General features: G+C 44.1%; 20 non-coding genes across 20 annotated transcripts; all 20 read left to right on the top strand.

The window, feature by feature from the left end:
* Positions 1–9,991: 9,991 nt before the first annotated feature.
* On the top strand, positions 9,992–10,065 carry TRNAT-AGU (transfer RNA threonine (anticodon AGU)). Its single transcript has one exon. It is a non-coding gene; the product is annotated as a tRNA-Thr (tRNA).
* A 940-nt stretch (positions 10,066–11,005) lies between these two features.
* On the top strand, positions 11,006–11,079 carry TRNAT-AGU (transfer RNA threonine (anticodon AGU)). Its single transcript has one exon. It is a non-coding gene; the product is annotated as a tRNA-Thr (tRNA).
* Positions 11,080–11,514: 435 nt separating this feature from the next.
* On the top strand, positions 11,515–11,587 carry TRNAT-CGU (transfer RNA threonine (anticodon CGU)). The gene has a single exon. It is a non-coding gene; the product is annotated as a tRNA-Thr (tRNA).
* A 1,439-nt stretch (positions 11,588–13,026) lies between these two features.
* TRNAT-AGU (transfer RNA threonine (anticodon AGU)) lies at positions 13,027–13,100 on the top strand. Its single transcript has one exon. It is a non-coding gene; the product is annotated as a tRNA-Thr (tRNA).
* A 21,362-nt stretch (positions 13,101–34,462) lies between these two features.
* Positions 34,463–34,536, top strand: TRNAA-AGC (transfer RNA alanine (anticodon AGC)). Its single transcript has one exon. It is a non-coding gene; the product is annotated as a tRNA-Ala (tRNA).
* Positions 34,537–34,971: 435 nt separating this feature from the next.
* On the top strand, positions 34,972–35,044 carry TRNAT-CGU (transfer RNA threonine (anticodon CGU)). The gene has a single exon. It is a non-coding gene; the product is annotated as a tRNA-Thr (tRNA).
* A 942-nt stretch (positions 35,045–35,986) lies between these two features.
* On the top strand, positions 35,987–36,059 carry TRNAT-CGU (transfer RNA threonine (anticodon CGU)). The gene has a single exon. It is a non-coding gene; the product is annotated as a tRNA-Thr (tRNA).
* Positions 36,060–37,503: 1,444 nt separating this feature from the next.
* On the top strand, positions 37,504–37,577 carry TRNAT-AGU (transfer RNA threonine (anticodon AGU)). Its single transcript has one exon. It is a non-coding gene; the product is annotated as a tRNA-Thr (tRNA).
* A 436-nt stretch (positions 37,578–38,013) lies between these two features.
* On the top strand, positions 38,014–38,086 carry TRNAT-AGU (transfer RNA threonine (anticodon AGU)). Its single transcript has one exon. It is a non-coding gene; the product is annotated as a tRNA-Thr (tRNA).
* A 1,446-nt stretch (positions 38,087–39,532) lies between these two features.
* On the top strand, positions 39,533–39,606 carry TRNAT-AGU (transfer RNA threonine (anticodon AGU)). The gene has a single exon. It is a non-coding gene; the product is annotated as a tRNA-Thr (tRNA).
* A 438-nt stretch (positions 39,607–40,044) lies between these two features.
* On the top strand, positions 40,045–40,117 carry TRNAT-CGU (transfer RNA threonine (anticodon CGU)). Its single transcript has one exon. It is a non-coding gene; the product is annotated as a tRNA-Thr (tRNA).
* A 424-nt stretch (positions 40,118–40,541) lies between these two features.
* Positions 40,542–40,615, top strand: TRNAT-AGU (transfer RNA threonine (anticodon AGU)). Its single transcript has one exon. It is a non-coding gene; the product is annotated as a tRNA-Thr (tRNA).
* Positions 40,616–45,785: 5,170 nt separating this feature from the next.
* On the top strand, positions 45,786–45,858 carry TRNAT-CGU (transfer RNA threonine (anticodon CGU)). The gene has a single exon. It is a non-coding gene; the product is annotated as a tRNA-Thr (tRNA).
* A 430-nt stretch (positions 45,859–46,288) lies between these two features.
* TRNAT-AGU (transfer RNA threonine (anticodon AGU)) lies at positions 46,289–46,362 on the top strand. The gene has a single exon. It is a non-coding gene; the product is annotated as a tRNA-Thr (tRNA).
* Positions 46,363–46,796: 434 nt separating this feature from the next.
* On the top strand, positions 46,797–46,869 carry TRNAT-CGU (transfer RNA threonine (anticodon CGU)). Its single transcript has one exon. It is a non-coding gene; the product is annotated as a tRNA-Thr (tRNA).
* A 352-nt stretch (positions 46,870–47,221) lies between these two features.
* TRNAT-AGU (transfer RNA threonine (anticodon AGU)) lies at positions 47,222–47,295 on the top strand. The gene has a single exon. It is a non-coding gene; the product is annotated as a tRNA-Thr (tRNA).
* Positions 47,296–48,746: 1,451 nt separating this feature from the next.
* Positions 48,747–48,819, top strand: TRNAT-CGU (transfer RNA threonine (anticodon CGU)). The gene has a single exon. It is a non-coding gene; the product is annotated as a tRNA-Thr (tRNA).
* A 430-nt stretch (positions 48,820–49,249) lies between these two features.
* On the top strand, positions 49,250–49,323 carry TRNAT-AGU (transfer RNA threonine (anticodon AGU)). The gene has a single exon. It is a non-coding gene; the product is annotated as a tRNA-Thr (tRNA).
* A 1,448-nt stretch (positions 49,324–50,771) lies between these two features.
* Positions 50,772–50,844, top strand: TRNAT-CGU (transfer RNA threonine (anticodon CGU)). The gene has a single exon. It is a non-coding gene; the product is annotated as a tRNA-Thr (tRNA).
* Positions 50,845–51,274: 430 nt separating this feature from the next.
* On the top strand, positions 51,275–51,348 carry TRNAT-AGU (transfer RNA threonine (anticodon AGU)). The gene has a single exon. It is a non-coding gene; the product is annotated as a tRNA-Thr (tRNA).
* Positions 51,349–70,229: the final 18,881 nt, after the last annotated feature.

The raw sequence follows: 70,229 nt of genomic DNA, 5'->3' as shown, positions 1-70,229 counted from the left end.
TTTAATTTTACCATATGCACATTGAGGCCCTACATTTCAATACACCGTATTTATTAATCGGTTAACCTTGCACTCTACTACCAGTAACCCTGTTTCCTTCCTATAGTATTTTCCGGTGTATCCGACTTACCAATTCACCGCTACGGGCACCTATGACCACAATGGACCAGGGAGCTAGCTGTAAAAGAAAGGCAGACACCAAAATACCAAATACTTTTCTATATTTGCACTCATATAATAACCACAAACTCAGAAAGTTTTGAAAACTTTTATCTAAAATTCATCAGTTTCATTAAGCATAAGGTTTACAGCCAATAAACTGTCAGTAACTAAAATTATAAAGAGCACTTATCCATGCAGGAAATAAATCAGACCAACCATTTAGGACTCTAAAGGAAGGTAAAAGCAAGGAACATGCTAATAAGAATGTTCAGGAGTTTTAGACTAGTCATGGAGTGACTAAAGGACGGGGAAAGATAAGGAACATGCTAGAATATACCCCTTCAAAAGTGGGCACAGTACGAGAATTCTGTCAGTTTATGGAGACTCGAAAAGTAACATGTGACTATAGGGAGGGTAAAAAATGGAACACGCAATTATTTCAGAGCCATCACTTCATTTAGCTAAAGGAAGGTAAAGAAAAGGAACATCTATATTTTATAAGCTGAATGCAGGAACGTACTTAAAGGATAGGGAAAAATTGGAACATGCTAATATAACAACTATAAGGTATGACTTTTTAATTTGTCAGTGCAAAGAAAGCATGGAAAATCAATATGCAAGATCACATCTTTATTAAAGCAAGGAAAAGAATGAAAGATGCAGAATAGATTTCCCAGCACTCCATTTACCTAGAACGGTGTGAAGACCAACCCTGGCCACGGGTCAAATTTAGGACAAGAGAAACCCAAGGAAAGGACAGTCGCCAGTAGGCCAGCAGGTGCGGAAGAACACCCCTGGACAGGACAGGAAAACCAGATTAGGATCAGGACAGGACCCTCAAGGAAAAGACCAGCACCCGCAGTTCGGTAGCAACGCCTACGCTACACCCTCTCTGCAGCTATCAGCCAGAACCCCGATTGGGTTATCGAATTCCCCCAGCAAAGTGCTCCGCCAGCACTTAAGGTTCTCAAAACCCCACTTGAGTCTGTGAAAATTTCGGACAGAGTGCTCTGCAGCTCTCTGTATCAGTCACCTATTGAGTGCGTTGGGTCAGTGACAGGTCAGCTATTCGGACAAGTCGGACAATTTCTCTAGCTAAACCTAGGCTAGTTATACTGTTTTCGGGTCAGTGTACCACCCCCCAAATGTTTGCAGGAACGTACTTAAAGGATAGGGAAAAATTGGAACATGCTAATATAACAACTATAAGGTATGACTTTTTCATTTGTCAGTGCAAAGAAAGCATGGAAAATCAATATGCAAGATCACGTCTTTATTAAAGCAAGGAAAACCAAATGTTTCAAGTGTAAGAATCCCCAATTTCGATTGGTCCTCAAGTAGGACAGGTCAACACACCAACCAGGATAAACTTCTACAAGTCCCAATTTGCATCTTTTGGGACCGCCTATTGAATTTGGGGTTCCCATGACATATTCTACAAAATACAATGTAGACTACAAAGATTATATACAATTGTGTCAATTGCAGGACAGTTCAGCTTCGTCCTGCTGGGTCGCAGGTCATTTCTCATGAGCATCTTGACTGTGGCTGCCAGCTGGCTGAGTTCCACTGGTACAAGGTTTTCTTCCCTCTGCCAGGATGACATGCACAGTAGGGACTTCTAAGATGGGGTTTTGAATCCCTCCCAGGCCCAAGGGTTACGATACATGAAAAGTAAAGAAAAAACTATTTAGAACATAGAAATATATGAATACACTGTATACCAGGAATCCCTATATGACTCCCCTTACTTTATACTGACTATAGCATTAAGATTAGTGCAAGAGGCTTTGTTGCTCGGCTCCGTCAGCCTTCTGGCATGACTCGCATATCCTGCTGCATATCCTGCCCCGAGACGACACACTCGAGGAGAAACAGAAACGTAACGTGTTGCTCCTACTCACCGTCTGACCTGGAGGCTCCTGCGTGCCGCGGTTCCGAAGTTGTGCCCCCGAAGGGACCGGGGCCTCTGTGGTGCTGAGACCGGGGCCTCGCCTATTGGACCCAGCCTGGCATTGATGTAAACGTCGGCTCCGGCCGAGAGAGTGAGCCACTGGCGAGAGGCCATTGTGCGAGCATCCGGTGGTCCTGATCCGGGCTTGCCTTGGCGTCCGTGAGGCTGGTGCGGGGCGCGGTGCTCCGTGGACTGATCGTGTGAAGGGGTCCCCCCGCCGCTGCTCCGTCCACCCATCCTGGAGCCTCGCGCCCGGGCTCTGTTCGTCAGACATGCCAGCGATAGTACAGGCGGACCCTCGACTTTGGCGGCTCTCCTTTCTGCACCAAGGCTGCCATTAGCGGGACCCTCTTCATACCTGAGGGGGTCCGCATCTGTGGGACTGATCCGAGAGTCGCGGAGGGTGGCGACGGGGCTGAATCTACAAAATGGCGGCCGTCGAACTAGACCGTGGATATCCTCAAGACGGCGGACTTGGGTTGCTGGACTACACGGGGGCCTGGACATGTGAGCGGGAGCCTACAATTGGCGACGTTCTTGACGCACTACGATCCTTGCATGCGGCCTTGGCCCCCGGTGCCCCTGGGGGATCGGTGCGGTCCGCCGCCATCTTAGATGGACGGTTCTTCATGGTCCCCTCTCGTCTCAGTGATGCCACTGCCTCGCCCCCCTCGGTCGCGACGAGGGTTGCTACCACTGTCCGTCGACAGGTCTGCAAGCAAATGGCTTTGGAACCTCCTGCGCTTCAATGTTTGGTGTTTGGGGACTTGGATATCGTGCTGGGGCCCGATCCTACCCGAGTGCCCGAGAAGCATGGTGGACTGCTACATATCTTTGCCTTGATGAGGTCGTGTTTCTGTACTGCAGGGGAATCCCCGCTTTCCCGGACGGCGAGACTGAACTCCTGTCTTTTACTGCCCTTGTTAACATTGTTGGGACACTTGAACTGCATACCCGGACTTTTGTTCTCTTGCCTATGGATTGACCTCCCTGGCCCACGTTTTTATCAGAATTTTTTTCATTCGTGTGATTGTCCCACACCGAGTTACTCACTTCCCACTGTCCTGTGGTGGGTGGTAATTGTGGCTAAGAAAGGCCTGGGATGAGATACATAGCTCCCGGTGGATTGCTGGTGTACAGATCCGTGGCGCAGTTGCCCGTATACATAGTGCTGTGGGTGACCCCCTTGTAAGTTTTATGACGCTCGAGATTGTGTCGTTTTCGTTTAAACGTATTACGATTGTATGGTTGGGCGGAGGGCTGAGGCCGACCGTTTTGTCTCTGCTCCTTTACTCCTCCCTCCTACTTCTTTCTGTCCTCATGTCCTTCTTTTTGTCTTTATTCCTCTTCTTTCTCTTGTCTCTACTACATTTCGGGTTCTGATTTAGGGCGACAGGCACGCTGCTGGGGGGGTAGGCCGTAGCCTTCTGCAGGGGTGCTGGGTGGGATGGGTGGGATGGGTCTTATCTGCTGTTTTATTTTCCTTAGTTCTATGGCCCTTTTGTGTCTCTTATAGGAGCGCCGCGTCTGTCCCTGCCTCCCATGGTATGATTGGGGTGGGGTCTGTATCATCGCTGCTCTCCTTCTTGTGGCTATGCTGCATTTCAATTGCGACTCCCATCCCCTCCTCATAGCTAATAATCCTGATCTTTTATGTGTCCTTGCTACGGGGTGCTTGTATCGGCGCGGCACTCTTCTCTTTCAGTCTGTATTTTTCTTTTTCCTCTCTTCCTTCCCCTCCCCTTCTCCTTTTTTCTCTCCCAAAGGTTAGTATGACAGGCTAGTTCTAGTGATGTCAATATTCCGGTTCCTTTGTTCTGTTTCCAATGTACTACTGGGTGGTGGATGTGCATAAGATGAGTCTAATTGAATATTGCTTTGTGTTAACCGCATCTGTTTTCATATTGATGTATACTGTAGTGACACTCCTCCGCATTTCTGCCCTCTAGCTTTCTTGTAGCCACTGGTTTGCTTTGGGAACCCGGATTCATTTATGCTGTAACCGAGCCTGTTATACTCCTTATCGTAATATTATAAAAATTAACCTTCTTTGTTCCTGTTTACGGGCCGTCCAGAACCTCCCCCCTCCCTCCTCCCCTTTTTTGGGCTGTATTGATTGCGCTCCATTACGATTGATTCTGTATATTTTCCTTCTGGATTTCTTGATTGCTCTATCGTGTCGTGGCCGGCCGGACTGGTTGTAGGCCCAGATTTGTATATCCTTTCTGTACAAATAAAGGTTTTAAAAAAAAAAAAAGATTAGTGCAAGACGAACAGAAATGCAGAAAGCAACAGTGCAAGCTTCGGCATGTGAGAACACATAGCGGCCATCTTAAGTCGAGTCCGCAAGCGCAAAGATTCCCACCAGAACTGCGAGTACGTCACGTCACGTGATTGTGACCAACGCATGCGCAGAAGAAAACCCCGCCAAGCAGCGGCCAATTTAGTAGCAAGCGTATTACGGTTAATAAATACATAGGCAAGCAACACTAGGATACCCAAAATGTCAGAATAAATGGGAAATTAGTAAGACAAACATGTTGGTTATATTTTATTAATTTTATTCGAGGTTCCTGAATACAAGCAAGACGCTTTACGTGCAAATTCTTGCTCCATCAGGGGTCAAGACTTGATCTCCACTATAGGAGCTACTGTACCTGGTCCGAGTGGAAATACCCAGATGCAGCAAGGCTTCATATGGATGCTAGATACAGCATCATTGGAGATCAGAAATAAGTTTGCGATTTCAGAGCGAAATCATAGTAAGATTCAAGAGAACTATGAGACTTTGGAGGTCAGAATGTCAGACATTACAGATAGAATGTAGAATTGACTTCTTCTTGATGGATGCAAGGCTGGTGAGTAGCATGAGAGAAGTTAGCCATGTCCCTGAGCACCCATCAGATCACTCTGCATTAGTCTTAGACCTGCTACTAGAAATGTGGGCCACTAAAAATAGATGGACTATCGATAGGTTGCTGCTACAGGATCCTACAGTTATTACCAAGCTGAAGAGTGACTCTCTAAACTTCTTCATGATTAAAGAGCCCTCAGCACCAACTCATGTGATATGGGACACTTAAAAAGCTTTCATTAGAAGTAGAATAATTAGCTTGGAAGCAAAAAAATGTTAAGAGTCCAAGTATAGGTTAAAAACTGTGGAAGATAATATTTAAATAGCTATGTCTAAAAGAGGCAAGATCAGTTTGGGGCAGACACTGAAATAAAGTCAGCAAAACAAGCCTTAGCAGACTAGATGAAAACTTAAGGGAAAATTAGGAGGCAAGCAAATTAGCTCATTATGAGTATGGGGAGGAATGCGGGAAGCTCCTTACCTGGAAATCCCCCTCCAAAGTTGTAGAAAATAGAAACCTTCTCAGAGGTCTCACTGATACTTGGTATTTTTTAAACCAACACATAAGAAATTGGCACAGAAGCTGAAATATAAAAAGAACATCTTTATTAACCTCAAATGATTGAGACTACGTGACACAGAAGCCTTAGCAAATGAATGAGGCAGTCTAAGGAGTACAGAAAACTGGGGCCTTATATATACTTAGGGTTACATAGTCAGCATAAGACCAAAGGGCAGTCCTGCCTCATGTAAGCATGCAAAATAACTAATATGGACATGCAAGATCTGCTTGCTCAACAAAGTGGGAGGAGCTAACAGTTCCTAATTCTGGTGAACACATCCTGACATTTACAGACTAGGAACAGTTGCAAGGATAGCTGCAAGCTCAACTGAGCATGTGCGAAGGTAGAAGATGCTGAATATAGTTCGTTTCTAGGCAGATTACAAGAGCAGTCAACACTGAGGGAGGACAGAGCACATAGCGAGCATGTGGCAGCACATGGCAAACAAGATGGCTGCCAGAAAAAAAAAAAGGCTTTCAGCTCATGCTAACAAATCCGTCCAATCTTTAACAAAGTTACGATGTACTGAACAAAATAAATCATATCTAACGACTCTGGGAGGACTAACACCTCCAGTGAGGAGATGGGGCACACCTTTGAAGCTTTCTTTCAAATTCTATACACAGAAGATCTTACAGATTCGGAGGTTGAGGTGAAGAAGTCTATTGATAGTGTAACACTTCCCTCGGTCTGTGAAAACTCAGCCCGACTGCTTAACCAGAGAATTACTTTAGAAGAGGTCCAGTCCACAACTAAAAATGTAAAAAAGGTAGCGTGACCAGGCTAGATGGATTTCCTAATGAGTTTTACATTTTTCTTCAAGAGGTAATAGTCCCTGTTTTGGTTAGACTGCAGCTGTCAGCTTGATCTTAAAACTAGACAAAGATCCTAAGAGGTGCGAGCCTTATAGACCAATCTCACTGTTGATCTGTGATTATAAAATCTATGCACACGTTCTTGTTAAGAGATTTGAGTCAGTGATTGACCTTGTGGTTCAGCCCAACCAAAAGGGTTTTATAAGGTGTTGCCAGCTCCATGACTTAACGAATGAACTGAACGGTGCAATCCATATAGCATTGGTAAACCATCTGCCCCTGTCGGTTTTTACCTTTGCTGCAGCAAGGCTTTCGAAAGAGTCAATTGGCGTTTTCTCTGTTGTACAATGCATCAATTTGGTTTCGGTGAGAGGTTTGTTAGAGCAATTTGTGGCATCTATAAGAACCATTCTGCTAAGATCCTGGTTCATGGGTCCGTCACAAATTCAATTACCATAGAGAGGGTGACCAGACAGGGATGCTTTCTCCCCCCTCTTCTTTCTGATCTATACGTGGAACCCCTGGCAAGCAGAATTATAGCACATCAAGATATTTTGCCATTTGAATGGAATGGATGGTTAAAAAAAGGTGCCACTTAATGCCAATGATCTGATGGTTTTCACGAGAGATTTTGCCCTCGCTCTTCTGCTGTCTGAATTTGGTTAAGTTCAGACTACAAAATGAATGCACTAAAAACTAAGAGCATGTCTTGGAACACCCAAACAAATAACCTTCTGAAGAAGCAGGAGATTAGATATCTTGGGATTGAAATAACTCAAGATCCTAATAGGCAGGCTCAGGCAAACCATGATAAAAATGTAAAGAGGCTAAGGCAATGATGAGGCATTGGGAGCCTACCACTCTCAATTGTAGGACGCTCCAATATGGTGAAGATGTCGGTCGCTCCTCCAAATTTTACGCTCATCTTTAATGTAATCCTGCTTTCAACTCTAAGGCCTTACACTCCTTGCAAAGGGACATATCAAGCTAAATTTTGTCAAATAAAGGGGCTAGGATTCCCTGGAATAAATTAATGAAGCCACAATTGGAAGGTGGCATAGCTGGCACAGATATCCATTTTTATTGCAGGGCTTTTCAATGAAAGAACATTAGAGGCCAGATGTACGACCATTTTTTTGTGCGCCTCGCATTTTGCGACTAATTGCGAGGCACAAATTGCGAGGCACAAAATAAAATGAACAGAAGTGTGTTTAACACTGTTTGTGATTCCCAATGGGGTTGCAAAGTGAAAGGCTCATTAAAATTAATTAGCCTCTCGCAATTTGCAAACCCATTGGGAATGACAGGCCCTCCTAGGGATGGTGGCCTGCTGGGTTCAGCATACCACCATGTCAGGGAGTGTTTTTAAATAAAGCAGTTTTTTTTGTCAAATGCAGCTCGTTTTCCTTAAAGGAAAGCAGGATGCAGTTTTTTTTTTAATTTTGTTTAAGGCAGGCAGTGGGCCCAGGGTCCACTACCTTCCCTTAAAAACAATGTTTGCATGGATTTAAAATGGGGAAGAGGTACTTTGGGGACCCCTTCCCATTTGCGAATGGATTAGCATTACTTGAAGTTGGTGGTAATTAGGAGTGTTTTGCGACTAAGGTCGCAAAACTTTAGTACATGGCTTTGAGACTCGCTATTTGGAAGGGAGTGACATGTCAGAGATAAAAAGAGAAAACCAGCATTTGTTTACATGGGGACAAATGATAACAGAAGGCAGAGAGAACCGGTAAAAAATGTGAAAGAGTGAGAATTGGTACACAGAGGCAGTCGAGCAGTACAGGAGATTATTCACAGAAGCAAAAGCCATGATAAAAGGCGGTATGGCACCAAAAGAGAGTTATTGGAGGAATTTGCTCATTAGGAGGGTTTTAGCTTCTTTTTGAAGATTGACAGAGAAGGTATCCTTCTGATGGAGGATAGTAGTGAGTTCCAGATTCTTGGTGCAGCCCCAGTGAATGTTTGGTTATATGTTTTTTCCTTGCGGGTGGCTGGAGGACAAGGTCTCTGAAGCACCAGGAGTTTCAGAATTTCGCAAATACCCCAATTTTCTGGGCGAGGTATGCCGGGTAGTTCGTGTACAGGGCTTTGTGTGTGAGGCAGGCCTGCTTGAGCTGGATTCTGGCTTCAAGAGGAAGGCAGTTCAAGGCCTTCAAATGTGCTGAAATGTGGACAAATTATTTTGAGCCGGGTAAGAGTCTAGCAGTTGTTAAATAGGCTGTGGACATGGCTCATGATGTTTTTGCATGCCCAAATGGGTTCGCAAACCCATTTGCTCATGAAAAAACGGGTCAAACATCTAGCCTTAGATCTTTTTTTCTGCAAAGCAGTCTTCTTTTCCTCTTTCCATCTAGCCACTCGATGTTGACAGATTCCTTTTTAAAGGTGGCTACCCAAATTTTTTAAAGAAAATTAAATTAAAGATCTTGAGAGTGACATGCGTGCTCTAGTTTCAGATTCGGAACATTTTAAAGATTCCTTACTATAGTTCTGCCGCCCGATCTGGAGTCCTCCCGGGACCCCTAACTGTCTACAGGACAAGCTGACAATGCCCCTGCAGGAATCAGGAATACATAATTGGGGTCAGTCACTATTGAACAACAAGTTAGTTGTATGGGAATTCTGGACAATACAACGATCCATAGAATCTTCCGATTCAAATATTGTCAACTACTGAGCTGGGGGCACAGACTTGGCAAAGACGGGGAAGGCAATGAAGAAAGAGAAAACAAGTTAATGAGGCCTCTTTTCCAGAGGATGGAGATGGCCAAGTGGTACTGGATTTAGTAAAGGAAGACTCGCCTTCATTGTCTCTGGATGAGTCCCGGAGGAGTGACCTGCCTGGGACTGACATCACACTCATGGCAAGTATTGATGTGCACTCTATGGTCTGTTGTCAAAGCTGCTCATTTAAGAAGAAATCATCTTTTTACAGTACACAGAGCGTATTGGACCCCTAAAAGGCTTTCAAAGTTGAGAGGCCAAGGAACCAAATACTGCCCTAAGTGCTTTGCCTTAAATGCAGACAACATTCATATGTTTTGGCACTCTCCTAAGATCCAGGGCTACCGGGATGATGTTGGTAAGTCGATTTCCACAATTATGGGGAGAGTAATTGAGCTAACCATGATAAAATGAGGCATTGGGGGGCCTACCACTCTCAATTATAGGACGCTCCAATATGGTGAAGATGTCGATCCTCCCAAATTTTACGCTCATCTTTAATGTAATCCTGCTGACTTTCAACTCTAAGGCCTTACAATCCTTGCAAAGGGACATATCAAGCAAAATTTTGTCAAATAAAGGGGCTAGGATTGCCTGGAATAAATTAAGGAAGCCACAAGATTTTTGTAGGAATGCATTGACTGAAATAGCGAAAAGAAAATGACAAAGAACAAGATAGGGCCAAATGATCACTCTATTGTTGAATACAACTAATCCATTCTTCAGTAAGGTATCTTTTAAAATTCAATGAATAGGGTAAACTTCAAATTAGAGAGGTGTTTTTGAATAAGTGAAGCGTCTTCATCTAAAGTCTTTGAGTAGAGAAGTCTATGAACTTAAAAAAGAATATGAAAGTGAAAAACAATATTCTCTTGAACAACATAAAGAAAAGTCTTTCAAATTTAAGGCTCAAGGGGGTGCTGTGGCTTAGCTGGTTAAAGCGCCTGTCTAGTAAACAGGAGATCCTGAGTTCAACTCTTAGCAGCGCCTTGTTTTTCTCTTTGTTATATAACAAATCAATTTCATTAGGTCCTACTCTGATACAATTAAAATATAAAAGTCTGATTCATCTTACTGTTGGACAGATCATCTTAAACCTAAAAACCCAAGTATTTTCAAGATTATAGAGTGAATACTGTTATTGCAAAATAAAAAATAGACATATCTATGAGAAAGACGTAGATGACATTACTACCTAGATTTGAGTAATATTAATGCCGTCATGAAAAAAAAATTGTAAAGTATTCTAGAAATGAAATTGGGTTTTATAAGAGTACCTGTTTATTAAAACATATTAATACTTGTTTAGTGATTGAGTATCTTATTGTGTTTAAGATTACAGTACATATAAAGAAGAATTTATAGCAGGAAACAAATGATCATCATCAACAATAAATTATATATGTATTTTTTAATATTGATGTTGGTGATGTGTCTTAGTGGTTAAAGAAGCCCCTGTCTCGTAAACAGGAGATTCTGAGTTGAAATCTCAGCAGCACTTAACTGTTTTCTTCATGCTTTAGGAATAATTTTCATCAAACAAGTGTTGAATATAATTTAAGAATAAACGTCTGGTTCTATGAACTTTAGAATAAGTTATCTTAAAATTAAATAAAATACTTGGTATTGTGAAGATTTTTGTAGGAATGCATTGACTGAAATAACGAAAAGTAAATGACAAAGAACAAGATAGAGCCGAATGATCACTCTATTGTTGAATACAACTAATCCATTCTTCAGTAAGGTATCTTTTAAAATTCAATGAATAGGGTAAACTTCAAATTAGAGAGGTGTTTTTGAATAAGTGAAGAGTCTTCATCTAAAGTCTTTGAGTAGAGAAGTCTATGAACTTAAAAAAGAATATGAAAGTGAAAAACAATATTCTCTTGAACAACATAAAGAAAAGTCTTTCAAATTTAAGACTCAAGGGGGTGCTGTGGCTTAGCTGGTTAAAGCGCCTGTCTAGTAAACAGGAGATCCTGAGTTCAACTCTTTGCAGCACCTTGCTTTTCTCTTTGTTATATAACAAATCAATTTCATTAGGTCCTATTCTGATACAATTAAAATATAAAAGTCTGATTCATCTTACTGTTGAACAGATCATCTTAAACCTCATAAAAAATCACGTATTTTCAAGATTATAGAGTGAATACTGTTATTGCAAAATAAAAAAATACATATCTATGAGAAAGACGTAGATTACATTACTACCTCGATTTGAGAAATATTAATGCCTTCATGAAAAAAATTTGTAAAGTATTCAAGAATTGAAATTGGTTTTATAAGAGTACCTGTTTATTAAAACATATTAATACTTGTTTAGTGATTGAGGATCTTTTTGTGTTTAAGAGTACAGTATATATAAAGAAGAATTTATAGCAGTAAACAAAATTTCATCATCAACAACAAATTATTCATGTATTTTTTGTTATTCAAGTTGGAGTTGTGGCTTAGTGGTTAAAGCGCCTGTCTCGTAAACAGGAAATCCTGAGTTCAAATCTCAGCAGCACCTAACTGTTTTCTCCATGCTTTAGGAATATTTTTCATCTAACAAGTGTTGAATACAATTTAAGAATAAACGTCTGGTTGTATGAACTTTAGAATAAGTTATCTTAAAATTAAAAAAAATACTTGGTATTGTGAAGATTTTTGTAGGAATGCATTGACTGAAATAGCGAAAAGTAAATAACAAAGAACAAGACAGAGCCGAATGATCACTATTGTTGAATACAACTAATCCATTCTTCAGCAAGGTATATTTTAAAATGCTATGAATAGGGTAAACTTCAAATTAGAGAGGTGTTTTTGAATAAGTGAAGCGTCTTCATCTAAAGTGTTTGAGTAGAGAAGTCTGTGAACTCAGTAAAGAATATGAAAGTGAAAAAACAATATTCTCTTGAACACCATAAAGAAAAGTTTTTCAAAGTTAAGACTCAAGGGGCTGCTGTGGCTTAGCTGGTTAAATCGCCTGTCTAGTAAACAGGAGATCCTGAGTTCAACTCTCAGCAGCGCTTTGCTTTTCTCTTTGTTATATAACAAATCAATTTCATTAGGTCATATTCTGATACAATTGAAATATAAAAGTCTGATTCATCTTACTGTTGAACAGATCATCTTAAAACTCATAAAAACCCAAGTATTTTCAACATTATAGAGTAAATACTGTTATTGCAAAATAAAAAAAGACATATCAATGAGAAAGACGTAGATGACATTACTACCTCGATTTGAGCTACAATAATGCCTTCATGAAAAAAAAATGTAATGTATTCAAGAAATGAAATTGGGTTTTATAAGAGTACCTGTTTATTAAAACATATTAATACTTGTTTAGTAATTGAGTATCTTTTTGTGTTTAAGATTACAGTACATATAAAGAAGAATTTATAGCAGGAAACAAATTTTCATCATCAACAATAAATTATTTATGTATTTTTTGCTATTGCCATTGGGGCTGTGGCTTAGTGGTTAAAGCACCTGTCTCGTAACAAGGAAATCCTGAGTTTAAATCTCAGCGCATCTAACTGTTTTCTCCATGCTTTAGGAATAATTTTGATCAAACAACTGTTGAATACAATTTAAGAATAAACGTCTGGTTCTATGAACTTTAGAATAAGTTATCTTAAAATTAAATAAAATACTTGGTATTGAGAAGATTTTTGTAGGAATGCATTGACTGAAATATCAAAAAGTAAATGACAAAGAACAAGATAGAGCCGTATGATCACTCTATTGTTGAGTTCAACTAATCCATTCTTCAGCAAGGTATATTTTAAAATTCTATGAATAGGGTAAACTTCAAATTATAGAGGTGTTTTTAAATAAGTGAAGCGTCTTCATCTAAAGTCTTTGAGTAGAGAAGTCTATGAACTTAAAAAAGAATATGAAAGTGAAAAACAATATTCTCTTGAACAACATAAAGAAAAGTCTTTCAAATTTAAGACTCAAGGGGGTGCTGTGGCTTAGCTGGTTAAAGCGCCTGTCTAGTATACAGGAGATCCTGAGTTCAACTCTCAGCAGCACCTTGCTTTTCTCTTTGTTATATAACAAATCAATTTCATTAGGTCCTATTCTGATACAATTAAAATATAAAAGTCTGATTCATCTTACTGTTGAACAGATCATCTTAAACCTCATAAAAACCCATTGTTAGACCTGTCTGACCTTTTGCGTAGTCCCTCCAATTGATTATTTATTTTGTCCCCTTTTTGCCCCTCATGCCTTTATTTATTTTTGTGTCCACTAGATTTTTCAAGGTGTTGGTCTAGGGGATAGGTGCTCTTTTGCCCTCATAGTTTTTCACCTCAGGCCTAGAGGCCTTCCCTGACAGGAATTCCCTTGGAGTCACAAAATGGTGGCTACCAACTGTCATAACTGACATACCTGGGACCTGTCCCATAGGGTAGAGTAGGGCATTCCAGAACCTTCTGGTCCCTTCCGGACCTCTGAGGGTCAGCCTATATAAGGCGGAATGCTGGTCAGCCATTTTGTCTTACCAGAGAGAGTCAGCTGGAGGACAGGCTGTAGCAGAAGGTGGGGGTAGGATAGTCAAAGGGTTGACCTCCCAGTCTAAGGACGCTGCCTTATTGATCCACCACCCTTCCTCCCTTGGGTTACTTGACCTGTCCCCGCTGCGTAGGATTACTGGAGACCCTGGGCGCCTGACCAACCCCTAGCCTTGAAGAAAGGGGTGTGAGTGGGTGAAGGAGACTGCGGCGCTGCGGAGCGCAGTCCTCTGCCTAGCTGGAAAATCCTTAGAAAGGCTCGGGCAGAGCGTTGCCAATAAGAAGAGAAGATTAAGACTGAGGGTGATTCTTTATGGCCCCCCTCGATTAGCTCCTTAAAGGAATTCTGCTTGTAGATGCCCTTGATTTCCCCTGGCGATATTACCCCACGGAATCCCACCTCTTACCTGCCGTGGCAGATTGCTGGCTGAGGAGAGCAGCGGTCGCGGAGGGAGCAAGAGAGGTGTGGAAACGAACTGGTCTGCTCTCGCACCAGCGTGAGGTGAACAGCGCAGGTTCGGAGGTGTGGCCGCCGGACCTGAGGTGAGGGGAGAGGCGTAGTGAGAGGATTGTTTCACTGTGTGGAGCTGCCCTGGTGATGCCTCAGTTGGTTCCGGAGTGGGCGGAGTGAAAGGGGGAAGCGCCGGCAGAAGAGCGCGGGCTCCAGCGGGGAGACACTTCACCTCCGCGCATGCCCAGTTGAGCCGTCTGGCTCTGTGAGGCGGAGCCGGCCGGAGGAGAGAAGCGGAAGCGGCGCTCGTCAGTGTTGATCAGCCTTGTCAGTGCCAGCCCCGGAATCGTGTGGCCGAAAGCGGAGGACCCAACAGCAGTTCCCGATTGAAGGAGAGTCATTCCCCGGTCCTCCCCGCGCCAGCACTGAGATCAGGTGGCTGGCTGGGCGGGAGGAAACAGATTCAGCAGCTGCCGGCCGGGACTTCTGTAGAGCCGCCTGACAACCCATACACTCGGAGACGTGGGCAGTGCAGTCTCCACAGTACAGTAAGGAGAGTGTGGGAAAAGGGGGAAGACTGAACCCCTAGGGATTAACCACCTCGAGAGACAGAGGAGTGGGGTTCTTAAAAGGTCTTTCCGTGTAGGGAAAAATTAGTACTAGTGCATGTAAAAATAGTCTAGATACACTGTTTGTTATTCCCCCTTTACTGTGTCCTAGAAGGTGGGGAGTAGCTTGGTGATGCAAACCTCATTGATTACAGGTCCAAGGAAAAGCAGCCACTGAACCAGGATTTGGGGATTGGATGAAATGTCGAAGTAGTGCTGAAAGTACCTACTGTCTAAGAAAAATTATAAGATCCTCTTAGAGGTTGCTAGTGCATATGTAAATCTCTTGTATCACTGACATCTCTCACTGGTTGTGTACCTTCTTGGTGGCTAAAGGTGCAGAACGGGAAAAAGTATAAGCACTTCAGAGAAGTCAAGTCCAGTAAAGTTTGGAGAAGTCTAACATTGCTCTTTGGAGATAAATATAATGTGCCGTATGTAAGGAAACTGATTAATGTAATAATTGGGCAACTTTTGAAGGAGTAATACTTTCCTTGCTTGACATATGGTGTTACACTGCATTAATTGAAGGTTGATCCTAGACGAAAGAGCAAAGTATATTTTTATAAAACAGCTCATATTTTCCTAAATTGGTGTAGTGTAAAGTAAAGTCCACATTTGTAATAGCGCACAATCACCCGTAAGGGTCTCTAGGCGCTGGGGGCCGTCGGGAAGATTAAGCGAGCTATTGCCCAGAGTCACATGGTGCTGGGCTAACCTGCCGCCGGAGCCGGGGATCGAACCGTGGTCCCCAGATTCCAGCGTCAGTCGCCCTGGCCGCGGCGCCACACCTCTCCCCTTAGTAATAAGTGTCCTTATTTTTGAGTGGTGGATGTCTTGTTACTAAAGGGTTTGACGCAAACTTAACACATGTACCTTGAGTTAGGCCTACCCACTTAGTGCCAAGCTACCTTATGTGACTTGGGGTTCCCTAGGTCCAACATAATTGGTGTCCAGCGGTGGGATCAAAACTGTGTTTGCGTCTACTCTGAAGTAACAAAACATAATCCACTAACCTACACCTGGAGTTTTCTCCTAGCGGCCCTCCTAATTCTTATTTTTGCTTTTTCCAAATTTATTCCTGGTGGTGGGGTGGAGGCAGCTTCAGGTTGCCCTTGCAACTCTATTCTTTTTGTGTGCTTAACCTTGTGTTGCCTGTTGCATAATGGAATTTGCACTGGAAAAACTAGACACTTATTCATTGGCCCAGCTAAAAGATTTCTGTCAACAATTGGGAGTGTTCTTTAAGCGTGGTGCCAAGAAGGGGGAACTCCAGACCAGTTTGAGGGCTTGGGTGGAAGCGCACAATGAGGAGGGAACGGTGGAAGAGGAGGAATCGGACAGAGGTACTGTCATTGATAGGACTGCGGAATGTCCCCCGGGGGTGGGTGAGATGTCAATCAGCCTCAAGGCAACCTCACGGGAGGGCAGCAGTGTGTCATCGAGAGGGTTGTCAGAAACCGAGTTAGCTGACAGGAGAGAGGATAGACTGTTAAGGTGGGAAATAGCAAAAATGGAGTTGGAAGAAAAGAGGGAGGGGAGGAGGTTAGAACAGGAGAAGGAAGAGCGGAGAATGGCTCATGAATTCAAACTAAAAGAGTTAGAACTCCAGGCCCTGCAACGGGGACCCTTTCCAACTCCAAATGGTGGCAGCGAAACCAGAGAACCAACCAGGGAGTCCAGACCCTACCTGCCTAAGGTTATAATTGCCAGCTATAGTCAGGGGGATGACATAGCCAAGTGGCTGGCAGCCTATGAGGTCTCCTTAAGAGCCCATGGGATCCAGGAGAAGCACTGGGGGGGGGTGGGTTGTACAAGTACATGCCTCCTACCGGTCGGGACACTTTGCTAGCCTTAGAACCGGAGGAGCAGACCAACTACCCCACCATGAAGCTAGCATTGATCAGGAAGTTTGGATTAACCCCAGAAAAGTATCGCCAGAAGTTCAGGGGGAGCCACAAGTTAAGCACGCAGAACTGGGTGGATTTCCTGGATTATGCGAGGAAGGCATTGGAGGGCTGGGTACAGGGCAGTGAGGTGAGGGATTATGATGTGTTGTATGATCTTTTTCTTAAAGAGCATCTACTCGAGAAATGTTTTCCCGAGCTGCGCCAGCACCTGGTGGACAGCAAGCTGACCAACCCCCGGAAGCTTGCAGAGGCGGACATCTGGGCAAGTACTCGGGTGTCCTCAAAGGGGACTGGAGGGGATTCCCAAAAGGCCAGACAGGGCGCCCCTCAGAAGAAGGAGGGGGGAGATAAAAAGCGGGAGTTCTCTAAAGGTCCCCGAAACAGTTTCCAGGGAAAGGGAACAGGGTTCACCCCTAAGGCTAACCCGCCCAGAAACCCTCATCCTGGCCAAAGCCAGCAGCCAAGGGTTGTCCACTGCTTCGAGTGTGGTGGTGTTGGACATTATAAGGGAGATGTCAGATGCCCAAAGAGACCACCCCCTCCCACCGGAGGAAAAGCCCCGGGAGTAGCTAGTGTAGCGCTCGGGGAGGAGTTGCCCTTAGATAAGGGGGGTGAGTGGGCGGATGTCACCTTAGTGTCCCTGGGAGGACGGGAGATGGTTCCTAAGATCCAGGTGCCCCCAAATACTACCAGGTATGGGCAGTGGATCACCATCAATGGCCGGAGAGGGGAGGCTCTGAGAGATACAGGAGCCAGTATGACTATGGTGAGAAGTCATCTGGTGTCTCCAGAGCAGGTGATTCCCAATGTACTCCACCCCGCCGCGATGCCTGACGGCAGAATGGGCCACTACCCTGTGGCCGAGGTTCCCTTTGAGTGGGAAGGGGTTGCAGGTTCACTTCGAGTTGCCGTAAGCCCTGCCGTGCCAGTTGATTGTCTGTTGGGGAATGACATGGAGCACAATGCTTGGAGAGAGGTGGAATACCGGACGCATTCAGCGATGCTAGGTACACCTGACTGGGCCTGTGTAAGCACAAGGTCTGCGACTGCCCGGAGAGGGAGTTCGCCTGGGTTGGAGCCTGGAACAATGGCCCAACCCGCTGCCAAAAAGGGACAGACCCGAAGACAGGAGAAGCCTGCTTTGGCCTCCACACCCCATGTGACAGATCGGCCACCCGCGGTGGTGGACCAGGAGTCCGTGGGGGGGAAGTAGTTTCTCTGGAGGACCTGCCCATCCCTGCTGAGTGGCATGTGGAAGGAGGGCCTACCAGAGAAGAGTTCTGTAAGGGCCAGAAGGAGTGCCCTACCCTTGAGGGACTGAGGCGACAGGCTGAAGCCCAGGCAGCAGGGGACGTTGCGGGGCACTACCATATTTACTGGGAGGATGGACTCCCCTACAGTGAATCCAAGGTACCCTTGCCTGGTTCATCAAGGGCCTTGGTAGTCCCGCAACGGTACCGAGCCTTTCTGCTGGAATTGGCTCATGAAATTCCCTTGGCAGGACACTTAGGTCAGGACAAGACCTTTGCTTGGCTTGTCCCTCACTTTTACTGGCCGCAGATGAAAGTGGCGTCTAACACCTACTGTAGGACGTGTGTAACCTGCCAAGCCAGTGGGAAAACAGGGGTGAAGCTGAAAGCTCCCCTGGAACCACTTCCTGTCGTTAGCACCCCCTTTGAAAGAGTGGGCATCGACATTGTAGGGCCATTGGATCCACCAACAACAGCTGGTCACAGGTTCATCCTGGTTCTGGTGGATCATGCCACTCGGTACCCAGAGGCAATTCCTCTGAGGACTGTCACTGCACCTGTGGTGGCTAGGGCCCTAATGGGGATCTTTACCCGAGTGGGTTTCCCCAAAGAAGTTGTGTCTGACAGGGGGACCAACTTTATGTCAGCTTACATGCGGGCAATGTGGAAGGAGTGTGGAGTGACCTACCGGTTCACCACCCCCTATCACCCCCAGTCGAATGGACTGGTTGAGAGGTTCAACAAAACCTTGAAGGGCATGATCAGAAGTCTGCCTGAAAGCCTGCGGAGGAAATGGGACGTCCTCCTACCCTGTTTGCTATTCTCCTACAGGGAAGTGCCACAGAAGGGAGTGGGCTTCAGCCCCTTTGAACTTCTGTATGGGCACCCTGTACGCGGTCCTCTCAGCCTGGTGAAGGATGGTTGGGAAAAGTCTCCCAGGAAACCCCCCCAGGATGTGGTGAGCTACATGCTGGCCTTCCGGAGCCAAATGGCGAAGTTGTGGAAGCAAGCTTCTGACAACTTGGAGGCCAGCCAGGCAGTCATGAAAGAGTGGTATGACCACAATGCTCACCAGGTGGAATTGGAGCCTGGCCAGAAGGTGTGGGTGATGGAGCCTGGAGAGCTTAGTGCCCTCCAGGATCGCTGGACAGGCCCATTTGAAGTGTTGGAAAAGAAGGGTAAGGCCACATACCTGGTGGACCTTAAGACCCCTCGACAGCCCCTACGGGTGCTGCATGCCAACCGGCTCAAACCCCACCATGAGAGGCCCGAGGTCATCTTAATGATGGTGACTGATGGGGGAGAGGAAGCGGAAAGCGAACCTCTCCTGGACTTGTTCTCGTCTCAGGAAAAGGATGGGTCAGTGGAGGGAGTGATTCTCTCTCCCACTCTAACTCCTGAACAGCGGGAGGACTGCCGCCAGATACTAGGGCAGTACTCTACGTTGTTCTCCCTTGTCCCAGGAAGGACTCACCTGTGTACCCATGATGTGGACACAGGGTACAGCCCACCAGTGAAGTCCAAGACCTACCGGCTGTCCGACAAGGTGAAGGCTAGCATCCATGGAGAGGTTGCCAAGATGCTTGAGCTAGGAGTTATAGAACCTTCCAACAGCCCTTGGTCCAGTCCGGTGGTGCTAGTGCCAAAAGCCGCTCCACCGGGCACCACACCAGAACTGAGGTTCTGTGTGGATTACCGGGGACTGAACTCAGTTACAAAGACTGATGCTCATCCGATCCCTAGGGCGGATGAATTAATTGACCAGCTAGGAGCTGCCCAATACCTAAGTACCTTTGACCTCACTTCAGGGTACTGGCAGATCTCCTTGACAGATGGAGCAAAGGAAAGGTCAGCCTTCTCCACGCCTGAGGGACACTTCCAATTTTGTGTGATGCCCTTTGGGCTCAAAAATGCCCCTGCCACATTTCAGCGGCTGGTGAATCAGGTCCTCTCCGGAATGGAGGGTTTCTCCGCTGCTTACCTGGATGACATTGCTGTCTTCAGTAGCAGTTGGGAGGACCATTTGCAACATTTGCAAGCAGTTCTCCAGACCCTGAAACAAGCTGGATTGACAATCAAGGCCAGCAAATGCCAGATTGGGCAGGGGTCGGTTGTGTACCTTGGACACTTGGTGGGTAGGGGGACAGTGCAGCCCCTGCAGGCAAAGATTGAGGCAATCATGGCCTGGGAACCCCCCAAGACACAGACTGAGGTCCGAGCTTTCCTGGGCCTCACAGGCTACTACCATCGCTTTGTGAAGGGGTATGGCACTATTGTAGCGCCCCTCACAGAGCTCACCTCAAAGAAACAACCTCGACGGGTAGTTTGGACGAAAGCTTGTCAGCAAGCGTTTGAAAAATCTGAAGCAGGCAATGTGTGCAGCACCGGTCCTGAGGGCCCCAGACTTCTCCAAGGAGTTCATTGTCCAGACAGATGCATCAGAACATGGCATTGGGGCAGTGTTATCGCAACTGAATGAAGAGGGCCTGGATCAGCCTGTAGTCTTCCTCTCCAGGAGACTGCTTCCCCGGGAACAGAAGTGGAGTGCCATTGAGAGGGAAGCCTTTGCGGTGGTGTGGGCTCTGTAGAAGCTGCGGCCATACCTGTTTGGCTCGCACTTCCTGGTTCAGACTGACCACCGACCCCTTTGTTGGCTAATGCAGATGAAGGGGGAGAATCCCAAGTTGCTGAGATGGTCCATCTCCCTACAGGGAATGGACTTCCGGGTGGAACATCGGCCTAGAGTGGACCACGCCAATGCAGACGGTCTCTCCAGGTATTTCCGCCTTAGTGATGAGGACTCCCAAGGGGTTTGGTAGCTCTCCCCACTTTCAGCTGGGGGGGACGCGTGTTAGACCTGTCTGACCTTTTGCGTAGTCCCTCCAATTGATTATTTATTTTGTCCCCTTTTTGCCCCTCATGCCTTTATTTATTTTTGTGTCCACTAGATTTTTCAAGGTGTTGGTCTAGGGGATAGGTGCTCTTTCGCCCTCATAGTTTTTCACCTCAGGCCTAGAGGCCTTCCCTGATAGGAATTCCCTTGGAGTCACAAAATGGTGGCTACCAACTGTCATAACTGACATACCTGGGACCTGTCCCATAGGGTAGAGTAGGGCATTCCAGAACCTTCTGGTCCCTTCCGGACCTCTGAGGGTCAGCCTATATAAGGCGGAATGCTGGTCAGCCATTTTGTCTTATCAGAGAGAGTCAGCTGGAGGACAGGCTGTAGCAGAAGGTGGGGGTAGGATAGTCAAAGGGTTGACCTCCCAGTCTAAGGTCGCTGCCTTATTGATCCATCACCCTTCCTCCCTTGGGTTACTTGACCTGTCCCCGCTGCGTAGGATTACTGGAGACCCTGGGCACCTGACCAACCCCTAGCCTTGAGGAAAGGGGTGTGAGTGGGTGAAGGAGACTGCGGCGCTGCGGAGCGCAGTCCTCTGCCTAGCTGGAAAATCCTTAGAAAGGCTCGGGCAGAGCGTTGCCAATAAGAAGAGAAGATTAAGACTCAGGGTGATTCTTTATGGCCCCCCTCGATTAGCTCCTTAAAGGAATTCTGCTTGTAGATGCCCTTGATTTCCCCTGGCGATATAACCCCACGGAATCCCACCTCTTACCTGCCGTGGCAGATTGCTGGCTGAGGAGAGCAGTGGTCGCTGAGGGAGCAAGAGAGGTGTGGAAACGAACTGGTCTGCTCTCAAGCCAGCGTGAGGTGAACAGCGCAGGTTCGGAGGTGTGGCCGCCTGACCTGAGGTGAGGGGAGAGGCGTAGTGAGAGGATTGTTTCACTGTGTGGAGCGGCCCTGGTGATGCCTCCGTTGGTTCCGGAGTGGGCGGAGTGAAAGGGGGAAGCGCCGGCAGAAGAGCGCGGGCTCCAGCGGGGAGACACTTCACCTCCGCGCATGCCCAGTTGAGCCGTCTGGCTCTGTGAGGCGGAGCCGGCCGGAGGAGAGAAGCGGAAGCGGCGCTCGTCAGTGTTGATCAGCCTTGTCAGCGCCAGTCCCGGAATCGTGCGGCCGAAAGCAGAGGACCCAACAGCAGTTCCCGATTGAAGGAGAGTCATTCCCCGGTCCTCCCGCGCCAGCACTGAGATCAGGTGGCTGGCTGGGCGGAGGAAACAGATTCAGCAGCTGCCGGCCGGGACTTCTGTAGAGCCGCCTGACAACCCAGACACTCGGAGACGTGGGCAGTGCAGTCTCCACAGTACAGTAAGGAGAGTGTGGGAAAAGGGGGAAGACTGAACCCCTAGGGATTAACCACCTCGAGAGACAGAGGAGTGGGGTTCTTAAAAGGTCTTTCCGTGTAGGGAAAAATTAGTACTAGTGCATGTAAAAATAGTCTAGATACACTGTTCGTTATTCCCCCTTTACTGTGTCCTAGAAGGTGGGTAGTAGCTTGGTGATGCAAACCTCATTGATTACAGGTCCAAGGAAAAGCAGCCACTGAACCAGGATTTGGGGATTGGATCAAATGTCGAAGTAGTGCTGAAAGTACCTACTGTCTAAGAAAAATTATAAGATCCTCTTAGAGGTTGCTAGTGCATATGTAAATCTCTTGTATCACTGACATCTCTCACTGGTTGTGTACCTTCTTGGTGGCTAAAGGTGCAGAAGGGGAAAAAGTATAAGCACTTCAGAGAAGTCAAGTCCAGTAAAGTTTGGAGAAGTCTAACATTGCTCTTTGGAGATAATTATAATGTGCCATATGTAAGGAAACTGATTAATGTAATAATTGGGCAACTGTTGAAGGAGTAATACTTTCCTTGCTTGACATAAGGTTTACACTGCATTAATTGAAGGTTGATCCTAGACGAAAGAGCAAAGTATATTTTTATAAAACAGCTCATATTTTCCTAAATTGGTGTAGTGTCCTTATTTTTGAGTGGTGGATGTCTTGTTACTAAAGGGTTTGACGCAAACTTAACACATGTACCTTGAGTTAGGCCTACCCACTTAGTGCCAAGCTACCTTATGTGACTTGGGGTTCCCTATGTCCAACACCCATGTATTTTCAAGATTATAGACTGAATACTGTTATTGCAAAATAAAAAAATACATATCTATGAGAAAGACGTAGATTACATTACTACCTCGATTTGAGCAATATTAATGCCTTCATGAAAAAAAAATTGTAAAGTATTCAAGAATTGAAATTGGTTTTATAAGAGTACCTGTTTATTAAAACATATTAATACTTGTTTAGTGATTGAGTATCTTTTTGTTTTTAAGATTACAGTACATATAAAGAAGAATTTATAGCAGGAAACAAAATTTGATCATCAACAATAAATTATTTATGTATTTTTTGCTATTGACGTTGGTGCTGTGGATTGGTTGTTAAAGCGCCTGTCTCATAAACAAGAGATCCTGAGTTCCAATCTTAGCAGGATCTAACTGTTTTCTCCATGCTTTAGGAATATTTTTCATCTAACAAGTGTTGAATACAATTTAAGAATAAACGTCTGGTTCTATGAACTTTAGAATAAGTTATCATAAAATGAAATAAAATACTTGGTATTGTGAAGATTTTTGTAGAAATGCATTGACTGAAATATCGAAAAGTAAATGACAAAGAACAAGATAGAGCTGTATCATCACTCTATTATTGAGTTCAACTAATCCATTCTTCAGCAAGGTATATTTTAAAATTCTATGAATAGGGTAAACTTCAAATTAGAGAGGTGTTTTTGAATACGTGAAGCGTCTTCATCTAAAGTGTTTGAGTAGAGAAGTCTGTGAACTTAAAAAAGAATATGAAAGTGAAAAAACAATATTCTCTTGAACAACATAAAGAAAAGTCTTTCAAATTTAAGACTCAAGGGGGTGCTGTGGCTTAGCTGGTTAAAGTGCCTGTCTAGTAAACAGGAGATCCTCAGTTCAACTCTCAGCAGCGCCTTGCGTTTCTCTTTGTTATATAACAGATCAATTAAGATATAAGAGTACCTGTTTATTAAAACATATTAATACTTGTTTAGTGATTGAGTATCTTATTGTGTTTAAGATTACAGTACATATAAAGAAAAATTTATAGCAGGAAACAAATTTTCATCATCAACAATACATTATTTATGTATTTTTTAATATTGATGTTGGTGATGTGTCTTAGTGGTTAAAGAAGCCCCTGTCTCGTAAATAGGAGATTCTGAGTTGAAATCTCAGCAGCACTTAACTGTTTTCTTCATGCTTTAGGAATCATTTTCATCAAACAAGTTGTGAGAAGTTGGCCTGGTATATGTTGCTCACTAGTTCTAGTGATCACCTTGTACCATGCCAAGCAACCCTTATGGTGCAGGTTGTAAAGTCAACCTTATAGACAAGCTATCCTAGGGGTAGCATGGACTAAGCAGTCTTAGGCTAAACTCTGTAAAGGCATGTGAAGCAAGCTGTTTTACCATACACAATCCCTTGAATACCAAATGAAAGGACACCACACAGATATATATTGAAAATATATATAGATTTATTTCTCAAAAGATATCCTATACTCTTTATGAGCACAGAAGCACAAGCGTTAAAACAAAACACAGTTTAAATACACACAAGTTGCACGAATATGGATGAGCCCTAGGGGCCACCTAAACCATATACTAAAATAGTGGTATAAGAACCACTATGAGGAAAGTGAAGAGGCCTAGGGCCTGGGGAATCGCTGGAGCTGATCGGGACTAGCAGTGAAGAAGTTGGGAAAGGCACGCGGGACTCGGGTGCAGTGCGGAAAGTGCACGCAATACCAATGCAATGTCAATGGTGCGTAAAAGTTACACAGTTAGTTATTAAGGAACCTTCCGAGTGACCAAGAAAGCTGAAACTTTAGACACATGCCCTAGAGGTGTGTACCAGTGTGGGAACACCGGCGGAGCTGAGTTACCTCACCCACAGGAAGCGGGTGCACAGGGTCGAAGTAGTGTCGGGTTTCGTCACGCAGGTCGATGGTGCTTGGAGCTGAAGATGCTGCAGACGGCTCGATGTGAAGAGTTCCGGTGGATCCAAGGGTGGATCTGTAGAGGTGAAGACCTGAAAGCAGAGGGGACAATGTTCAAAGTCACTAGCCAGTGACTACCGTGGAACCAGAGTGGAACCAGGCGATGTTGGGTGCAAACAGGCGCCAAGGTGTAGCTTCTCTCTGCAGCCACGTGGACACGAGGGGTTGAAGACATCCAGGAGTCAGTCACGAGCTGTCCCACGTAGGCTTCGCACTGTTGGCGGTGTCGGCAACCGGATAGAAGCAAACAGGCCTTGGCTAATGCAAGCCACGCAGGAATCAAAAAAAGGCTTGTCACTCGGACCAGCAAGGTCAGAGCGGGTGCTCCCTTTTACAGGAGCAAGGGCAAGTCCGGAGCAACCAGACCTGCAGTGAAAGTTGTCGGTTTCATCACCAAGATGGCCGCTAGCCACGTGGCAAGTGGCCGGGATGGCGCATCGAGTGGCACGGTGCAAAAGGGCCCCACGCAGATCGTGGAGATGCTGGGGGGCTAATCTTCGGTGCAAGTGCTGCTGGAGGTTGGGGCTTCTCAAACCCCAAAGCATAGCATCGAGGGTGCCTCTGATGCAGCGCAGTCAGCGTTTCGGGGGTCTTCCAAGAGGTCCGGTCCCATGTCTCTCGATGCCTCCATGGGTCCCTTCTTCACAGGGACTGTGGATCGGGCGGTGAGAAGTCTGGGAGTCTGGGTCTTGTCAGGCTCCGGGCTCGGGCTCCGGCGGGAGGCGGCGGCAAAGCAGACATCGAGTTGCTGGTTGGTGCCTGTGTTCACAGGGTGGTCACTCCTTGGCCACAAGGGATATTCTCTTCCCTCTTCTGAGCAGCAGAATGTCGAAGTCCAGTCTTCTTCTGTATTTCAAGTTGATTCAGGATGATCTGAAGTCTCAGGACACAGCTCCCACTCTTATTCGAATCTGGGGGGCCGGATCACCTACTAGGTCCCTCCTCTGGGTGGAACCAGGAAGGGGAGTGGTTACACCCCCTTTCCTTTGTCCAGTTTCACGCCAGGACTGGGGCAGGAAGGCCCCAGCACCGGTTTGAACTGGCCTATGCACAGGGACACCTTGTGTGCCCCAGGCATGTCTGATTCTATTCAGCCCTGTCCTACCCAATACACAAAATCCTATCTGGGGTGGTGCTAGCACCTCCCATGACAGGAAACCCTTTGTCCAAGCTGCCCTCGCTGGAAGGACTCCCAGCAGCAGGAGGTCAGACTTGTGTCTGCGGTGGCAGCATCCATCTTGTGATGCTGAGGCTCTGTTTAACTTTAACCGGGGTTCAGGCTAGGTACATGTCGTGTCCCTCTAGAAGGGTGGAATGCTACCCCCGTCGCCAGAACTGGCGAGGGGGTAGTATTCCAATTCGTATGACACCTTACTCGACATGTTTTGATAAAGCCAAACCTAAGATAGCATTTAACCGCGAGGATTATAATGCACTTAAGAGTATATGGTATGGCAGTATCATAAAACAGCTAAAGGACATGGTTCCGAAAGCTGCAGACAGGCTCAGCTCATGCCAGAGCACCATCTCACATATTTCCAAGCACTCTGCCTCCAGGATTGATGAGGCCTTCCATAGGAGTGGCTGATAGGAACATATGTGTCCATTTTAGGTTAGGTATAGGCATACTACACCTAAGTAAGGGGTGGTTACACTGATTTACCCCAGCTGAGTGATCAGCCAGTTGTGTCAAATATGGGGGCCAGGCCAGGGGTGGCACAATACATGCTGCAGCCCCTGGTAGGCCTTGGAAGCACCTATGCCCTGGGTACCTGGGTACACTGTTACAGGGGCCAATAAGGTGAACCAATTCCAATTGGGTATGTACCTAAGGTACATGGAGTCCATTTTAAGGAGAGAGCAATTAGCCTGGGGCCCTGAATAGCAGGGTCCCAGGCCAACTAAAGTCAAAAATCAGCTAAACACCAGGCAAAAAGTTTGGGGGTAACCATAGTCAGATATCGACCTTCCTACATAACCCCCCCCAAACGAAAGGAGATAAGGCTATCCTTGATCAGGTAAGCCTATATTGCCTAAGTGGCCATATAAGGAAGTACCAGCTCTGGCTTGGTTACCCCCTGTCTCATGGTCCACTAAGCAATCCCTCACCCTAAGGGTATCTGAGGGTCTCCACCATAGGGAATCTCTACCTGTGATGTGTCTTTGCAAAGTTAAAGGCTGGTGTTGGGATGGAGTACTGAAGTGAGATTCCTCTGTAGGACTCAGCTTCCTCCAATCACTCTCCACCATGTGTGCCTTTCTTTCTTTGACTGAGTTGCACTGTGCTCTCAGGGTCAACCTCTGCCTACCTAAAGCTGGAGGCTGGGTCCCTCTTGTTGGCTTACTGGAGGGACAGGTCAGGTTTTGGGCCTTGGGTTCCCAGGTTTGGCTGTGCCCAACAGAATCCATCTGTGGGAGGTCCCTAACTACTTTTAAGGGGGCTCCGTCAGGAGTTTTTAAAGTTTTCACCTCACTAGGGCTACTAGTTTCGGTGCCCCTAATCTGTTGATGGGGGTGCTTTATTTGACAGGGGGCCCTTTGGGGCTCACTGTCCTTCTTGTCCTCTGCAGCCCTGGGCTGACTAAGGCAAGGTAGAGAGGGGCAGGTTACCTGCTCCAGACTGGGTCCCACCTGAGAAGGGTCCACTGTCATCAGAGGCTCTGTCAGGCCAGGCCTAATAACCTCTGGGACAGTTCCTTCATCAGGGGTAAGATCAGTTCCCTGAGGAGGCTGATCCTTTCCTAAAGTCTGGTGGGAGGGAGATTTATCTTCCTCCTCAATGCTCTCTGTTTGTGTGGAGTGATCCATCTTTTCAGGCTTCACAACACATGTATCAGTTTGAGTTTGGGCTATGGCCATCACAGCCCCACCAACCTTTTCAGGAGGTGACTCTGTTTGGGTATGGGCTGTTACCATCACAGCCCTGCTAATCTTTTCAGGAGGGAAGTTAGCTGAAGATGAGGCTGAGGTTTGCTCAGCCCTACCAACCTTTTCAGGAAGGACATCTTGCATTGGGGCTGTAGCCATCACAGCCCCACTAACCTTTCCATGGAGATTTACCATTCTAGAATGGGTTTCTTGTTCCACCTCAGCCCAGGCTGAGATTTCTAAATCATTCCCCAGTAGACAATCTACAGGCAAGTTTGATGACACTGCCACTCTCTTTGGGCCAGTGACACCTCCCCAGCTAAGATTTACTACTGCCATGGGGTGATTGGTTTATATTCCATCAATGTTTGTCACCTGATATGTGGCATCAGGTAAAAGTTGCCTTGAGGGGACTAGACATTCAGCCAACATGGTGATGCTAGCCCCTGTGTCTCTAAAGGCCTCAACTTTCAAGCCATTGATGAGGGGCTCCTGTCTATACTTGCTCAAAGTGTTTGGGCAAGCAGTGAAATTGGCAAACCCCATGCCAGTCTCATAGACAAGAGTATCTGAGGTAGGGGACCTGGTTAGGCCAGAATCCACCTGTCCTCCAAAAGTAAACCCACCCAGATTCCTGGGTGTGCTCCCACTTCCTGGGGGATTACTGCTGACAGTAACAGGAGGTGTTGGAGCTGGCTTTGGAGGTATATTCTCTTTATTGCCATTCTTGGGACAACAGCTGTCTGTTTTGTAATGCCCAACCTGTTTACAGACATGACAATAAGGCTTTTTCTGGGTTGAAGAAGTGTCTTGGGACCCACCCCCATCCTTGGAGTTTTGGGGCCCTGGGGAAGTCTTTTCCTTACTTTTATCCCCACCCTTCTCTTGAGGCTTGGTAGTCTCTTTCTTTTGGTCACCACCCTGGTTCTTAGGCCTGATCCTGGTTCTGACCCATTTGTCTGCCCTCCTACCCAATTCTTGTGGGGAGGTCAGATCAGAGTCAACCAGGTGCTGATGTAGAAGCTGATTTTGACAATTACTTAAGATTTGCTCTCTGATAATTAAATTATACAATCCTGTATAGTCAGTAACCTTACTTCCCAGCAACCAGCCCTCCAGAGCCTTATTTGCACATTCAACAAATTCAGACCAGTCCTGAGTCTGTGTCTTCTGGGTATCTCTGAACATTAACCTGTACTGTTCAGTGGTTAAGCCTAACCCATCAATCAGAGCACTCTTCAGGACCAGGTAGTTTCTAGAATCCCCATCACTAACTGTGAGGAGTCTGTCTCGGCCTCTACCTTCAAAGGAGAGCCACAAGATTGCTGCCCACTGCTCCTGAGGGACCTGCTGTACTTTGCAAGCTCTCTCAAGTGCAGTCATCCATTTGTGGATATCATCCCCAACTGTGTAAGGGGGCACAATCTTACTCAGGTTTCTATTGTCATAGGACCTGTCTTTATCCTTAGGGATATTGCTGCCACCAGTGGATCCTAATCCACTCTCTCTAGGCTGCCTTGCTCTAGCAAGTTTCTCTTTGGCCAGGGCAACTTCTAATTCTTGTCTCTGGATCCTAAGTTCAGCCTCTCTCATTTTGGCCTCATGTTCCCTTCTCTGAGGGCTAGTCAACTCCCTTCTGGAGTTGCCATGAGAACCTCTAGAAACATGGGAAGTATTGGATTCACCTGAGTGATTCCTCCTCCTCCTATGCTCCTGGTTAAGTCCATTTGGGGGTCTGAATGGGTTGGACCCACCTTCAGTCCCAAATAAGCTTAAGTTAGCCTGGTTAAGCCTGCTGACTAACACCTGGCTATTTCTACCATCATCAGAATCACTTTCTTCCTCCTCCTCCTCCTCTTCTTCTTCCTCAGGCTGAGTATTCCCAGGGGTCTGGTCTTCCTCATCTATCTGGATGACAGGGGCAGGGGTGTCAGGGTTATCATCTTCAGAAGGTGAAACTCCCTCACCAGTCCCTGAGGGGCCTGGTTTGGAGTTCTTTAGAGCTTCAGACTGGTCTAACAGCTCTCTGAGGTGTCCTGCTGTAGGAGTAGGACCTGTTTTGATTCCTCTCATGGAACACAGTTGCCTCAGTTCCTTAAATGGAAAGATAGCAAATTTGGATGGTGCCCTTGGAGGGACACTCTCAACAGAGTTGGGTCCAGTGGATCCCTCTGCTCCAGACATTGCTCTAGTGTGGTGGATGTGTTGCAATCTACCTACACTTGTGTTTTCCTACTAAACCTATCTAGTAGTTGTAGTCAGGGTGTGCTACTCCCTATCATCTACAACAACTAAGTTCAGTAGAACTTAAGTATATCTAGTCATGTTTTAGTGTACCTATCAGGTACCTGTATGATCTTTCAAATGATATTTTCAAAGATTGTAATGGTAAAACAACAGCAAGCTCAAATCCCAATCCGCTGCTCACCAATGTGAGAAGTTGGCCTGGTATAGGCTGCTCACTAGTTCTAGTGATTAACAACAAGGGGTGGTGATGGACAGAGTCTCTGAATTAAGCAGAAAACTCTCACCCAGTCAAGAGATCAGGGCTAGATCCAACACCGTTTTTTAGCTCACTGCATCATCCCAGTTTCAGAACCTGGTTGTATGCAAATTAGTCTGTTCCTGTCCCAGTGCATGATGGGAACAGGGCAAACCAAACTACAAAGCCAATTCTTACACTGGAAAGGAAACAAGCTACCTAGTTCTAGTGATCACCTTGTACCATGCCAAGCAACCCTTATGGTGCAGGTTGTAAAGTCAACCTTATAGACAAGCTATCCTAGGGGTAGCATGGACTAAGCAGTCTTAGGCTAAACTCTGTAAAGGCATGTGAAGCAAGCTGTTTTACCATACACAATCCCTTGAATACCAAATGAAAGGACACCACACAGATATATATTGAAAATATATATAGATTTATTTCTCAAAAGATATCCTATACTCTTTATGAGCACAGAAGCACAAGCGTTAAAACAAAACACAGTTTAAATACACAAAAGTTGCACGAATATGGATGAGCCCTAGGGGCCACCTAAACCATATACTAAAATAGTGGTATAAGAACCACTATGAGGAAAGTGAAGAGGCCTAGGGCCTGGGGAATCGCTGGAGCTGATCGGGACTAGCAGTGAAGAAGTCGGGAAAGGCCCGCGGGACTCGGGTGCGGTGCGGAAAGTGCCCGCAATACCAATGCAATGTCAATGGTGCGTAAAAGTTACAAAGTTAGTTATTAAGGAACCTTCCGAGTGACCGAGAAAGCTGAAACTTTAGACACAGGCCCTAGAGGTGTGTACCAGTGTGGGAACACCGGCAGAGCTGAGTTACCTCACCCACAGGAAGCGGGTGCACAGGGTCGAAGTAGTGTCGGGTTTCGTCACGCAGGTCGATGGTGCTTGGAGCTGAAGATGCTGCAGGCGGCTCGATGTGAAGAGTTCCGGTGGATCCAAGGGTGGATCTGTAGAGGTGAAGACCTGAAAGCAGAGGGGACAATGTTCAAAGTCACTAGCCAGTGACTACTGTGGAACCAGAGAGGAACCAGGCGATGTTGGGTGCAAACAGGCGTCGAGGTGTAGCTTCTCTCTGCAGCCACATGGACACGAGGGGTCGAAGATGTCCAGGCGTCGGTCACGAGCTGTCCCACGCAGGCTTTTCGCTGCTGGTGGTGTCGGCAACCGGATGGAAGCAAACAGGCCTTGGCTAATGCAAGCCACGCAGGAATCAAAAAAAGGCTTGTCACTCGGACCAGCAAGGTCAGAGCGGGTGCTCCCTTTTACAGGAGCAAGGGCAAGTCTGGAGCAACCAGACCCGCAGTGAAAGTTGTCGGTTTCGTCGCCAAGATGGCCGCTAGCCACGTGGCAAGTGGCCAGGATGGCGCGTCGAGTGGCACGGTGCAAAACGGCCCCACGCAGATCGTGGAGAAGCTGGGGGGCTAATCTTCGGTGCAATGGCTGCTCGAGGTTAAGGCTTCTAAAACCCCAAAGCACAGCATCAAGGGTGCCTCTGATGCTGCCCAGTCAGCGTTTCGGGGGTCTTCCAAGAGGTCCGGTCCCACGTCTCTCGATGCCTCCACGGGTCCCTTCTTCGCAGGGACTGTGGATCAGGCAGTACGAAGTCTGGGAGTCTGGGTCTTGTCAGGCTTTGGGCTTGGGCTCCGGCGGGAGGCGGCGGCAAAGCAGACGTCGAGTTGCTGGTTGGTGCCTGTGTTCACAGGGTGGTCACTCCTTGGCCACAAGGGAGATTCTCTTCCCTCTTCTGAGCAGCAGAATGTCGAAGTCCAGTCTTCTTCTGTATTTCAAGTTGATTCCGGATGATCTGAAGTCTCAGGACACAGCTCCCACTCTTATTCGAATCTGGGGGGCAGGATCACCTACTAGGTCCCTCCTCTGGGTGGAACCAGGAAGGGGAGTGGTTACACCCCCTTTCCTTTGTCCAGTTTCGCGCCAGGACTGGGGCAGGAAGGCCCCAGCACCGGTTTGAACTGGCCTATGCACAGGGACACCTTGTGTGCCCCAGGCATGTCTGATTCTATTCAGCCCTGTCCTACCCAATACACAAAAACCTGTCTGGGGTGGTGCTAGCACCTCCCAAGGCAGGAAACCCTTTGTCCAAGCTGCCCTTGCTGGAAGGACTCCCAGCAGCAGGAGGTCAGACTTGTGTCTGCGGTGGCAGCATCCATCTTGTGATGCTGAGGCTCTGTTTAACTTCAACCGGGGTTCAGGCTAGGTACATGTCGTGTCCCTCTAGAAGGGTGGAATGCTACCCCCGTCGCCAGAACTGGCGAGGGGGTAGTATTCCAATTCGTATGACACCTTACTCGACATGTTTTGATAAAGCCAAACCTAAGATAGCATTTAACCGCGAGGATTATAATGCACTTAAGAGTATATGGTATGGCAGTATCATGAAACAGCTAAAGGACATGGTTGCGAAAGCTGCAGACAGGCTCAGCTCATGCCAGAGCACCATCTCACATATTTCCAAGCACTCTGCCTCCAGGATTGATGAGGCCTTCCATAGGAGTGGCTGATAGGAACATATGTGTCCATTTTAGGTTAGGTATAGGCATACTACACCTAAGTAAGGGGTGGTTACACCAACTTACCCCAGCTGAGTGATCAGCCAGTTGTGTCAAATATGGGGGCCAGGCCAGGGGTGGCACAATACATGCTGCAGCCCCTGGTAGGCCTTGGAAGCACCTATGCCCTGGGTACCTGGGTACACTGTTACAGGGGCCAAAAAGGTGAACCAATTCCAATTGGGTATGTACCTAAGGTACATGGAGTCCATTTTAAGGAGAGAGAAATTAGCCTGGGGCCCTGAATAGCAGGGTACCAGGCCAACTAAAGTAAAAAATCAGCTAAACACCAGGCAAAACGTTTGGGGGTAACCATAGTCAGATATCCACCTTCCTACACAAGTGTTGAATACAATTTAAGAATAAACGTCTGGTTCTATGAACTTTAGAATATGTTATCTTAAAATTAAATAAAATACTTGGTATTGTGAAGATTTTTGTAGGAATGCAATGACTGAAATAGCGAAAAGTAAATGACAAAGAACAAGACAGAGCCGAATGATCACTATTGTTGAATACAACTAATCCATTCTTCAGCAAGGTATATTTTAAAATGCTATGAATAGGGTAAACTTCAAATTAGAGAGGTGTTTTTGAATAAGTGAAGCGTCTTCATCTAAAGTGTTTGAGTAGAGAATTATGTGAACTTAGTAAAGAATATGAAAGTGAAAAAACAATATTCTCTTGAACACCATAAAGAAAAGTCTTTCAAAGTTAAGACTCAAGGGTGTGCTGTGGCTTAGCTGGTTAAATCGCCTGTCTAGTAAACAGGAGATCCTGAGTTCAACTCTCAGCAGCGCTTTGCTTTCCTCTTTGTTATATAATAAATCAATTTCATTAGGTCCTATTCTGATACAATTGAAATATAAAAGTCTGATTCATCTTACTATTGAACAGATCATCTTAAACCTCATAAAAACCCAAGTATTTTCAACATTATAGAGTGAATGCTGTTATTGCAAAATAAAAAAAGAAATATCAATGAGAAAGACGTAGATGACATTACTACCTCGATTTGAGCTATATTAATGCCTTCATGAAAAAAAAAATGTAATGTATTCAAGAAATGAAATTGGGTTTTATAAGAGTACCTGTTTATTAAAACATATTAATACTTGTTTAGTAATTGAGTATGTTTTTGTGTTTAAGATTACAGTACATATAAAGAAGAATTTATAGCAGCAAACACATTTTCATCATCAACAATAAATTATTTATATATTTTTTGCTATTGCCATTGGTGCTGTGGCTTATTGGTTAAAGCGCCTGTCTCGTAACAAGGAAATCCTGAGTTCAAATCTCAGCAGCATCTAAATGTTTTCTCCATGCTTTAGGAATAATTTTGATCAAACAACTGTTGAATACAATTTAAGAATAAACGTCGGGTTCTATGAACTTTAGAATAAGTTATCTTAAAATTAAATAAAATACTTGGTATTGAGAAGATTTTTGTAGGAAAGAATTGACTGAAATATCGAAAAGTAAATGACAAAGAACAAGATAGAGCCGTATGATCACTCTATTGTTGAGTTCAACTAATCCATTCTTCAGCAAGGTATATTTTAAAATTCTATGAATAGGGTAAACTTCAAATTAGAGAGGTGTTTTTGAATAAGTGAAGTGTCTTCATCTAAAGTCTTTGAGTAGAGAAGTCTATGAACTTAAAAAAGAATATGAAAGTGAAAAACAATATTCTCTTGAACAACATAAAGAAAAGTCTTTCAAATGTTAGACTCAAGGGGGTGCTGTGGCTTAGCTGGTTAAAGCGCCTGTCTAGCAAACAGGAGATCCTGAGTTCAACTCTCAGCAGCACCTTGCTTTTCTCTTTGTTATATAACAAATCAATTTCATTAGGTCCTATTCTGATACAATTAAAATATAAAAGTCTGATTCATCTTACTGTTGAACAGATCATCTTAAACCTCATAAAAACCCACGTATTTTCAAGATTATAGAGTGAATACTGTTATTGCAAAATAAAAAAATACATATCTATCAGAAAGACGTAGATTACATTACTACCTCGATTTGAGCCATATTAATGCCTTCATGAAAAAAAATTGTAAAGTATTCAAGAATTGAAATTGGTTTTATAAGAGTACCTGTTTATTAAAACATATTAATACTTGTTTAGTGATTGAGTATCTTTTTGTGTTTAAGATTACAGTACATATAAAGAAGAATTTATAGCAGGAAACAAAATTTCATCATCAACAATACATTATTCATGTATTTTTTGTTATTCACGTTGGTGCTGTGGCTTAGTGGTTAAAGCGCCTGTCTCGTAAACAGGAAATCCTGAGTTCAAATCTCAACAGCACCTAACTGTTTTCTCCATGCTTTAGGAATATTTTTCATCTAACAAGTGTTGAATACAATTTAAGAATAAACATCTGGTTCTATGAACTTTAGAATAAGTTATCATAAAATGAAATAAAATACTTGGTATTGTGAAGATTTTTATAGGAATGCATTGACTGAAATATCGAAAAGTAAATGACAAAGAATAAGATAGAGCCGTATGATCACTCTATTGTTGAGTTCAACTAATCCACTCCTCGTCAAGGTATATTTTAAAATTCTATGAATAGGGTAAACTTCAAATTAGAGAGGTGTTTTTGAATACGTGATGCGTCTTCATCTAAAGTGTTTGAGTAGAGAATTCTGTGAACTTAGTAAAGAATATGAAAGTGAAAAAACAATATTCTCTTGAACACCATAAAGAAAGGTCTTTCAAAGTTAAGACTCATACGTGTGCTGTGGCTTAGCTGGTTAAATCGCCTGTCTAGTAAACAGGAGATCCTGAGTTCAACTCTCAGCAGCGCTTTGCTTTTCTCTTTGTTATATAATACATCAATTTCATTAGGTCCTATTCTGATACAATTGAAATATAAAAGTCTGACTCATCTTACTATTGAACAGATCATTTTAAACCTCATAAAAACTCAAGTATTTTCAAGATTATAGAGTGAATACTGTTATTGCAAAATAAAAAAAGACACATCTATGAGAAAGACGTAGATGACATTACTACTTTGATTTGAGCAATATTAATGCCTTCATGGAAAAATAAAATGTAATGTATTCAAGAAATGAAATTGGGTTTTATAAGAGTACCTGTTTATTAACACATATTGATACTTGTTTAGTGATTGAGTATCTTTTTGTGTTTAAGATTACAGTACATATAAAGAATTATTTATAGCAGGAAACAAATTTTCATCATCAACAATAAATTATTTATGTATTTTTTGGTATTGACGTTGGTGCTGTGGCTTAGTGGTTATAGTGCCTGTCTCGTAAACAGGAGATCCAGAGTTCAAATCTCAGCAGCACCTAACTGTTTTCTCCATGCTTTAGGAATAATTTTCATCAAACAAGTGTTGAATACAATTTAAGAATAAATGTCTGGTTCTATGAACTTTAGAATGAGTTATCTTAAAATTAAATAGAATACTTGGTATTGTGAAGATTTTTGTAGGAATGCATTGACTGAAATATCAAAAAGTAAATGCCAAAGAACAAGATAGAGCTGTATGATCACTCTATTGTTGAGTTCAACTAATCCATTCTTCAGCATGGTATATTTTAAAATTCTATGAATAGGGTACACTTCAAATTAGAGAGATGTTTTTGAATACGTGAAGCGTCTTCATCTAAAGTGTTTGAGTAGAGCAGTCTGTGAACTTAAAAAAGACTATGAAAGTGAAAAAATAATATTCTCGTGAACAACATAAAGAAAAGTCTTTCAAAATTAAGACTCAAGGGGGTGATGTGGCTTAGCTGGTTAAAGCGCCTGTCTAGTATACAGGAGATCCTGAGTTCAACTCTCAGCAGCGTCTTGCTTTTCTCTTTGTTATATAACAAATCAATTTCATTAGGTCCTATTCTGATACAATTAAAATATAAAAGTCTGATTCATCTTACTGTTGAACAGATCATCTTAAACCTCATAAAAACCCAAGTATTTTCAAGATTATAGAGTGAATACTGTTATTGCAAAAAATAAAAAAAGACATATCTATGAGAAAGACGTGGATGACATTACTACCTCGATTTGAGCAATATTAATGCTTTCATGGAAAAAAATTGTAAAGTATTCAAGAAATGAAATTGGGTTTTAAAAGAGTACCTGTTTATTAACACATATTAATACTTGTTTAGTGATTGAGTATCTTTTTGTGTTTAAGATTACAGTACATATAAAGAAGAATTTATAGCAGGAAACAAATTTTCATCATCAACAATAAATTATTTATGTATTTTTTGCTATTGACGTTGGTGCTGTGGATTGGTTGTTAAAGCGCCTGTCTCATAAACAAGAGATCCTGAGTTCCAATCTCAGCAGGATCTAACTGTTTTCTCCATGCTTTAGGAATAATTTTCATCAAACAAGTGTTAAATACAATTTAAGAATAAACGTCTGGTTCTATGAACTTTAGTATAAGTTATCTTAAAATTAAATAGAATACTTTGTATTGTGAAGATTTTTGTAGGAATGCATTGACTGAAATATCGAAAAGTAAATGACAAAGAACAAGATAGAGCTGTATCATCACTCTATTGTTGAGTTCAACTAATCCATTCTTCATCAAGGTATATTTTAAAATTCTATGAATAGGGTAAACTTCAAATTAGAGAGGTGTTTTTGAATAAGTGAAGTGTCTTCATCTAAAGTGTTTGAGTATAGAAGTCTATGAACTTATAAAAGAATATGAAAGTGAAAAAGCAATATTCTCGTCAACACAATAAAGAAAAGTCTTTCAAAGTTAAGACTCAAGGGGTGCTGTGGCTTAGCTGGTTAAAGCGCCTGTCTAGTAAACAGGAGATTCTGAGTTCAACTCTCAGCAGCGCCTTGCTTTTGTCTTTGTTATATAACAAATCAATTTCATTAGGTCCTATTCTGATACATTTAAAATATAAAAGTCTGATTCATCTTACTGTTGAACAGATCATCTTAAACCTCATAAAAACCCAAGTATTTTCAAGATTATAGAGTGAATACTGTTATTGCAAAATAAAAAAATACATATCTATGAGAAAGACGTAGATGACATTACTACCTCGATTTGAGCAATATTAATGCCTTCATGGAAAAAAAATGTAATGTATTCAAGAAATTAAATTGGGTTTTATAAGAGTACCTGTTTATTAACACATATTAATACTTGTTTAGTGATTGAGTATCTTTTTGTGTTTAAGATTACAGTACATATAAAGAAGAACTTATAGTAGGAAACAAATTTTCATCATCAACAATACATTATTTATGTATTTTTTGTTATTGATGTTGGTGCTGTGGCTTAGTGGTTAAAGAGCCTGTCTAGTAAACAGGAAATCCTGAGTTCAAATCTCAGCAGCACCTAACTGTTTTCTCCATGCTTTAGGAATATTTTTCATCAAACAAGTGTTGAATACAATTTAAGAATCAAACGTCTGGTTCAATGAAATTTAGAATAAGTTATCATAAAATGAAATAAAATACTTGGTATTGTGAAGATTTTTATAGGAATGCATTGACTGAAATATGGAAAAGTAAATGACAAAGAACAAGATAGAGCTGTATGATCACTCTATTGTTGAGTTCAACTAATCTATTCTTCAGCATGGTATATTTTAAAATTCTATGAATAGGGTAAACTTCAAATTAGAGAGGTGTTTTTGAATACGTGAAGCGTCTTCATCTAAAGTGTTTGAGTAGAGCAGTTTGTGAACTTAAAAAAGAATATGAAAGTGAAAAAACAATATTCTCGTGAACAACATAAAGAAAAGTCTTTCAAAATTAATACTCAAGGGGGTGCTTTGGCTTAGCTGGTTAAAGCACCTGTCTAGTAAACAGGAGATCCTGACTTCAACTCTCAGCAGCGCCTTGCTTTTCTCTTTGTTATATAACAAATCAATTTCATTAGGTCCTATTCTGATACAATTAAAATATAAAAGTCTGATTCATCTTATTGTTGAACAGATCATCTTAAACCTCATAAAAACCCAAGTATTTTCAAGATTATAGAGTGAATACTGTTATTGCAAAATAAAAATAGACATATCAATGAGAAAGACATGGATGACATTACTACCTCGATTTGAGCAATATTAATGCCTTCATGAAAAAAAAATTTGTAAAGTATTCAAGATTTGAAATTGGCTTTTATAAGAGTACCTGTTTATTAAAAAATAACAATACTTGTTTAGTGATTGAGTATCTTTTTGTGTTTAAGATTACAGTACATATAAAGAAGAACTTATAGCAGGAAACAAAATGTCATCATCAACAATACATTATTTATGTATTTTGTGTTATTGATGTTGGTGCTGTGGCTTAGTGGTTAAAGCGCCTATCTCGTAAACAGGGAGCACTGAGTTCAAATATCAGCACCACCTAACTGTTTTCTCCATGCTTTAGGAACATTTTTCATCAAACAAGTGTTGAATACAATTTAAGAATTAAACGTCTGGTTCTATGAAATTTAGAATAAGTTATCATAAAATGAAATAAAATACTTGGTATTGTGAAGATTTTTATAGGAATGCATTGACTGAAATATGGAAAAGTAAATGACAAAGAACAAGATAGAGCCGTATGATCACTCTATTGTTGAGTTCAACTAATCCACTCTTCAGCAAGGTATATTTTAAAATTCTATGAATAGGGTACACTTCAAATTAGAGAGGTGTTTTTGAATAAGTGAAGTGTCTTCATCTAAAGTGTTTGAGTAGAGAAGTCTGTGAACTTATAAAAGAATATGAAAGTGAAAAAGCAATATTCTCTTGAACACCATAAAGAAAAGTCTTTCAAAGTTAAGACTCAAGGGGTGCTGTGGCTTAGCTGGTTAAAGCGCCTGTCTAGTAAACAGGAGATCCTGAGTTCAACTCTCAGCAGCGCCCTGCTTTTCTCTTTGTTATATAACAAATCAATTTCATTAGGTCCTATTCTGATACCTTTAAAATATAAAAGTCTGATTCATCTTACTGTTGAACAGATCGTCTTAAACCTCATAAAAACCCAAGTATTTTCAAGATTATTGAGTGAATACTGTTATTGCAAAATAAAAACAGACATATCTATGAGAAAGACGTAGATGACATTACTACCTCGATGTGAGCTATATTAATGCCTTCTTGAAGAAAAACAATGTAATGTATTCAAGAAATGAAATTGGGTTTTATAAGAGTAATTGTCTATTAAAACATATTAATACTTGTTTAGTGATTGAGTATCTTTTTGTGTTTAAGATTACAGTACATATAAAGAAGAATTTATAGCAGGAAACTTATTTTCATCATCAACAAAAAATTATTTATGTATTTGTTGTTATTGACGTTGGTGCTGTGGCTTAGTGGTTAAAGCGCCTGTCTCGTACACAGGAGATCCTGAGTTCAATTCTCAGCAGCACCTAACTGTTTTCTCCATGCTTTAGGAATAATTTTCATCAAACAAGTGTTGAATACAATTTAAGAATAAACGTCTGGTTCTATGAACTTTAGAATATGTTATCTTAAAATTAAATAGAATACTTGGTATTGTGAAGATTTTTGTAGGAATGCATAGACTGAAATATCGAAAAGTAAATGCCAAAGAACAAGGTAGAGCTGTATCATCACTCTATTGTCAACTAATCCATTCTTCAGCAAGGCATAATTTAAAATTCTATGAATAAGGTAAACTTCAAATTAGAGAGGTGTTTTTGAATACGTGAAGCGTCTTCATCTAAAGTGTTTGAGTAGAGAAGTCTGTGAACTTAAAAAAGAATATGAAAGTGAAAAAACAATATTCTCTTGAACAACATAAAGAAAAGTCTTTCAAATGTAAGACTCAAGGGGGTGCTGTGGCTTAGCTGGTTAAAGCGCCTGTCTAGTAAACAGGAGATCCTGAGTTCAACTCTCAGCAGTGCCTTGCTTTTGTTATGTTGTGTTATATGGGGGTTTTCTATAGCGCTCGGCTACTCCGAAGAGTGTCCTGGCGCTTAAGATCCTTCACTAGACCGGAGGGTGGGAGAGCCAAGTACCTTTATCGAGTGAACAGCAGGGTCTTTAGGCACTTCCTGAAAGCGAGCAGATTGTCTGTGGTTCTGAGGGACACGGGAAGGGTGTTCCATAACTGGGGGGCGAGACGTTTGATTGAGCGCCCACCACATCTAGCCCGCCTTATGACAGGAACCGTGGCCAAAGCAAGGGAGGCCGATCTGAGTGGTCTGGACGGCTGATAAAAATTCACCCGTCTCTGGAGATAGGAGGCTCCCAAGCCGTGGAGTGCCTTGAAAGCCAACGTCATTGTTTTAAAAACTATCCGTTTTTTTATCGGAAGCCAGTGAAGGGTGGTAAGAAGGGCACTAGCACTGTCCCTTCTAGTCAGACCAAAAATGGCGCGTGCTGCCGAGTTTTGGACGACTTGAAGGCGAGAAAGGAGGACATCAGGGAGACCCAAGTAAAGAACATTGGCATAGTCTAAGCGAGCACCGACCAGTGCCTGTACTGTAACTCTTCTATGATCAACTGAGAGGAGGGGCAGAAATTTCTGAATCATCTTTAAGATGGCGAAACATTTGCCCACCAGGCCCGATATCTGGGGTTTAAAACAGAGGCCATTATCAAAGTGAATCCCGAGATTTTTGGCGACGACTGAGTCACTTGTTGGGAGAGACATGGCGGGAGGCCACCAGTCCTTCCAGCTAGGATCAGGAGGGCCGCCAAAAAAAAGAATTTCCGACTTAGCAGAGTTGCACTTGAGGCAGTTCAGCTGAAACCAGCCGAAAACTGCCTCAAGGCAGTCTCTGATGTTCTTGCCATTAAAGTCGGAGCCTTTGTCGCACGTGAAAAGAAGCTGAGTATCATCAGTGTACGACACGATCTGAGCTCCGAAAGCCTCTGCCAGAGCCGCCAGTTGGGACATGTAGATGTTAAAAAGCGTGGGGCATAAGATAGAGCCCTGAGGCACTCCCACTTCCAAAGGTGGCATCATGGCAGAAAAAGGGGGCGCCCAGACCGTTTGTTGGCGATCAGCAAGGAAAGATGTACACCAGCTGAACACCGACACCCTTAGACCTATCTCCCAGAGTCTAAAAAGGAGACGGTCATGGGGGACGGTGTCAAATGCCGCCGACAGGTCGAGCATCACCAACATGGCTCTTCCGCCAGCGTCCAAAGTTTCTCTTAAGACCTCAATGACTTCGAGCAGTGCGGTCTCAGTGCTCATATTGGAGCGAAACCCAGATTGTGATGGATGCAGAATATTGTTAGATTCCAGAAAATTAGCAAGAGTGATATGCACATGTTGCTCAGCTACTTTCGCTAGGGCAGGCAAAAGCGAGATAGGTCTATAATTTGTGTGTACTTTAGGGTCGAGATTAATTTTTTTTAGAAGAGGTAGTATCAGGGCTTGTTTCCAACGCTTAGGGACCATTCCAGTGCTCAAAGAAAGATTAAGTACGGGGTTGATTAGGGGGTTGAGCACATGTGCCACCTGTGCAATCAGTTTAGCGGGGCAGGGATCATAGGGGGAACCAGATTTTAGATTGGACAGTAAGTTAAGAGAGGCTTGGGAAGTAATAGGTGGAAAGACCCAAAGTGAGGGGTTCAGCTGGTTGAGAGAGAAAGGAGACACAGGCAAATTGCTGATCGCCAGAGCAGTCGCTGCAGTGAAAGAGGCTTGAATGAGCTGAATTTTGTTGGCAAAAAAATTGGCTAGCTCAGTAATCCAAGACTCGGAGTGGGTGTTCCTAGGGGTACACCAGAAGGGGGAGGTGAAATCCTTGACTATTCTAAAAATCTCTTTACAAGAGTTGGAGGCAGCTTCAATTCTTGAGGCGTAATAGGACTTCTTACCAGCGTTAATGTCCTGGTGATAGACCCTTAACAGAGCTCTGTAGGTTTCTCTAGAGTTGGCGTCGTAGTGTTTTCGCCATGCTCTTTCGGCTTTTTTGCATAGCCGCCGTTTCTCCGCCAACACAGAGGAAAACCATGGAGCAGATGCTCTGGACTGATTGGCCGAAAGGGCTCGAATAGGAGCAAGTTCATCTAGTTGTTGGGTGAGCCAGGACCGCAGAAGCTCCAGATCGATCTCGAGGATTCCAGTCATCTGGCAAGGATGAGTGCATAAGGCCTGCGCCAGCATTTCGGAAGAAACCCTATGAAAAGCCCTGGTAGCCTGCGCATGGCGGGTGGGTCCACTGGGAAATGCTTTCCTGGAGTGTGGAATCTGGAAGTCTACTAGATAGTGGTCGGACCAAAGGACTGGGGCGAGGGAGGATAGCTCAATAGGGATTGTGGAAAATACCTGGTCCAGTGTGTGACCTTTACAATGTGTGGCAGCCGAGAGATAGGGAAAAGGCCTAGGGAGGAGTTAATTTCCGACAATTTAATGCTATCTGTAGCGTCTTCTATATCCATATGGATATTGAAGTCTCCTAGTACTAAACAGTGATTGGACCTCAGACAGAGAGTGGAGATAACCGCATGGAGTTCTTCAAGGAAGGTACCCAAGGGACCAGGGGGTCTGTATACCAGAAGCCCTATGCATGATTGATTGGGTGTCAGGGCAAGCGAAAACCCCAAGGTTTCGCAGCCCTGAATGTCGTCTGTAGGTAACATAGAACACTCTGTTCGCTTATCAACCACCATAGCGACCCCGCCCCCCCGCCCAATTGCTCTGTCATTCCTGTAAATCACATAACTGGGGGGGATCGCAGTGGCTATATCTGGACCAGAGCTGTCTCCCAACCAAGTTTCAGTCAAAATAGACACGTGGGAGATTTGTCACAGAGTAGGTCGTATAAATCCAGGGCATGCTTTCCCAGGGATCTTGTATTAAGTAGCAGACAGTTGCTTTCGGTGGAGGGGGGTTTAGGGAGGGAGATGCCTCTCTTGGCAGGTAACCAACCACATTCTGGGCAGCGTCTGTTGCCCTTAAGTGGTGAGGGAAAGACCGTGCAACAGTTGGTTCTAAGGTCTCTGAGAGCAAGGAGCTCCCCACGGGTATACCTGAGCATCACAGCGTAAGAAGCGAAAAAAAGCCCACCTGTACTGCACCCGTGCGCCTCCGGGACGCTGACGGGCACAGACGGGCTTTCCTTTGGCGCTCCTTCGGCGCCTCCGCAGCGCGCGTCCGCTGCGCAGAGGGGAGTGCACCTAGTTTTAAGGCGTCGCTGGCCGTCCGGTGCGAGTCAGCACCACTAGACTGCCGCCCTTGAGCCTACCTACCCCCAAGATGGCTGCCACAGAAATGCACGCCTGCAGGTATCCCCAGCACCTCGATGTACCGGCTGGAAGGGTAGGAGCACTGCAGGCAAGGCAGCGCTGCACGAGCAGGGTGAGGAAGGTAAGAAATGAAAAGGTGTTGAGGGGCCTAAGGTCACCCGGCTTTGCGCCTCAGGTGCCTGAAGAATAGAAAGTGCAATGTGCAATTAGCAGCAGCAAAGATGAAATAAAGCTAGCAGTCAGCTTCTAAAAACAATACAGCAAAGACGAAATAAAAGCTCGCAGTCAGATTCTAAAATTCAATACATGTTATCCGATCAACACAGGTTAATAAAAAGATTATAAGAGTGTTTAAAATCGCTAGTAATCAGCACGTTAGTTTTCACTCGCCCCCACCCGGCTTCCGCCTCAGGTGAAATGAGAAAGTGATATAAGTTATATAACAAATCAATTTCATTAGGTCCTATTCTGATACAATTAAAATATAAAAGTCTGATTCATCTTACTGTTGAACAGATCATCTTAAACCTCATAAAAACCCAAGTATTTTCAACCTTATAGAGTGAATACTGTTATTGCAAAATAAAAAAAACATATCTATGAGAAAGACGTAGATGACATTACTACCTTGATTTAAGCAATATTAATGTCTTCATGGAAAAAAAATTGTAATGTATTCAAGAAATGAAAATGGGTTTTATAAGAGTACCTGTTTATGAAAACATATTAATACTTGTTTAGTGATTGAGTATCTTTTTGTGTTTAAGATTACAGTACATATAAAGAAGAATTTATAGCAGGAAACAAATTTCCATCATCAACAATAAATTATTTATGTATTTTTTGCTATTGACGTTGGTGCTGTGGGTTAGTGGTTAAAGCACCTGTCTGGTAAACAGGAGATTCTGAGTTCAAATCTCAGCAGCACATAACTATTTTCTCCATGCTTTAGCAATAATTTTCATCAAACAAGTGTTGAATACAATTTAAGAATAAACACCTGGTTCTATGAACTTTAGAATAAGGTACCTTAAATTTAAATAGAATACTTGGTATTGTGAAGATTTTTGTAGGAATGCATTGACTGAAATATCGAAAAGTAAATGCCAAAGAACAAGATAGAGCTGTATGATCACTCTATTGTTGAGTTCCAACCAATCCATTCTTTAGCCTGGTATATTTTAAAAATCTATGAATAGGGTAAACTTCAAATTAGAGAGGTGTTTTGAATAAGTGAAGCGTCTTCATCTAAAGTGTTTGAGTAGAGAAGTCTGTGAACTTAAAAAAGAATATGAAAGTGAAAAAACAATATTCTCGTGAACAACATGAAGAAAAGTCTTTCAAAATTAAGACTCAAGGGGGTGCTGTGGTTTAGCTGGTTAAAGCACCTTTCTAGTAAACAGGAGATCCTGAGTTCAACTCTCAGCAGCGCTTTGCTTTTCTCTTTGTTATATAACAAATCAATTTCATTAGGTCCTATTCTGATACAATTAAAATATAAAAGTCTGATTCATCTTACTGTTGAACAGATCATCTCAAACCTCATAAAAACCCAAGTATTTTCAAGATTATAGAGTGAATACTGTTATTGCAAAATATAAATAGACATATCTATGAGAAAGACGTAGATGACATTACTACCTCGATTTGAGCAATATTAATGCCTTCATGAAAAAAAAATTGTAATGTATTCAAGAAATGAAATTGGGTTTTATAAGAGTACCTGTTTATGAAAACATATTAATACTTGTTTAGTGATTGAGTATCTTTTTGTGTTTAAGATTACAGTACATATAAAGAAGAATTTATAGCAGGAAACAAAATTTCATCATCAACAATACATTATTTATGTGTTTTTTGCTATTGACGTTGGTGATGTGGCTTAGTGGTTAAAGCGCCTGTCTCGTAAACAGGAAATCCTGAGTTCAAATCTCAGCAACTTCTAACTGTTTTCTCCATGCTTTAGGAATATTTTTCATCAAACAAGTGTTGAATACATTTTAAGAATTAAACGTCTGGTTCTTTGAACTTTAGAATAAGTTATCATAAAATGAAATAAAATACTTGGTATTGTGAAGATTTTTATAGGAATGCATTGACTGAAATATCGAAAAGTAAATGACAAAGAACCAATAGAGCCGTATGATCACTCTATTGTTGAGTTCAACTAATCCACCCTTCGGCAAGGTATATTTTAAAATTCTATGAATAGGGTAAACTTCAAATTAGAGAGGTGTTTTTGAATAAGTGAAGCGTCTTCATCTAAAGTGTTTGAGCAGAGAAGTCTGTGAACTTATAAAAGAATATGAAAGTGAAAAAGCAATATTCTCTTGAACACCATAAAGAAAAGTCTTTCAAAGTTAAGACTCAAGGGGGTGCTGTGGCTTAGCTGGTTAAAGTGCCTGTCTAGTAAACAGGAGATCCTGAGTTCAACTCTCAGCAGCGCATTGCTTTTCTCTTTGTTATATAACAAATCAATTTCATTAGGTCCTATTCTGATAAAATTAAAATATAAAAGTCTTATTCATCTTACTGTTGAACAGATCATCTTAAACCTCATAAAAACAGTATTTTCAAGATTATAGAGTGAATACTGTTATTGCAAAATGAAAAAAGACATATCTATGAGAAAGACGTAGATGACATTACTACCTCGATTTGAGCAATATTAATGCCTTCATGGAAAAAAAATTGTAATGTATTCAAGAAATGAAATTGGGTTTTATAAGAGTACCTGTTTATTAACACATATTAATACTTGTTTAGTGATTGAGTATATTTTTGTGTTTAAGATTACAGTACATATAAAGAATAATTCATAGCAGGAAACACATTTTCATCATCAACAATAAATTATTTATGTATTTCTTGCTATTGACGTTGGTGCTGTGGCTTAGTGGTTAAAGCGCCTGTCTCGTAAACAGGAGATCCGGAGTTCAAATCTCATCAGCACCTGTTTTCTCCATGCTTTAGGAATAATTTTCATCAATAGAATACTTGGTATTGTGAAGATTTTTGTAGGAATGCATTGACTGAAATATCGAAAAGTAAATGCCAAAGAACAAGATAGAGCTGTATGATCACTCTATTGTTCAGTTCAACTAATCCATTCTTTAGCCTGGTAGATTTTAAAATTCTATGAATAGGGTAAACTTCAAATTAGAGAGGTGTTTTGAATAAGTGAAGCGTCTTCATCTAAAGTGTTTGAGTAGAGAAGGATGTGAACTTAAAAAAGAATATGAAAGTGAAAAAACAATATTCTCGTGAACACCATAAAGAAAAGTCTTTCAAAATTAAGACTCAAGGGGGTGCTGTGGCTTAGCAGGTTAAAGTGCCTGTCTAGTAAACAGGAGATCCTGAGTTCAACTCTCAGCAGCGCCTTGCTTTTCTCTTTGTTATATAACAAATCAATTTCATTAGGTCCTATTCTGATACAATTAAAATATAAAAGTCTCATTCATCTTACTGTTGAACAGATCATCTTAAACCTCATAAAAACCCAGCATTTTCAAGATTATAGAGTGAATACTGTTATTGCAAAATAAAAAAAGACATATCTATGAGAAAGACGTAGATGACATTACTACCTCGATTTGAGCAATATTAATGCCTTCATGAAAAAAAAATTGTAAACTATTCAAGAATTGAAATTGGGTTTTACAAGAGTACGTGTTTCTTAAAAAATAATAATACTTGTTTAGTGATTGAGTATCTTTTTGTGTTTAAGATTACAGTACATATAAAGAAGAATTTATAGCAGGAAACTAAATTTCATCATCAACAATACATTATTTATGTATTTTTTGTTATTGACGATGGTGATGTGGCTTAGTGGTTAAAGTGCCTGTCTCGTAAACAGGGAATCCTGAGTTCAAATCTCAGCAACTTCTAACTGTTTTCTCCATGCTTTAGGAATATTTTTCATCAAACAAGTGTTGAATACATTTTAAGAATTAAACGTCTGGTTCTATGAACTTTAGAATAAGTTATCATAAAATGAAATAAAATACTTGGTATTGTGAAGATTTTTAAAGGAATGCATTGACTGAAATATCGAAAAGTAAATGACAAAGAACCAATAGAGCCGTATGATCACTCTATTGTTGAGTTCAACTAATCCACTCTTCGGCAAGGTATATTTTAAAATTCTATGAATAGGGTAAACTTCAAATTAGAGAGGTGTTTTTGAATAAGTGAAGCGTCTTCATCTAAAGTGTTTGAGTAGAGAAGTCTGTGAACTTATAAAAGAATATGAAAGTGAAAAAGCAATATTCTCTTGAACACCATAAAGAAAAGTCTTTCAACGTTAAGAATCAAGGTGGTGCTGTGGCTTAGCTGGTTAAAGCGCCTGTCTAGTAAACAAGAGATCCTGAGTTCAACTCTCCGCAGCGCCTTGCTTTTCTCTTTGTTATATAACAAATCAATTTCATTAGGTCCTATTCTGATACAACTAAAATATAAAAGTCTGATTCATCTTACTGTTGAACAGATCATCTTAAACCTCATAAAAACCCAGTATTTTCAAGATTATAGAGTGAATACTGTTATTGCAAAATAAAAAAACACATATCTATGAAAAAGACATAGATGACATTACTACCTCGATTTGAGCAATATTAATGCCTTCATGGAAAAAAAAATTGTAATGTATTCAAGAAATGAAATTGGGTTTTATAAGAGTACCTGTTTATTAACATATATTAATACTTGTTTAGTTATTGAGTATCTTTTTGTGTTTAAGATTACAGTACATATAAAGAAGAATTTATAGCAGGAAACAAATTTTCATCATCAACAATAAATTATTTATGTATTTTTTTGCTAATCACGTTGATGCTGTGGCTTAGTGGTTAAAGCGCCTGTCTCGTAAACAGGAGACCCTGAGTTCAAATCTCAGCAGCACCTAACTGTTTTCTCCATGCTTTAGGAATAATTTTCATCAAACAAGTGTTGAATAAAATTTAAGAATAAATGTCTGGTTCTATGAACTTTAGAATATGTTATCTTAAAATTAAATAGAATACTTGGTATTGTGAAGATTTTTGTAGGAATGCATTGACTGAAATATCGAAAAGTAAATGCCAAAGAACAAGATAGAGCTGTATGATCACTCTATTGTTGAGTTCAACTAATCCATTCTTCAGCCTGGTATATTTTAAAATTCTATGAATAGGGTAAACTTCAAATTAGAGAGGTGTTTTTGAATAAGTGAAGCGTCTTCATTTAAAGTGTTTAAGTAGAGAAGTCTGTGAACTTATAAAAGAATATGAAAGTGAAAAAGCAATATTCTCTTGAACACCATAAAGAAAAGTCTTTCAAAGTTACAACACAAGGGGGTGCTGTGGCTTAGCTGGTTAAAGCGCCTTTCTAGTAAACAGGAGATCCTGAGTTCAACTCTCAGCAGCACCTTGCTGTACTCTTTGTTATATAACAAATCAATTTCATTAGGTCCTATTCTTATACAATTAAAATATAAAAGTGATTCATCTTACTGTTGAACAGATCATCTTAAACCTCATAAAAACCAAAGTATTGTCAAGATTATAGAGTGAATACTGTTATTGCAAAATAAAAATAGACATATCTATGAGAAAGACGTAGATGACATTACTACCTCGATTTGAGCAATATTAATGCCTTCATGAAAAAAAAATGTAAACTATTCAAAAATTGAAATTGCGTTTAACAAGAGTACCTGTTTATTAAAACATAATAATACTTGTTTAGTGATTGAGTATCTTTTTGTGTTTAAGATTACAGTACATATAAAGAAGAATTTATAGCAGGAAACCAAATTTCATCATCAACAATAGATTATTTATGTATTTTTTATTATTGACGTTGGTGCTGTGGCTTAGTTGTTAACGCACCTGTCTCGTGAACAGGAAATCCTGTGTTCAAATCTCAGTAGCACCTAACTGTTTTCTCCATGCTTTAGGAATATTTTTCATCAAACAAGTGTTGAATACATTTTAAGAATTAAACGTCTGGTTCTATGAACTTTAGAATAAGTTATCATAAAATGAAGTAAAATACTTGGTATTGTGAAGATATTTATAGGAATGCATTGACTGAAATATCGAAAAGTAAATAACAAAGAACAAGATAGAGCCGTATGATCACTCTATTGTTGAGTTCAACAAATCCACTCTTCGGCAAGGTATATTTTAAAATTCTATGAATAGGGTAAACTTCAAATTAGAGAGGTGTTTTTGAATAAGTGAAGCGTCTTTATCTAAAGTGTTTGAGTAGAGAAGTCTGTGAACTTATAAAAGAATATGAAAGTGAAAAGGCAATATTCTCTTGAACACCATAAAGAAAAGTCTTTCAAAGTTAGGATTAAAGGGGGTGCTGTGGCTTAGATGGTTAAAGCACATGTCTAGTAAACAGGAGGTACTGAGTTCAACTCTCAGCAGCGCATTGCTTTTCTCTTTGTTATATTACAAATCAATTTCATTAGGTACTAGTCTGATACAATTAAAATATAAAAGTCTGATTCATCTTTCTGTTGAACAGATCATCTTAAACCTCATAAAAACCAAAGTATTTTCAAGATTATAGAGTGAATACTCGCATTGCAAAATAAAAAAGACATATCTATGAGAAAGACGTAGATGACATTACTACCTCGATTTGAGCTATATTAATGCCTTCATGAAAAAAAACATGTAATGTATTCAAGAAATAACATTGGGTTTGATAAGAGTACCTGTTTATTAAAACATATTAATACTTGTTTAGTGATTGAGTATCTTTTTGTGTTTAAGATTACACTACATATAAAGAAGAATTTAGAGCAGGAAACAAATTTTCATCATCAACAATAAATTATTTATGTATTTGTTGTTATTGACGTTGGTGCTGTGGCTTAGTGGTTAAAGCGCCTGTCTCGTAAACAGGAAATCCTGAGTTCAAATGTCAGCAGCACCTAACTGTTTTCTCCATGCTTTAGGAATATTTTTCATCAAACAAGTGTTGAATACAATTTAAGAATAAACGTCTGGTTCTATGAACTTTAGAATAAGTTATCATAAAATGAAATAAAATACTTGGTATTGTGAAGATTTTTATAGGAATGCATTGACTGAAATATCGAAAAGTAAATGACAAAGAACAAGATAGAGCCGTATGATCACTCTATTGTTGAGTTCAACTAATCCACTCTTCGGCAAGGTATATTTTAAAATTCTATGAATCGGGTAAACTTCAAATTAGAGAGGTGTTTTTCAATAAGTGAAGTGTCTTCATCTAAAGTGTTTGAGTAGAGAAGTCTGTGAACTTATAAAAGAATATGAAAGTGAAAAAGCAATATTCTCTTGAACACCATAAAGAAAAGCCTTACAAAGTTAAGACTCAAGGGGGTGCTGTGGCTTAGCTGGTTAAAGCGCCTGTCTAGTAAACAGGAGTTCCTGAGTTCAACTTTCAGCAGCGCCTTGCTTTTCTCTTTGTTATATAACAAATCAATTTCATTAGGTCCTATTCTGATACAATTAAAGTATAAAAGTCTGATTCATCTTACTGTTGAACAGATCATCTTAAACCTCATAAAAGCCAAAGTATTTTCAAGATTATAGAGTGAATACTGTTATTGCAAAATAAAAAAGACATATCTATGAGAAAGACGTAGATGACATTTGTGAGAAGTTGGCCTGGTATATGATGCTCACTAGTTCTAGTGATCACCTTGTACCATGCCAAGCAACCCTTATGGTGGAGGTTGTAAAGTCAACCTTATAGACAAGCCATCCTAGGGGTAGCATGGACTAAGCAGTCTTAGGCTAAACTCTGTAAAGGCATGTGAAGCAAGCTGTTTTACCATACACAATCCCTTTGAATGTCAAATGAAAGGACACCACACAGATATATATTGAAAATATATATAGATTTATTTCTACAAATATCCCCTATACTCTTTATGAGCACAGAAGCAAATGCGTTAAAACAAAACACAGTTTAAATATACAAAAGTTGCATGAAAATGGATGAGCCCTAGGGGCCACCTAAACCATATACTAAAATAGTGGTATAAGAACCACTAGGGGGAAAGTGAAGAGGCCTAGGGCCCGGGGAATCGCTGGAGCTGTTCGGGACTCGCAGTGAGGAAGTCGGGAAAGGTCCGCGGGACTCAGGTGCAGTGCTAAAAGTGCACGCATGCACCAATGCAATGTCAATGGTGCGTAAAAGTTACAAAGTTTGTGTTTAAGGAACCTTCCGTCGGACCTACAAGGATAAAACTTTAGACACAGGCACTAGAGGTGTATACCAGTGTGGGAACACCGGCGTTGCTGAGTTACCTCACCCACAGGAAGCGGGTGCACAGGTGCGAAGTAGTGTCGGGTTTCTTCACGCAGGTCGATGGTGCTTGGAGCTGAAGATGCTGCAAGCGGGTCGTCGAGAAGAGTTCCGGTGGATCCAAGGGTAGATCTGAAGAGGTGAAGACCTGAAAGCCGAGGTGACAATGTTCAAAGTCACTAGCCAGTGACTACCGTGGAACCAGGAAGGAACCAGGCAATGTCGTGTGCAAACAGGTGATGAAGTGAAGATTGTCTCTGCAGCCACGTGGACACCAAGAGGTCAAGGACGTCCAGGAGTCGATCACGAGCTGTCTCACGTAGGCTCTTGCTGATGACGGTGTCGGCACCTTGATTGGAGCAAACAGGCCTTGGCAAAAGCAAGTCACGCAGGAATCAATTCAAGCTTCTCACTCGGACCAGCAAGGTCAGAGCGGGTGCTCCTTTTCAGGGGAGCAAGGGCCAATCTGGAACAACCATACCAGCAGTGCAAATTGTAGTTTTCATTGCCAAGATGGCCGCTACCCACGTGGCAAGTGGCCGGGATGGCGCGTCAAGTGGCAAAGTACAAAAGGGCCCCACACAGATTGTGGAGATGCTGGGGGGCTGATCTTCGGTGCAAATGCTGCTCGAGGTTGGGGCTTCTCAAACCTTAAAGCACAGCGTCGAGGGTGCCTCTGGTGCTGCGCAGTCAGCTTTTTGAAGGTCTTTCAAGAGGTCCGGTCTCACGTCTCTTGGTGCCTCCACAGGTCTCTTCTTTTCAGGGACTGTGGATCAGGCTGTGAGATGTCTGGGAGTCTGGGTCTTGTCAGGCTCTGGGCTTGGGCTCTGGCGGGAGGCAGCAACAAAGCAGACGTCGAGTTGCTGGTTGGTGCCTGTATTCACAGGGTGGTCACTCCTTGGCCACAAGGGAGATTCTCTTCAGTCTTCTGTGCAGCAGAATGTCGAAGTCCAAGTTTCTTCTGTATTTCAAGTCGAGTTCAGGATGATCGGAAGTCCTGGGACACAGCTCCTACTCTTATTCCAAATCTGGTGGCCGGATCACCTACTAGGTCCCTACTCTGGGTGGGAACAGGAAGGGGGGTGGTTACACCCCCTTTCCTTTGTCCAGTTTTGTGCCAGGACTGGGGCTGGAAAGCCCCAGCACCGGTTTGCACTGGCCTAAGCACAGGGACACCTTGTGTGCCCCAGGCATGTCTGATTCTATTCAGCCCTGTCCTACCCAATACACAAAATCCTGTCTGGGGTGGTGCTAGCACCTCTCAAGGCAGGAAACCCTTTGTCCAAGCTGCCCTCGCTGGAAGGACTCCCAGCAGCAGGAGGTCAGACTTGTGTCTGTGGTGGCAGCATCCATTTTGTGATGCTGAGGCTCTGTTTAACTTTAACCGGGGTTCAGGCTAGGTACATGTCGTGTCCCTCTAGAAGGGTAGAATGCTACCCTTGTTGCCAGAACTGGCGAGGGGGTAGTATTCCAATTTGTATGACACCTTACTCAACATGTTTTGATAAAGCCAAACCAAAGATAGCATTTAACCGCGAGGTTCATAATGCACTTAAGAGTATATGGTATGGCAGTATCATGAAACAGCTAAAGGACATGGTTCCGAAAGCTGCAGACAGGCTCAGCTCATGCCAGTGCACCATCTCACATATTTCCAAGCACTCTGCCTCCAGGATTGATGAGGCCTTCCATAGGAGTGACTGATAGGAACATATGTGTCCATTTGAGGTTAGGTATAGGCATACTACACCTAAGTAAGGGGTGGTTACACTGACTTACCCCAGCTGAGTGATCAACCAGTTGTGTCAAATATGGAGGCCAGGCCAGGGGTGGCACAATACGTGCTGCAACCCCTGGTAGGCCTTGGAAGCACCTATGCCCTGGGTACCTGGGTACACTGTTACAGGGGAAAATAAGGTGAACCAGTTCCAATTTCGTAATGCACCTAAAGTGCATTGGCAATAATTTAGAGAGAGAACAGCAGGCTGTGGGTCTGATTAGCAGGCCCACAGCTGCATTAAGTCATAAACCAGTGAAGCAAAAAGCAAAAATTTGGGGTGACCATAGGATAGCAGACCCTACTCTCCTACACAACCACCCCCCCCCCCCAAACGCAGGGACATTAGACTAACCTTTAACAGTTGTGTCTTCATGTTCTAAGTGGAAGTACCTGGAGAGACCATCAGAATTACCATGGTCAGTCCCTGGGCGGTGCTCCACTGTAAAGTCCATCCCCTGTAGGGAAATGGACCACCTGAGCAGTTTGGGGTTTTCACCCTTCATCTGATTAAGCCATAAGAGGGGCTTATGGTCGGTCTGAATCTTGAAGTGAGTGCCAAACAAGTATGGTCTCAACTTCTTCAGGGCCCACACCACAGCAAAGGCCTCCCTCTCAATGGCTGACCAACGTTTCTCTCTGGGGGTCAGCCTTCTGCTTATGAAAGCAATGGGCTGGTCTTGACCATCTACATTAAGTTGTGAAAGCACCGTTCCCACTCCCAACTCAGAAGCATCTGTTTGGACAATAAACTCTCTTGAGTAGTCAGGACTCTTCAGGATAGGTGCAGAGCACATGGCCTTCTTCAGGTCATCAAATGCCTTTTGACAGTATACTGTCCACTGAACCTTTTTGGGCATCTTCTTGGATGTCAGATCATTAAGAGGAGTCACAATGGACCCATAGTTCTTAACAAACTTCCTGTAGTACCCAGTCAGGCCCAAGAAAGCTCTGACCTGAGTCTGGGTAGTTGGAGGAGTCCAGTCCTTTATGGTCTGAATCTTACGCTCCAGTGGTTGAACTTGGCCTCCACCTACAAGGTGGCCCAAGTACACAACCTTACTCTGCCATATCTGGCACTTGGTTGCCTTGATAGTGAGGCCTGCCTTTTGCAGAGCCTCTAGCACTTCCTTCAGGTGGACCAGGTGATCCTCCCAGGTCGAGCTAAATACAGCGATATCATCCAGATATGCTGTGCAAAAGTCATCCAACCCAGTAAGGACTTGATTAATCAACCTTTGGAAGGTGGCAGGTGCATTTTTCAAACCAAAGGGCATCACCACAAATTGATAATGCCCACTGAGGGTAGAACATGCTGTCTTGGCTTTAGACTCCTCAGCTAACCTGATTTGCCAGTAGCCAGCTGTCAAGTCAAATGTGCTCAAATACTTGGCATAAGCCAATTTGTCTATGAGCTCATCTGCCCTTGGAATAGGGTGTGCATCTGTCCTGGTGACAGCATTGAGTCCTCTGTAATCCACACAGAACCTCATCTCTCTCTTTCCATCTTTGGTGTGAGGTTTGGGGACCAGAACCACTGGGCTAGCCCAGGGGCTCTCTGAAGGCTCAATGACACCTAATTCCAGCATCTTTTGCACCTCAGCCTTGATACAATCTCCGACATGGTCAGGTTGCCTGTAAATTTTGTTCTTTACAGGAAGATTGTCACCAGTGTCCACCACATGGGTACACCAGTTAGTATGACTGGGTGTCAGGGAGAACATATGTCGATATGACTGCATAACCTGTCTACAGTCATGTTGCTGATGTTCAGTGAGGCTGCCATCTAAGGCCACACCATCAACTGAGCCATCCTCAGGGTTCTGAGTCAGCAGGTCTGGGAGAGGGTCACTCTCTTCCTCCTGCCCCTCATCTATAGCCATGAGCAAGCCCATGTCTGCCCTGTCAACATATGCTTTCATCCTGTTAACATAGAGCACCCTGTGGGGGCTCCTGGGAGTTCATAGGTCCACCAAGTAGGTAACCTCTCCCTTCTTTTCAATTATAGTATGGGGTCCAGACCATTTGTCTTGGAGTGCTGCTGGGGCCACTAACTCCAACACCCATACTTTCTGTCCAGGCTGGTACTCAGTCAAGACAGCCTTTTGGTCATGCCAGGCTTTCTGTAATTCCTGGCTAGCCTCAAGGTTTTTGGAGGCCTTCTCCATATACTCAGCCATCCGGGAGCGGAGACCAAGTACATAGTCCACTATGTTTTGCTTGGGCTTTTTGAGAGGTAACTCCCATCCTTCCCTCACCAGACATAGGGGTCCTCTTACAGGGTGCCCAAACAACAATTCAAAGGGGCTGAAGCCAACCCCCTTTTGTGGGACCTCTCTGTAAGCAAACAGGAGGCAGGGCAGAAGGATATCCCATCTTCGCCTGAGCTTTTCAGGTAATCCTTTGATCATGCCCTTGAGGGTCTTGTTGAACCTTTCAACAAGCCCATTGCATTGTGGATGATAGGGAGTGGTGAACTTATAGTTGACACCACATTCCTTCCACATAGCTGTTAAGTATCCTGACATGAAGTTGGCACCTCTATCAGATACTACCTCCTTAGGAAACCCCACTCTTAAGAAAACTCCAAGTAAGGCCCTGGCCACAACAGGAGCTGTTGTGGTCCTAAGTGGAATTGCCTCTGGGTACCTGGTGGCATGGTCCATCACCACCAGTATGAATCTGTGCCCAGATGCTGTAGGGGGATCCATTGGACCAACAATGTCTATCCCCACTCTTTCAAAGGGCACCCCCACCACAGGTAGTGGTATCAGGGGGGCCTTTGTGGTACCACCTGCTTTGCCACTTGCTTGGCAGGTTACACAGGAGCGGCAAAACTCCTTGGTATCTTCTGACATGTGAGGCCAGTGAAAATGACAGACAAGTCTGTCCCAAGTTTTGTTCTGGCCTAGGTGTCCTGCTAAGGGAATATCGTGTGCCAAGGTAAGAAGGAAGCCCCTAAATTGCAGAGGTATGACCAACCTCCTGGTTGTAGCAGGCTTGGGGTCTCTACCCTCTGAATAAAGGAGCCCATCATCCCAATAAACTTTATGGGTACCTTGAGCATTCCCAGCAGCCTCAGCAGCAGCCTGCTGTCTGAGGGGTTCAAGAGAAGGACAGGATAACTGAGCCTGCCCCAAGTCTGCCCTAGAAGGTCCCCCTGTCCCCAGAAACTCAACCTGATCAGGTTCAAGCTCTATAGGGACAGTTCCTTCAGGGGTCTCAAGATCATCTTCCTGTGAAGGCTGATCCTCACTTGTAGGCATTTGGGAAGGCACAGCCTTTACCCTCCTGTTCCTTGTCTTGGGAGGTGCTTGGTCCATTGTTCCAGGATCCAAGACCTGAGGTTCAGAGAGGCACTATTTGGCCTGTGACCTGGTCACAGCAAGGACATGTGATGATATCCCTAACATCTCTGCATGAGTCCTGTAGTCAACTTCTGACCATAGAGAGCTCTCCAGATCATTGCCCAACAAACATTCTACTGGGAGATCAGCACTAACCACAACTTTTTTTAGGCCATTTACCCCTCCCCAGGAAAAGTTAACAATTGCCACACTATGTGTAGTAGTGACATTGCTGGCATTGGTCACCAGGTAATTATCACCTGGTATGTACTGTCCAGGGTCCACAAAGCTAGGCGCCACCATAGTGACACTGGCACATGTGTCCCTGTATGCTTGAGCCACTTTTCCATTAATTACAGGTGTCTGTCTGTACTTGCCCAGATTACTGGGACTGATAGTAGGGGATAAATTAATTTCCCATCACAAATCAGAACAGTCTGAGTAGGGGTTCTGACTAGGCCAGAATCTCCCTCAGTTCCCAAGGTGATACCCACTACCCCCTTAGTCTGTGGACCAACACTGCCAACTGTACTAGTGGGTGCAGGGGCCTTAGGGGCTGCAGTGTTGGGGGCTCCACCCTTTTTACAATCCCTTGTCCAGTGAGATGTGTTTTTGCAAAAACTACACCAGGGTTTTCTTTGACCTTCTTTCTTTTTCTTCTTGGAAGTTTGGGACCCACCCTCAGTATTAGTTTGGGGCCCTGTTGAAGACTTCTGGTCTTTAGCTTTCTGCTCCCCAACCTTCTGGTCTGTTTTCTTCTGGTCACCACCCTGGTTCTGGTTCTGGTTCTTTTGATTAACTCTGGTTCTGACCCATTTGTCTGCCCTCTTTCCCAATTCTTGGGGAGAGGTTAGATCTGAGTCAACCAAATGTTGATGTAACTGCTGGTTCAGACAGTTATTTAAAATCAGTTCTCTCATAAGCAAATTGTACAATCCTTCATAGTCTGTAACCTTACTTCCCAGCAACCAGCCCTCCAGAGCCTTAGTGGCACATTCAACAAATCCAGACCAGTCCTGAGTCTGTGTCTTCTGGGTATCTCTGAACATTAACCTGTACTGTTCAGTGGTTAAGCCTAACCCATCAATCAGAGCACTCTTCAGGACCAGGTAGTTTCTAGAATCCCCATCACTAACTGTGAGGAGTCTGTCTCAGCCTCTACCTTCAAAGGAGAGCCACAAGATTGCTGCCCACTGATCCTGAGGGATCTGCTGTACTTTGCAGGCTCTCTCAAGTGCAGTCATCCATTTGTGGATATCATCCCCAACTTTGTAGGGGGGCACAATCTTACTCAGGTTTCTATTGTCATAGGACCTGTCTTTATCCTTTTGGATATTGCTGCCACCAGTGGATCCTAATCCACTCTCTCTAGGCTGCCTTGCTCTAGCAAGTGTCTCTTTGGCCAGGGCAACTTCTAATTCTTGCTCCTGGATTCTAAGTTCAACCTCTCTCATTTTGGCCTCATGTTCCCTTCTCTGAGGGCTAGTCAACTCCCTTCTGGAGTGACCATGAGAACCTCTAGAAGCATGGGAGGTATTGGATTCACCTGAGTGATTCCTCCTCCTCCTGTGCTCCTGGTTAAGTCCATTTTGGGGTCTGAATGGGTTGGACCCACCTTCAGTCCCAAATAAGCTTAGGTTTGCCTGGTTAAGCCTGCTGACTAACACCTGGCTATTTCTCTCATCATCAGACCCACTTTCCTCCTCCTCCTCCTCTTCTTCCTCATCCTCTGGCTGAGTATCTCCAGTGACCTGGTCTTCCTCATCTATCTGGATGACAGGGGCAGGGGCATCAGTGTTGTCATCTTCAGTGGGAGAGCCTCCCTCTCCATTCCCTGAGGGGCCTGGTTTGGAGGTCTTTAGAGCTTCAGACTGGTCTAAAAGCTCTCTGAGGTGACCTGCTGTAGGGGTAGGACCCGTTTTGATTCCTCTTAAGGGACACAGCTGCCTCAGTTCTTTAAAAGTAAAGATAGCAAATTTGGATGGTGCCCTTGGAGGGTCACTCTCAACAGAGATAGGTCCAGTGGATCCCTCTGCTCCAGACATTGCTCTAGTGTGGGTGGATATGTTGCAATCTACCTACACTGGTGCTTTCCTACAAAACCTATCTAGTAGTTGTAGTCAGGGTGTGCTACTCCCTATCCTCTACAACAACTAAGTTCAGTAGAACTTAAGTATATTAGTCTTGTTTTAGTGTAACTTTCAGGTACCTGTATGATCTTTCAAATGATACTCTCAAAGATTGTAATGGTAAAACAACACAAGCTCAAATCCCACCACTGCCACCAATGTGAGAAGTTGGCCTGGTATATGATGCTCACTAGTTCTAGTGATCACCTTGTACCATGCCAAGCAACCCTTATGGTGGAGGTTGTAAAGTCAACCTTATAGACAAGCTATCCTAGGGGTAGCCTGGACTAAGCAGTCTTAGGCTAAGCTCTGTAAAGGCATGTGAAGCAAGCTGTTTTACCATACACAATCCCCTTGAATGTCAAATGAAAGGACACCACACAGATATATATTGAAAATATATATAGATTTATTTCTACAAATATCCTCTATACTCTTTATGAGCACAGAAGCAAATGCGTTAAAACAAAACACAGTTTAAATATACAAAAGTTGCACGAATATGGATGAGCCCTAGGGGCCACCTAAACCATGTACTAAAATAGTGGTATAAGAACCACTAGGGGGAAAGTGAAGAGGCCTAAGGCCTGGGGAATCGCTGGAGCTGTTCGGGACTCGCAGTGAGGAAGTCGGGAAAGGTCCGCGGGACTCGGGTGCAGTGCTCAAAGTGCACGCATGCACCAATGCAATGTCAATGGTGCGTAAAAGTTACAAAGTTAGTGTTTAAGGAACCTTCCGCCGGACCTACAAGGATAAAACTTTAGACACAGGCACTAGAGGTGTATACCAGTGTGGGAACACCGTTGTTGCTGAGTTACCTCACCCACAGGAAGCGGGTGCACAGGTGCGAAGTAGTGTCGGGTTTCGTCACGCAGGTCGATGGTGCTTGGAGCTGAAGATGCTGCAAGCGGGTCGTCGAGAAGAGTTCCGGTGGATCCAAGGGTAGATCTGAAGAGGTGAAGACCTGAAAGCAGAGGTGACAATGTTCAAAGTCACTAGCCAGTGACTACTGTGGAACCAGGAAGGAACCAGGCAATGTTGGGTGAAAACAGGTGATGAAGTGAAGATTGTCTCTGCAGCCACGTGGACACGAAGAGGTCAAGGACGTCCAGGAGTCGATCACGAGCTGACTCTTGTAGGCTCTCGCTGATGGCGGTGTCGGCAACTTGATTGGAGCAAACAGGCCTTGGCAAAAGCAAGTCATTCAGGAATCGATTCAAGCTTCTCACTCGGACCATCAAGGTCAGAGCGGGTGCTCCTTCTCGGTGGAGCAAGGGCCAGTCTGGAGCAACCATACCAGCAGTGCAAATTGTAGTTTTCATTGCCAAGATGGCCGCTAGCCACGTGGCAAGTGGCCGGGATGGCGCGTCAAGTGGCAAAGTACAAAAGGGCCCCACACAGATTGTGGAGATGCTGGGGGGCTGATCTTCGGTGCAAATGCTGCTCGAGGTTGGCGCTTCTCAAACCTTAAAGCACAGTGTCGAAGGTGCCTCTGGTGCTGCGCAGTCAGCTTCTTGAAGGTCTTTCAAGAGGTCCGGTCTCACGTCTCTTGGTGCCTCCACGGGTCTCTTCTTTTCAGGGACTATGGATCAGGCTGTGAGATGTCTCAGAGTCTGGGTCTTGTCAGGCTCTGGGCTTGGGCTCTGGCGGGAGGCAGCAGCAAAGCAGACGTCGAGTTGCTGGTTGGTGCCTGTATTCACAGGGTGGTCACTCCTTGGCCAGAAGGGAGATTCTCTTCAGTCTTCTGTGCAGCAGAATGTCGAAGTCCAAGTTTTTTCTGTATTTCAAGTCGAGTTCAGGATGATCTGAAGTCCTGAGACACAGCTCCTACTCTTATTCCAAATCTGGGGGCCGGATCACCTACTAGGTCCCTCCTCTGGGTGAGACCAGGAAGGGGGGTGGTTACACCCCCTTTCCTTTGTCCAGTTGTGCACCAGGACTGGGGCTGGAAAGCCCCAGCACCGGTTTGAACTGGCCTATGCACAGGGACACCTTGTGTGCCCCAGGCATGTCTGATTCTATTCAGCCCTGTCCTACCCAATACACAAAATCCTGTCTGGGGTGGTACTAGCACCTCTCAAGGCAGGAAACCCTTTGTCCAAGCTGCCCTCGCTGGAAGGACTCCCAGCAGCAGGAGGTCAGACTTGTGTCTGTGGTGGCAGCATCCATTTTGTGATGCTGAGGCTCTGTTTAACTTTAACCGGGGTTCAGGCTAGGTACATGTCGTGTCCCTCTAGAAGGGTAGAATGCTACCCTTGTCGCCAGAACTGGCGAGGGGGTAGTATTCCAATTCGTATGACACCTTACTCGACATGTTTTGATAAAGCCAAACCAAAGATAGCATTTAACCGCGAGGTTCATAATGCACTTAAGAGTATATGGTATGGCAGTATCATGAAACAGCTAAAGGACATGGTTCCGAAAGCTGCAGACAGGCTCAGCTCATGCCAGAGCACCATCTCACATATTTCCAAGCACTCTGCCTCCAGGATTGATGAGGCCTTCCATAGGAGTGACTGATAGGAACATATGTGTCCATTTTAGGTTAGGTATATGCATACTACATCTACGTAAGGGGTGGTTACACTGACTTACCCCAGCTGAGTGATCAACCAGTTGTGTCAAATATGGAGGCCCAGCCAGGGGTGGCACAATACGTGCTGCAGCCCCTGGTAGGCCTTGGAAGCACCTATGCCCTGGGTACGTGGGTACACTGTTACAGGGGCCAATAAGGTGAACCAGTTCCGATTTCGTAATGCACCTAAAGTGCATTGGCAATAATTTAGAGAGAGAACAGCAGGCTGTGGGTCTGATTAGCAGGACCACAGCCGCATTAAGTCATAAACCAGTGAAGCAAAAAGCAAAAATTTGGGGTGACCATAGGATAGCAGACCCTACTCTCCTACACAACCCCCCCCCCCCAAACGCAGGGACATTAGACTAACCTTGACCAGTTGTGTCTTCATGTTCTAAGTGGAAGTACCTGGAGAGACCATCTGCATTACCATGGTCAGTCCCTGGGCGGTGCTCCACTGTAAAGTCCATCCCCTGTAGGGAAATGGACCACCTGAGCAGTTTGGGGTTTTCACCCTTCATCTGATTAAGCCATAAGAGGGGCTTATGGTCGGTCTGAATCTTGAAGTGAGTGCCAAACAAGTATGGTCTCAACTTCTTCAGGGCCCACACCACAGCAAAGGCCTCCCTCTCAATGGCTGACCAACGTTTCTCTCTGGGGGTCAGCCTTCTGCTAATGAAAGCAATGGGCAGGTCTTGACCATCTACATTAAGTTGTGAAAGCACCGTTCCCACTCCCAACTCAGAAGCATCTGTTTGGACAATAAACTCTCTTGAGTAGTCAGGACTCTTCAGGATAGGTGCAGAGCACATGGCCTTCTTCAGGTCATCAAATGCCTTTTGACAGTATACTGTCCACTGAACCTTTTTGGGCATCTTCTTGGATGTCAGATCATTAAGAGGAGTCACAATGGACCCATAGTTCTTAACAAACTTCCTGTAGTACCCAGTCAGGCCCAAGAAAGCTCTGACCTGAGTCTGGGTAGTTGGAGGAGTCCAGTCCTTTATGGTCTGAATCTTACTCTCCAGTGGTTGAACTTGGCCTCCACCTACAAGGTGGCCCAAGTACACAACCTTACTCTGCCCTATCTGGCACTTGGTTGCCTTGATAGTGAGGCCTGCCTTTTGCAGAGCCTCTAGCACTTCCTTCAGGTGGACCAGGTGATCCTCCCAGGTGGAGCTAAAGACAGCAATATCATCCAGATATGCTGCGCAAAAGTCATCCAACCCACTAAGGACTTGATTCATCAACCTTTGGAAGGTGGCAGGTGCATTTTTCAAACCAAAGGGCATCACCACAAATTGATAATGCCCGATGAGGGTAGAACATGCTGTCTTGGCCTTAGACTCCTCAGCTAACCTGATTTGCCAGTAGCCAGCTGTCAAGTCAAATGTGCTCAAATACTTGGCAGAAGCCAATTTGTCTATAAGCTCATCTGCCCTTGGAATAGGGTGTGCATCTGTTCTGGTGACAGCATTTAGTCCTCTGTAATCCACACAGAACCTCATCTCTCTCTTTCCATCTTTGGTGTGAGGTTTGGGGACCAGAACCACTGGGCTAGCCCAGGGGCTCTCTGAAGGCTCAATGACACCTAATTCCAGCATCTTTTGCACCTCAGCCTTGATACAATCTCTGACATGGTCAGGTTGCCTGTAAATTGTGTTCTTTACAGGAAGACTGTCACCAGTGTCCGCCGCTGCCATCTAAGGCCACACCATCAACTGAGCCATCCTCAGGGTTCTGAGTCAGCAGGTCTGGGAGAAGGTCACTCTGTTCCTCCTGCCCCTCATCTATAGCCATGAGCAAGCCCATGTCTGCCCTGTCAACATATGCTTTCAGCCTGTTACCATGGAGCACCCTGTGGGGGCTCCTGGGAGTTCATAGGTCCACCAAGTAGGTAACCTCTCCCTTCTTTTCAATTATAGTATGGGGTCCAGACCATTTGTCTTGGAGTGCTGCTGGGGCCACTGGCTCCAACACCCATACTTTCTGTCCAGGCTGGTACTCAGTCAAGACAGCCTTTTGGTCATGCCAGGCTTTCTGTAATTCCTGGCTAGCCTCAAGGTTTTTGGAGGCCTTCTCCATATACTCAGCCATCCGGGAGCGGAGACCAAGTACATAGTCCACTATGTCTTGCTTGGGCTTTTTGAGAGGTAACTCCCATCCTTCCCTCACCAGACATAGGGGTCCTCTTACAGGGTGCCCAAACAACAATTCAGAGGGGCTGAAGCCAACCCCCTTTTGTGGGACCTCTCTATAAGCAAACAGGAGGCAGGGCAGAAGGATATCCCATCTTCGCCTGAGCTTTTCAGGTAATCCTTTGATCATGCCCTTGAGGGTCTTGTTGAACCTTTCAACAAGCCCATTGCATTGTGGATGATGGGGAGTGGTGAACTTATAGTTGACACCACATTCCTTCCACATAGCTGTTAAGTATCCTGACATGAAGTTGGCACCTCTATCAGATACTACCTCCTTAGGAAACCCCACTCTTGAGAAAACTCCAAGTAAGGCCCTGGCCACAACAGGAGCTGTTGTGGTCCTAAGTGGAATTGCCTCTGGGTACCTGGTGGCATGGTCCACCACCACCAGTATGAATCTGTGCCCAGATGCTGTAGGGGGATCCATTGGACCAACAATGTCAATCCCCACTCTTTCAAAGGGCACCCCCACCACAGGTAGTGGTATCAGGGGGGCCTTTGTGGTACCACCTGCTTTGCCACTTGCTTGGCAGGTTACACAGGAGCGACAAAACTCCTTGGTATCTTCTGACAAGTGAGGCCAGTGAAAATGACAGACAAGTCTGTCCCAAATTTTGTTCTGGCCTAGGTGTCCTGCTAAGGGAATATCGTGTGCCAAGGTAAGAAGGAAGCCCCTAAATTGCAGAGGTATGACCAACCTCCTGGTTGTACCAGGCTTGGGGTCTCTACCCTCTGAATAAAGGAGCCCATCATCCCAATAAACTTTATGTGTACCTTGAGCATTCCCAGCAGCCTCAGCAGCAGCCTGCTGTCTGAGGGGTTCAAGAGAAGGACAGGATAACTGAGCCTGCCCCAAGTCTGCCCTAGAATGTCCCCCTGTCCCCAGAAACTCAACCTAATCAGGTTCAAGCTCAAGGGACAGTTTCTTCAGGGGTCTCAAGATCATCTTCCTGTGAAGGCTGATCCTCACTTGTAGGCATTTGGGAAGGCACAGCCTTTACCCTCCTGTTCCTTGTCTTGGGAGGTGCTTGGTCCATTGTTCCAGGATTCAAGACCTGAGGTTCAGAGAGGCACTTTTTGGCCTGTGACCTGGTCACAGCAAGGACATGTGATGATATCCCTAACATCTCTGCATGAGTCCTGTACTCAACTTCTGACCATAGAGAGCTCTCCAGATCATTGCCCAACAAACATTCTACTGGGAGATCAGCACTAACCACAACTTTTTTTAGGCCAGTTACCCCTCCCCAGGAAAAGTTAACAATTGCCACACTATGTGTAGTAGTGACATTGCTGGCATTGGTCACCAGGTAATTATCACCTGGTATGTACTGTCCAGGGTCCACAAAGCTAGGCGTCACCATGGTGACACTGGCACATGTGTCCCTGTATGCTTGAGCCACTTTTTCATTAATTACAGGTGTCTGTCTGTACTTGCCCAGATTACTGGGACTGATAGTAGGGGATAAATTAATTTCCCCATCACAAATCAGAACAGCCTGAGTAGGGGTTCTGACTAGGCCAGAATCTCCCTCAGTTCCCAAGGTGATACCCACTACCCCCTTAGTCTGTGGACCAACACTGCCAACTGTACTAGTGGGTGCAGGGGCCTTAGGGGCTGCAGTGTTGGGGGCTCCACCCTTTTTACAATCACTTGTCCAGTGAGTTGTGTTTTTGCAAAAACTACACCAGGGTTTTCTTTGACCTTCTTTATTTTTCTTCTTGGAAGTTTGGGACCCACCCTCAGTATTAGTTTGGGGCCCTGTTGAAGACTTCTGGTCTTTAGCTTTCTGCTCCCCAACCTTCTGGTCTGTTTTCTTCTGGTCATCACCCTGGTTCTGGTTCTGGTTCTTTTGATTAACTCTGGTTCTGACCCATTTGTCTGCCCTCTTTGCCAATTCTTGGGGAGAGGTTAGATCTGAGTCAACCAAATGTTGATGTAACTGCTGGTTATGACAGTTATTTAAAATCTGTTCTCTCATAAGCAAATTGTACAATCCTTCATAGTCTGTAACCTTACTTCCCAGCAACCAGCCCTCCAGAGCCTTAGTGGCACATTCAACAAATTCAGACCAGTCCTGAGTCTGTGTCTTCTGGGTATCTCTGAACATTAACCTGTACTGTTCAGTGGTTAAGCCTAACCCATCAATCAGAGCACTCTTCAGGACCAGGTAGTTTCTAGAATCCGCATCACTAACTGTGAGGAGTCTGTCCCGACCTCTACCTTCAAAGGAGAGCCACAAGATTGCTGCCCACTGATCCTGAGGGATCTGCTGTACTTTGCAGGCTCTCTCAAGTGCAGTCATCCATTTGTGGATATCATCCCCAACTTTGTAGGGGGTGTAGGAGAGTAGGGTCTGCTATCCTATGGTCACCCCAAATTTTTGCTTTTTGCTTCACTGGTTTATGACTTAATGTGGCTGTGGGCCTGCTAATCAGACCCACAGCCTGCTGTTCTCTCTCTAAATTGTTACTCATGTACTTTAGGTGCATAACGACATTGGAACTGGTTCACCTTATTGGCCCCTTTAACAGTGTACCCAGGTACCCAGGGCATAGGTGCTTCCAAGGCCTACCAGGGGCTGCAGCATGTATTATGCCACCCCTGGCCTGGCCTCCATATTTGACACAACTGGCTGATCACTCAGCTGGGGTAAGTCGGTGTAACCACCCCTTACTTAGGTGTAGTATGCCTATACCTAACCTAAAATGGACACATATGTTCCTATCAGCCACTCCTATGGAAGGCCTCATCAATCCTGGAGGCAGAGTGCTTGGAAATATGTGAGATGGTGCTCTGGCATGAGCTGAGCCTGTCTGCAGCTTTCGGAACAATGTCCTTTAGCTGTTTCATGATACTGCCATATCATATACTCTTAAGTGCATTATAATCCTCGCGGTTAAATGCTATCTTGGGTTTGGCTTTATCAAAACATGTCGAGTAAGGTGTCATACGAATTGGAAAACTACCCCCTCGCCAGTTCTGGCGACGGGGGTAGCATTCCACCCTTCTAGAGAGGCACGACATGTACCTAGCCTGAACCCCGGTTAAAGTTAAACAGAGCCTCAGCATCACAAGATGGATGCTGCCACCGCAGACACAAGTCTGACCTCCTGCTGCTGGGAGTCCTTCCAGCGAGGGCAGCTTGGACAAAGGGTTTCCTGCCTTGGGAGGTGCTAGCACCACCCCAGACAGGATTTTGTGTATTGGGTAGGACAGGGCTGAATAGAATCAGACATGCCTGGGGCACACAAGGTGTCCCTGTACATAGGCCAGTTCAAACCATGCTGGGGCCTTCCATCCCCAGTCCTGGTGCGAAACTGGACAAAGGAAAGGGGGTGTAACCACTCCCCTTCCTGGTTCCACCCAGAGGAGGGACCTAGTAGGTGATCCGGCCCCCCAGATTCGAATAAGAGTGGGAGCTGTGTCCTGAGACTTCAGATCATCCAGAATCAACTTGAAATACAGAAGAAGACTGGACTTCGACATTCTGCTGCACAGAAGACGGAAGAGAATCTCCCTTGTGGCCAAGGAGTGACCACCCTGTGAACACAGGCACCAACCAGCAACTCGACGTCTGCTTTGCCGCCGCCTCCCGCCGGAGCCCGAGCCCAGAGCCTGACAAGACCCAGACTCCCAGACTTCTCCCAGCCTGATCCACAGTCCCTGCAAAGAAGGGACCCGTGGAGGCATGGCGAGACGTGGGATCGGACCTCTTGGAAGACCCCCGAAACGCTGCCTGCGCAGCATCAGAGGCACCCTCGACGCTGTGCTTTGGGGTTTGAGAAGCCCCAACCTCGAGCAGCTCTTGCACTAAATATCAGCCCCCAGCATCTCCACGATCTGTGTGGGGCCCTTTTGCACTGTGCCACTCGACGCGCCATACCTGCCACTTGCCACGTGGCTAGCGGCCATCTTGGCAACGAAGACGACAAACTACACCACTGGTCTGGTTGCTCCAGACTGGCCCTTGCTCCCCTGAAAAGGAGCAGCCGCTCTGACCTTGCTGGTCCGAGTGAGAAGCTTGAATCACTTCCTGCGTGGCTTGCTTTAGCCAAGGCCTGTTTGTTCCAATCAAGTTGCCGACACCGCCATCAGCGAGAGCCTATGTGGGACAGCTCGTGACCGACTCCTGGACGTCCTTGACCTCTTCGTGTCTACGAGGCTGCAGAGACAATCTTCACGACATCACCTGTTTGCACCCGACATCGCCTGGTTCCGTCCTGGTTCCACGGTAGTCACTGGCTAGTGACTTTGAACATTGTCCCCTCTGCTTTCAGGTCTTCACCTCTTCAGATCCACCCTTGGATCCACCGGAACTCTTCACATCGAGCCGCCTGCAGCATCTTCAGCTCCAAGCACCATCGACCTGCGTGACGAAACCCGACACTACTTCGACCCTATGCACCCGCTTCCTGTGGGTGAGGTAACTCAGCTCCGCCGGTGTTCCCACACTGGTACACACCTCTAGTGTCTGTGTCTAAAGTTTCATCCTTCTAGGTCACTCGGAAGCTTCCTTAATAACTAACTTTGTAACTTTTACGCACCATTGACATTGCATTGGTACTGCGTGCACTTTCCGCACTGCACCCGAGTCCCGCAGGCCTTTCCCGACTTCTTCACTGCTAGTCCCGATCAGCTCCAGCGATTCCCCAGGCCCTAGGCCTCTTCACTTTCCCCCTAGTGGTTCTTATACCACTATTTTAGTATATGGTTTAGGTGGCCCCTTGGGCTCATCCATATTCGTGCAACTTTTGTGTATTTAAACTGTGTTTTGTTTTAACGCATTTGCTTCTGTGCTCATAAAGAGTATCAGGGATATTTGTCGAAATAAATCTATATATATTTTCAATATATATCTGAGTGGTGTCCTTTCATTTGGTATTCAAGGGGATTGTATATGGTAAAACAGCTTGCTTCACATGCCTTTACAGAGTTTAGCCTAAGACTGCTTAGTCCATGCTACCCCTAGGATAGCTTGTCTATAAGGTTGACTTTACAACCTGCACCATGAGGATTGCTTGGCATGGTACAAGGTGATCACTAGAACTAGTGAGCAGCATATACCAGGCCAACTTCTCACATTGGTGAGCAGCGGATTGGAATTTCTGCTTGCTGTTGTTTTACCATTACAATCTTTGAAAATATCATTTGAAAGATCATACAGGTACCTGATAGGTACACTAAAACAAGACTAGATATACTTAAGTTCTACTGAACTTAGTTGTTTAGATGATAGGGAGTAGCACACCCTGACTACAACTACTAGATAGGTTTTGTAGGAAAACACAAGTGTAGGTAGAATGCAACACATCCACCACACTAGAGCAATGTCTGGAGCAGAGGGATCCACTGGACCCAACTCTGTTGAGAGTGACCCTGCAAGGGCACCATCCAAATTTGCTATCTTTCCATTTAAGGAACTGAGGCAACTGTGTTCCATGAGAGGAATCAAAACAGGTCCTACTCCTACAGCAGGACACCTCAGAGAGCTGTTAGACCAGTCTGAAGCTCTAAAGAACTCCAAACCAGGCCCCTAAGGGACTGGTGAGGAAGTTTCTCCTTCTGAAGATGATAACCCTGATGCCCCTGCCCCTGTCATCCAGATAGATGAGGAAGACCAGACCCCTGTGAATACTCAGCCTGAGGAAGAGGAAGAGGAGGAGGAAGAAAGTGATTCTGATGATGGTAGAAATAGCCAGGTGTTAGTCAGCAGGCTTAACCAGGCTAACTTAAGCTTATTTGGGACTGAAGGTGGGTCCAACCCATTCAGACCCCCAAATGAACTTAACCAGGAGCATAGTAGGAGGAGGAATCACTCAGGTGAATCCAATACTTCCCATGTTTCTAGAGGTTCTCATGGCAACTCCAGAAGGGAGTTGACTAGCCCTCAGAGAAGGGAACATGAGGCCAAAATGAGAGAGGCTGAACTTAGGATCCAGAAGCAAGAGTTAGAAGTTGCCCTGGCCAAAGAGAAACTTGCTAGAGCAAGG

Source organism: Lissotriton helveticus, chromosome 12 (genome assembly GCF_964261635.1).
Source record: "Lissotriton helveticus chromosome 12, aLisHel1.1, whole genome shotgun sequence".
Lineage (NCBI taxonomy): Eukaryota > Metazoa > Chordata > Amphibia > Caudata > Salamandridae > Lissotriton > Lissotriton helveticus.
This window is presented reverse-complemented; position numbering and strand designations above follow the sequence as displayed.